At 41.9% G+C, this 72,089-nt stretch overlaps 2 protein-coding genes and 1 long non-coding RNA gene across 3 annotated transcripts; 1 reads left to right on the top strand and 2 right to left on the bottom strand.

Moving 5' to 3' along the window:
• Positions 1-22,059: 22,059 nt before the first annotated feature.
• Positions 22,060-26,705, top strand: LOC119721863. Its single transcript, XR_005270324.1, has 2 exons — positions 22,060-22,118; positions 23,721-26,705. It is a non-coding gene; the product is annotated as an uncharacterized LOC119721863 (long non-coding RNA).
• A 1,624-nt stretch (positions 26,706-28,329) lies between these two features.
• Positions 28,330-46,509, bottom strand: LOC119721861 (coiled-coil domain-containing protein 77-like; the record flags this gene model as incomplete). Its single annotated transcript, XM_038191802.1, has 4 exons — positions 28,330-30,677; positions 31,650-31,802; positions 35,191-35,410; positions 46,325-46,509. Coding segments are annotated over 4 exons (705 nt in total), but the record flags the coding sequence as incomplete, so codon positions are not given.
• A 983-nt stretch (positions 46,510-47,492) lies between these two features.
• LOC119721860 (coiled-coil domain-containing protein 77-like) lies at positions 47,493-62,461 on the bottom strand (the record flags this gene model as incomplete). The annotated part of the gene is made up of 4 exons (XM_038191801.1): positions 62,308-62,461; positions 58,805-58,968; positions 52,304-52,425; positions 47,493-47,584 (listed from the first exon to the last, which is right to left on the bottom strand). Coding segments are annotated over exons 1-4 (384 nt in total), but the record flags the coding sequence as incomplete, so codon positions are not given.
• Positions 62,462-72,089: the final 9,628 nt, after the last annotated feature.

Here is a 72,089-nt window from a genome sequence, read left to right as displayed (position 1 = left end):
AAGATGCAGAGTTTTGACATTTCACTAACACTTTTTGTTTCTTCCCAGTTTTCTCTTTTCTGTGTGTGCAGATTGAAGATGAAGGGCACAGAAGTAAGGTCGTCCAAGTGCAGCATTCATCTCCCACAGGTAAATGAGTAATGTTTCTCCTTGCAAAACGTCTCTGTTTTGATGCGCTTCCTTGCATTTGAATGGGCTTGCTGGATTTTAACGTGGAGGTAGACCTTGGGGTATATCTTTGGAGTTTGAGATGGCAAGTTGGACATACAGTACTTGTTGATAAAATGGAAATGTATTGGAGTTTGATGACAGGACGTGATGTCAGAAAATTGGATATTGAATTTACAATGTATACTTGCTCTTTTTTTCTGCCACAGGGAGCTTTTGAATGCTGCGAAGAGAGAAGACGCCGGTTTTCATCGAAGTTTTTGTTAAGTAACTGTAACCTTTTTCCGTGTGACGTCTATCGGGGAGGGAAGGGGGGGGGTAAGGGGGAGGTGAAACTTGTGTCACCGGCGGTGGAAGCTACCCCTGCCTGGGTCTTTGGTCTGAAATTGGGATCATATCTCCAGCTTGGGATGGAGATATGTCCTCTTTGCAGGTCTTAGCCCAGGACGACCGTTGTGAAAGTGTGTGTGGTGGGTTGCCGGCTGTTTTGTTGCGTTCTGTTCATGTCTGTCTGTTTCGTCTCCCTATTTGTCCGGGCCCACTGTGTTCACCCCTTGTTTCAGTTCGTTCGTCTTCGTTGAATGTTCAAAGATGCAGAGTTTTGACATTTCACTAACACTTTTTGTTTCTTCCCAGTTTTCTCTTTTCTGTGTGTGCAGATTGAAGATGAAGGGCACAGAAGTAAGGTCGTCCAAGTGCAGCATTCATCTCCCACAGGTAAATGAGTAATGTTTCTCCTTGCAAAACGTCTCTGTTTTGATGCGCTTCCTTGCATTTGAATGGGCTTGCTGGATTTTAACGTGGAGGTAGACCTTGGGGTATATCTTTGGAGTTTGAGATGGCAAGTTGGACATACAGTACTTGTTGATAAAATGGAAATGTATTGGAGGTTTGATGACAGGACGTGATGTCAGAAAATTTGGATATTGAATTTACAATGTATATTACTGCTCTTTTTTTCTGCCACAGGGAGCTTTTGAATGCTGCGAAGAGAGAAGACGCCGGTTTCATCGTAGTTTTGTTAAGTAACTGTAACCTTTTTTCCGTGTGACGTCTATCGGGGAGGGAAGGGGGGGGGGGTAAGGGGGAGGTGAAACTTGTGTCACCGGCGGTGGAAGCTACCCCTGCCTGGGTCTTTGGTCTGAAATTGGGATCATATCTCCAGCTTGGGATGGAGATATGTCCTCTTTGCAGGTCTTAGCCCCAGGACGACCGTTGTGAAAGTGTGTGTGGGGGTTGCCGGCTGTTTTGTTGCGTTCTGTTCATGTCTGTCTGTTTCGTCTCCCTATTTGTCCGGGCCCACTGTGTTCACCCCTTGTTTCAGTTCCGTTCGTCTTCGTTGAATGTTCAAAGATGCAGAGTTTTGACATTTCACTAACACTTTTTGTTTCTTCCCAGTTTTCTCTTTTCTGTGTGTGCAGATTGAAGATGAAGGGCACAGAAGTAAGGTCGTCCAAGTGCAGCATTCATCTCCCACAGGTAAATGAGTAATGTTTCTCCTTGCAAACGTCTCTGTTTTGATGCCTTCCTTGCATTTGAATGGGCTTGCTGGATTTTAACGTGGAGGTAGACCTTGGGGTATATCTTTGGAGTTTGAGATGGCAAGTTGGACATACAGTACTTGTTGATAAAATGGAAATGTATTGGAGGTTTGATGACAGGACGTGATGTCAGAAAATTTGGATATTGAATTTACAATGTATACTTGCTCTTTTTTTCTGCCACAGGGAGCTTTTGAATGCTGCGAAGAGAGGAAGACGCCGGTTTCATCGAAGTTTTTGTTAAGTAACTGTAACCTTTTTTCCGTGTGACGTCTATCGGGGAGGGAAGGGGGGGGGGAAGGGGGAGGTGAAACTTGTGTCACCGGCGGTGGAAGCTACCCCTGCCTGGGTCTTTGGTCTGAAATTGGGATCATATCTCCAGCTTGGGATGGAGATATGTCCTCTTTGCAGGTCTTAGCCCCAGGACGACCGTTGTGAAAGTGTGTGTGGTGGGTTGCCGGCTGTTTTGTTGCGTTCTGTTCATGTCTGTCTGTTTCGTCTCCCTATTTGTCCGGGCCCACTGTGTTCACCCTTGTTTCAGTTCCGTTCGTCTTCGTTGAATGTTCAAAGATGCAGAGTTTTGACATTTCACTAACACTTTTGTTTCTCCCAGTTTTCTCTTTTCTGTGTGTGCAGATTGAAGATGAAGGGCACAGAAGTAAGGTCGTCCAAGTGCAGCATTCATCTCCCACAGGTAAATGAGTAATGTTTCTCCTTGCAAAACGTCTCTTTTTTTGATGCGCTTCCTTGCATTTGAATGGGCTTGCTGGATTTTAACGTGGAGGTAGACCTTGGGGTATATCTTTGGAGTTTGAGATGGCAAGTTGGACATACAGTACTTGTAAAATAAAATGGAAATGTATTGGAGGTTTGATGACAGGACGTGATGTCAGAAAATTTGGATATTGAATTTACAATGTATACTTGCTCTTTTTTTCTGCCACAGGGAGCTTTTGAATGCTGCGAAGAGAGAAGACGCGGTTTTCATCGAAGTTTTTGTTAAGTAACTGTAACCTTTTTTCCGTGTGACGTCTATCGGGGAGGGAAGGGGGGGGGGGGGTAAGGGGGAGGTGAAACTTGTGTCACCGGCGGTGGAAGCTACCCCTGCCTGGGTCTTTGGTCTGAAATTGGGATCATATCTCCAGCTTGGGATGGAGATATGTCCTCTTTGCAGGTCTTAGCCCCAGGACGACCGTTGTGAAAGTGTGTGTGGTGGGTTGCCGGCTGTTTTGTTGCGTTCTGTTCATGTCTGTCTGTTTCGTCTCCCTATTTGTCCGGGCCACTGTGTTCACCCTTGTTTCAGTTCCGTTCGTCTTCGTTGAATGTTCAAAGATGCAGAGTTTGACATTTCACTAACACTTTTTGTTTCTTCCCAGTTTTCTCTTTTCTGTGTGTGCAGATTGAAGATGAAGGGCACAGAAGTAAGGTCGTCCAAGTGCAGCATTCATCTCCCACAGGTAAATGAGTAATGTTTCTCCTTGCAAAACGTCTCTGTTTTGATGCGCTTCCTTGCATTTGAATGGGCTTGCTGGATTTTAACGTGGAGGTAGACCTGGGGTATATCTTTGGAGTTTGAGATGGCAAGTTGGACATACAGTACTTGTTGATAAAATGGAAATGTATTGGAGGTTTGATGACAGGACGTGATGTCAGAAAATTTGGATATTGAATTTACAATGTATACTTGCTCTTTTTTTCTGCCACAGGGAGCTTTTGAATGCTGCGAAGAGAGAAGACGCCGGTTTTCATCGAAGTTTTGTTAAGTAACTGTAACCTTTTTTTTCCGTGTGACGTCTATCGGGGAGGGAAGGGGGGGGGGGGTAAGGGGGAGGTGAAACTTGTGTCACCGGCGGTGGAAGCTACCCCTGCCTGGGTCTTTGGTCTGAAATTGGATCATATCTCCAGCTTGGGATGGAGATATGTCCTCTTTGCAGGTCTTAGCCCCAGGACGACCGTTGTGAAAGTGTGTGGTGGTGGTGGTCTGTTGCGTGCGTTCTTGTTCGTGCGTTCTGTTCATGTCTGTCTGTTTCGTCTCCTATTTGTCGGGGCCCACTGTGTTCACCCTTGTTTCAGTTCCGTTCGTCTTCGTTGAATGTTCAAAGATGCAGAGTTTTGACATTTCACTAACATTTTGTTTTCCCAGTTTTCTTTTTTCTGTGTGTGCAGATTGAAGATGAAGGGCACAGAAGTAAGGTCGTCAAGTGCAGCATTCATCTCCCACAGGTAAATGAGTAATGTTTCTCCTTGCAAAACGTCTCTGTTTTGATGCGCTCCTTGCATTTGAATGGGCTTGCTGGATTTTAACGTGGAGGTAGACCTTGGGGTATATCTTGGAGTTTGAGATGGCAAGTTGGACATACAGTACTTGTTGATAAAATGGAAATGTATTGGAGGTTTGATGACAGGACGTGATGTCAGAAAATTTGGATATTGAATTTACAATGTATACTTGCTTTTTTTCTGCCACAGGGAGCTTTTGAATGCTGCGAAGAGAGAAGACGCCGGTTTTCATCGAAGTTTTTGTTAAGTAACTGTAACCTTTTTTCCGTGTGACGTCTATCGGGGAGGGAAGGGGGGGGGGGTAAGGGGGAGGTGAAACTTGTGTCACGGCGGTGGAAGCTACCCCTGCCTGGGTCTTTGGTCTGAATTGGGATCATATCTCCAGCTTGGGATGGAGATATGTCCTCTTTGCAGGTCTTAGCCCCAGGACGACCGTTGTGAAAGTGTGTGTGGTGGGTTGCCGGCTGTTTTGTTGCGTTCTGTTCATGTCTGTCTGTTTCGTCTCCCTATTTGTCCGGGCCCACTGTGTTCACCCCTTGTTTCAGTTCCGTTCGTCTTCGTTGAATGTTCAAAGATGCAGAGTTTTGACATTTCACTAACACTTTTGTTTCTTCCCAGTTTTCTCTTTTCTGTGTGTGCAGATTGAAGATGAAGGGCACAGAAGTAAGGTCGTCCAAGTGCAGCATTCATCTCCCACAGGTAAATGAGTAATGTTTCTCCTTGCAAAACGTCTCTGTTTTGATGCGCTTCCTTGCATTTGAATGGGCTTGCTGGATTTTAACGTGGAGGTAGACTTGGGGTATATCTTTGGAGTTTGAGATGGCAGTTTGGACATACAGTACTTGTTGATAAAATGGAAATGTATTGGAGGTTTGATGACAGGACGTGATGTCAGAAAAATTGGATATTGAATTTACAATGTATACTTGCTCTTTTTTTCTGCCACAGGGAGCTTTTGAATGCTGCGAAGAGAGAAGACGCCGGTTTTCATCGAAGTTTTTGTTAAGTAACTGTAACCTTTTTTCCGTGTGACGTCTATCGGGGAGGGAAGGGGGGGGGGTAAGGGGGAGGTGAAACTTGTGTCACCGGCGGTGGAAGCTACCCCTGCCTGGGTCTTTGGTCTGAAATTGGGATCATATCTCCAGCTTGGGATGGAGATATGTCCTCTTTGCAGGTCTTAGCCCCAGGACGACCGTTGTGAAAGTGTGTGTGTGGTGGGTTGCCGGCTGTTTTGTTGCGTTCTGTTCATGTTGCTGTCTGTCGTGTCCCTATTTGTCCGGGCCCACTGTGTTCACCCCTTGTTTCAGTTCCGTTCGTCTTCGTTGAATGTTCAAAGATGCAGAGTTTTGACATTTCACTAACACTTTTTGTTTCTTCCCAGTTTTCTCTTTCTGTGTGTGCAGATTGAAGATGAAGGGCACAGAAGTAAGGTCGTCCAAGTGCAGCATTCATCTCCCACAGGTAAATGAGTAATGTTTCTCCTTGCAAAACGTCTCTGTTTTGATGCGCTTCCTTGCATTTGAATGGGCTTGCTGGATTTTAACGTGGAGGTAGACCTTGGGGTATATCTTTGGAGTTTGAGATGGCAAGTTGGACATACAGTACTTGTTGTGATAAAAGGAAATGTATTGGAGGTTGATGACAGGACGTGATGTCAGAAAATTGGGATATTGAATTTACAATGTATACTTGCTCTTTTTTTCTGCCACAGGGAGCTTTTGAATGCTGCGAAGAGAGAAGACGCCGGTTTTCATCGAAGTTTTTGTTAAGTAACTGTAACCTTTTTTCCGTGTGACGTCTATCGGGGAGGGAAGGGGGGGGGGTAAGGGGGAGGTGAAACTTGTGTCACCGGCGGTGGAAGCTACCCCTGCCTGGGTCTTTGGTCTGAAATTGGGATCATATCTCCAGCTTGGGATGGAGATATGTCCTCTTTGCAGGTCTTAGCCCAGGACGACCGTTGTGAAAGTGTGTGTGGTGGGTTGCCGGCTGTTTTGTTGCGTTCTGTTCATGTCTGTCTGTTTCGTCTCCCTATTTGTCCGGGCCCACTGTGTTCACCCTTGTTTCAGTTCCGTTCGTCTTCGTTGAATGTTCAAAGATGCAGAGTTTTGACATTTCACTAACACTTTTTGTTTCTTCCCAGTTTTCTCTTTTCTGTGTGTGCAGATTGAAGATGAAGGGCACAGAAGTAAGGTCGTCCAAGTGCAGCATTCATCTCCCACAGGTAAATGAGTAATGTTTCTCCTTGCAAAACGTCTCTGTTTTGATGCGCTTCCTTGCATTTGAATGGGCTTGCTGGATTTTAACGTGGAGGTAGACCTTGGGGTATATCTTTGGAGTTTGAGATGGCAAGTTGGACATACAGTACTTGTTGATAAAATGGAAATGTATTGGAGGTTGATGACAGGACGTGATGTCAGAAAATTGGATATTGAATTTACAATGTATACTTGCTCTTTTTTTCTGCCACAGGGAGCTTTGAATGCTGCGAAGAGAGAAGACGCCGGTTTTCATCGAAGTTTTTGTTAAGTAACTGTAACCTTTTTCCGTGTGACGTCTATCGGGGAGGGAAGGGGGGGGTAAGGGGGAGGTGAAACTTGTGTCACCGGCGGTGGAAGCTACCCCTGCCTGGGTCTTTGGTCTGAAATTGGGATCATATCTCCAGCTTGGGATGGAGATATGTCCTCTTTGCAGGTCTTAGCCCCAGGACGACCGTTGTGAAAGTGTGTGTGGTGGGTTGCCGGCTGTTTTGTTGCGTTCTGTTCATGTCTGTCTGTTTCGTCTCCCTATTTGTCCGGGCCCACTGTGTTCACCCCTTGTTTCAGTTCCGTTCGTCTTCGTTGAATGTTCAAAGATGCAGAGTTTTGACATTTCACTAACACTTTTTGTTTCTTCCCAGTTTTCTCTTTTCTGTGTGTGCAGATTGAAGATGAAGGGCACAGAAGTAAGGTCGTCCAAGTGCAGCATTCATCTCCCACAGGTAAATGAGTAATGTTTCTCCTTGCAAAACGTCTCTGTTTTGATGCGCTTCCTTGCATTTGAATGGGCTTGCTGGATTTTAACGTGGAGGTAGACCTTGGGGTATATCTTTGGAGTTTGAGATGGCAAGTTGGACATACAGTACTTGTTGATAAAATGGAAATGTATTGGAGGTTTGATGACAGGACGTGATGTCAGAAATTTTGGATATTGAATTTACAATGTATACTTGCTCTTTTTTTCTGCCACAGGGAGCTTTTGAATGCTGCGAAGAGAGAAGACGCCGGTTTTCATCGAAGTTTTTGTTAAGTAACTGTAACCTTTTTTCCGTGTGACGTCTATCGGGGAGGGAAGGGGGGGGGGGTAAGGGGGAGGTGAAACTTGTGTCACCGGCGGTGGAAGCTACCCCTGCCTGGGTCTTTGGTCTGAAATTGGGATCATATCTCCAGCTTGGGATGGAGATATGTCCTCTTTGCAGGTCTTAGCCCCAGGACGACCGTTGTGAAAGTGTGTGTGTGGTGGTTGCCGGCTGTTTTGTTGCGTTCTGTTCATGTCTGTCTGTTTCGTCTCCCTATTTGTCCGGGCCCACTGTGTTCACCCCTTGTTTCAGTTCCGTTCGTCTTCGTTGAATGTTCAAAGATGCAGAGTTTTGACATTTCACTAACACTTTTTGTTTCTTCCCAGTTTTCTCTTTTCTGTGTGTGCAGATTGAAGATGAAGGGCACAGAAGTAAGGTCGTCCAAGTGCAGCATTCATCTCCCACAGGTAAATGAGTAATGTTTCTCCTTGCAAAACGTCTCTGTTTTGATGCGCTTCCTTGCATTTGAATGGGCTTGCTGGATTTTAACGTGGAGGTAGACCTTGGGGTATATCTTTGGAGTTTGAGATGGCAAGTTGGACATACAGTACTTGTTGATAAAATGGAAATGTATTGGAGGTTTGATGACAGGACGTGATGTCAGAAAATTGGGATATTGAATTTACAATGTATACTTGCTCTTTTTTTCTGCCACAGGGAGCTTTTGAATGCTGCGAAGAGAGAAGACGCCGGTTTTCATCGAAGTTTTTGTTAAGTAACTGTAACCTTTTTTCCGTGTGACGTCTATCGGGGAGGGAAGGGGGGGTAAGGGGGAGGTGAAACTTGTGTCACCGGCGGTGGAAGCTACCCCTGCCTGGGTCTTTGGTCTGAAATTGGGATCATATCTCCAGCTTGGGATGGAGATATGTCCTCTTTGCAGGTCTTAGCCCCAGGACGACCGTTGTGAAAGTGTGTGTGGTGGGTTGCCGGCTGTTTTGTTGCGTTCTGTTCATGTCTGTCTGTTTCGTCTCCCTATTTGTCCGGGCCCACTGTGTTCACCCCTTGTTTCAGTTCCGTTCGTCTTCGTTGAATGTTCAAAGATGCAGAGTTTTGACATTTCACTAACACTTTTTGTTTCTTCCCAGTTTCTCTTTTCTGTGTGTGCAGATTGAAGATGAAGGGCACAGAAGTAAGGTCGTCCAAGTGCAGCATCATTCATCCCACAGGTAAATGAGTAATGTTTCTCCTTGCAAAACGTCTCTGTTTTGATGCGCTTCCTTGCATTTGAATGGGCTTGCTGGATTTTAACGTGGAGGTAGACCTTGGGGTATATCTTTGGAGTTTGAGATGGCAAGTTGGACATACAGTACTTGTTGATAAAATGGAAATGTATTGGAGGTTTGATGACAGGACGTGATGTCAGAAAATTGGGATATTGAATTTACAATGTATACTTGCTCTTTTTTTCTGCCACAGGGAGCTTTTGAATGCTGCGAAGAGAGAAGACGCCGGTTTTCATCGAAGTTTTTGTTAAGTAACTGTAACCTTTTTTCCGTGTGACGTCTATCGGGGAGGGAAGGGGGGGGGTAAGGGGGAGGTGAAACTTGTGTCACCGGCGGTGGAAGCTACCCCTGCCTGGGTCTTTGGTCTGAAATTGGGATCATATCTCCAGCTTGGGATGGAGATATGTCCTCTTTGCAGGTCTTAGCCCCAGGACGACCGTTGTGAAAGTGTGTGTGTGGTGGTGGTTGCCGGCTGTTTTGTTGCGTTCTGTTCATGTCTGTCTGTTTCGTCTCCCTATTTGTCCGGGCCCACTGTGTTCACCCCTTGTTTCAGTTCCGTTCGTCTTCGTTGAATGTTCAAAGATGCAGAGTTTTGACATTTCACTAACACTTTTTGTTTCTTCCCAGTTTTCTCTTTTCTGTGTGTGCAGATTGAAGATGAAGGGCACAGAAGTAAGGTCGTCCAAGTGCAGCATTCATCTCCCACAGGTAAATGAGTAATGTTTCTCCTTGCAAAACGTCTCTGTTTTGATGCGCTTCCTTGCATTTGAATGGGCTTGCTGGATTTTAACGTGGAGGTAGACCTTGGGGTATATCTTTGGAGTTTGAGATGGCAAGTTGGACATACAGTACTTGTTGATAAAATGGAAATGTATTGGAGGTTTGATGACAGGACGTGATGTCAGAAAATTGGATATTGAATTTACAATGTATACTTGCTTTTTTTCTGCCACAGGGAGCTTTTGAATGCTGCGAAGAGAGAAGACGCCGGTTTTCATCGAAGTTTTTGTTAAGTAACTGTAACCTTTTTTCCGTGTGACGTCTATCGGGGAGGGAAGGGGGGGGGTAAGGGGGAGGTGAAACTTGTGTCACCGGCGGTGGAAGCTACCCCTGCCTGGGTCTTTGGTCTGAAATTGGGATCATATCTCCAGCTTGGGATGGAGATATGTCCTCTTTGCAGGTCTTAGCCCCAGGACGACCGTTGTGAAAGTGTGTGTGGTGGGTTGCCGGCTGTTTTGTTGCGTTCTGTTCATGTCTGTCTGTTTCGTCTCCCTATTTGTCCGGGCCCACTGTGTTCACCCTTGTTTCAGTTCCGTTCGTCTTCGTTGAATGTTCAAAGATGCAGAGTTTTGACATTTCACTAACACTTTTTGTTTCTTCCCAGTTTTCTCTTTTCTGTGTGTGCAGATTGAAGATGAAGGGCACAGAAGTAAGGTCGTCCAAGTGCAGCATTCATCTCCCACAGGTAAATGAGTAATGTTTCTCCTTGCAAAACGTCTCTGTTTTGATGCGCTTCCTTGCATTTGAATGGGCTTGCTGGATTTTAACGTGGAGGTAGACCTTGGGGTATATCTTTGGAGTTTGAGATGGCAAGTTGGACATACAGTACTTGTTGATAAAATGGAAATGTATTGGAGGTTTGATGACAGGACGTGATGTCAGAAAATTGGGATATTGAATTTACAATGTATACTTGCTCTTTTTTTCTGCCACAGGGAGCTTTTGAATGCTGCGAAGAGAGAAGACGCCGGTTTTCATCGAAGTTTTTGTTAAGTAACTGTAACCTTTTTCCGTGTGACGTCTATCGGGGAGGGAAGGGGGGGTAAGGGGGGGTGAAACTTGTGTCACCGGCGGTGGAAGCTACCCCTGCCTGGGTTTGGTCTGAAATTGGGATCATATCTCCAGCTTGGGATGGAGATATGTCCTCTTTGCAGGTCTTAGCCCCAGGACGACCGTTGTGAAAGTGTGTGTGGTGGGTTGCCGGCTGTTTTGTTGCGTTCTGTTCATGTCTGTCTGTTTCGTCTCCCTATTTGTCCGGGCCCACTGTGTTCACCCCTTGTTTCAGTTCCGTTCGTCTTCGTTGAATGTTCAAAGATGCAGAGTTTTGACATTTCACTAACACTTTTTGTTTCTTCCCAGTTTTCTCTTTTCTGTGTGTGCAGATTGAAGATGAAGGGCACAGAAGTAAGGTCGTCCAAGTGCAGCATTCATCTCCCACAGGTAAATGAGTAATGTTTCTCCTTGCAAAACGTCTCTGTTTTGATGCGCTTCCTTGCATTTGAATGGGCTTGCTGGATTTTAACGTGGAGGTAGACCTTGGGGTATATCTTTGGAGTTTGAGATGGCAAGTTGGACATACAGTACTTGTTGATAAAATGGAAATGTATTGGAGGTTTGATGACAGGACGTGATGTCAGAAAATTGGGATATTGAATTTACAATGTATACTTGCTCTTTTTTTCTGCCACAGGGAGCTTTTGAATGCTGCGAAGAGAGAAGACGCCGGTTTTCATCGAAGTTTTTGTTAAGTAACTGTAACCTTTTTTCCGTGTGACGTCTATCGGGGAGGGAAGGGGGGGGGGTAAGGGGGAGGTGAAACTTGTGTCACCGGCGGTGGAAGCTACCCCTGCCTGGGTCTTTGGTCTGAAATTGGGATCATATCTCCAGCTTGGGATGGAGATATGTCCTCTTTGCAGGTCTTAGCCCCAGGACGACCGTTGTGAAAGTGTGTGTGGTGGGTTGCCGGCTGTTTTGTTGCGTTCTGTTCATGTCTGTCTGTTTCGTCTCCCTATTTGTCCGGGCCCACTGTGTTCACCCCTTGTTTCAGTTCCGTTCGTCTTCGTTGAATGTTCAAAGATGCAGAGTTTTGACATTTCACTAACACTTTTTTTTCTTCCCAGTTTTCTCTTTTCTGTGTGTGCAGATTGAAGATGAAGGGCACAGAAGTAAGGTCGTCCAAGTGCAGCATTCATCTCCCACAGGTAAATGAGTAATGTTTCTCCTTGCAAAACGTCTCTGTTTTGATGCGCTTCCTTGCATTTGAATGGGCTTGCTGGATTTTAACGTGGAGGTAGACCTTGGGGTATATCTTTGGAGTTTGAGATGGCAAGTTGGACATACAGTACTTGTTGATAAAATGGAAATGTATTGGAGGTTTGATGACAGGACGTGATGTCAGAAAATTGGGATATTGAATTTACAATGTATACTTGCTCTTTTTTTCTGCCACAGGGAGCTTTTGAATGCTGCGAAGAGAGAAGACGCCGGTTTTCATCGAAGTTTTTGTTAAGTAACTGTAACCTTTTTTCCGTGTGACGTCTATCGGGGAGGGAAGGGGGGGGGGGGTAAGGGGGAGGTGAAACTTGTGTCACCGGCGGTGGAAGCTACCCTGCCTGGGTCTTTGGTCTGAAATTGGGATCATATCTCCAGCTTGGGATGGAGATATGTCCTCTTTGCAGGTCTTAGCCCCAGGACGACCGTTGTGAAAGTGTGTGTGGTGGGTTGCCGGCTGTTTTGTTGCGTTCTGTTCATGTCTGTCTGTTTCGTCTCCCTATTTGTCCGGGCCCACTGTGTTCACCCCTTGTTTCAGTTCCGTTCGTCTTCGTTGAATGTTCAAAGATGCAGAGTTTTGACATTTCACTAACACTTTTTGTTTCTTCCCAGTTTTCTCTTTTCTGTGTGTGCAGATTGAAGATGAAGGGCACAGAAGTAAGGTCGTCCAAGTGCAGCATTCATCTCCCACAGGTAAATGAGTAATGTTTCTCCTTGCAAAACGTCTCTGTTTTGATGCGCTTCCTTGCATTTGAATGGGCTTGCTGGATTTTAACGTGGAGGTAGACCTTGGGGTATATCTTTGGAGTTTGAGATGGCAAGTTGGACATACAGTACTTGTTGATAAAATGGAAATGTATTGGAGGTTTGATGACAGGACGTGATGTCAGAAAATTGGGATATTGAATTTACAATGTATACTTGCTCTTTTTTTCTGCCACAGGGAGCTTTTGAATGCTGCGAAGAGAGAAGACGCCGGTTTTCATCGAAGTTTTTGTTAAGTAACTGTAACCTTTTTTCCGTGTGACGTCTATCGGGGAGGGAAGGGGGGGGGTAAGGGGGAGGTGAAACTTGTGTCACCGGCGGTGGAAGCTACCCTGCCTGGGTCTTTGGTCTGAAATTGGGATCATATCTCCAGCTTGGGATGGAGATATGTCCTCTTTGCAGGTCTTAGCCCCAGGACGACCGTTGTGAAAGTGTGTGTGTGGTGGGTTGCCGGCTGTTTTGTTGCGTTCTGTTCATGTCTGTCTGTTTCGTCTCCCTATTTGTCCGGGCCCACTGTGTTCACCCCTTGTTTCAGTTCCGTTCGTCTTCGTTGAATGTTCAAAGATGCAGAGTTTTGACATTTCACTAACACTTTTTGTTTCTTCCCAGTTTTCTCTTTTCTGTGTGTGCAGATTGAAGATGAAGGGCACAGAAGTAAGGTCGTCCAAGTGCAGCATTCATCTCCCACAGGTAAATGAGTAATGTTTCTCCTTGCAAAACGTCTCTGTTTTGATGCGCTTCCTTGCATTTGAATGGGCTTGCTGGATTTTAACGTGGAGGTAGACCTTGGGGTATATCTTTGGAGTTTGAGATGGCAAGTTGGACATACAGTACTTGTTGATAAAATGGAAATGTATTGGAGGTTTGATGACAGGACGTGATGTCAGAAAATTTGGATATTGAATTTACAATGTATACTTGCTCTTTTTTTCTGCCACAGGGAGCTTTTGAATGCTGCGAAGAGAGAAGACGCCGGTTTTCATCGAAGTTTTTGTTAAGTAACTGTAACTTTTTTCCGTGTGACGTCTATCGGGGAGGGAAGGGGGGGGTAAGGGGGAGGTGAAACTTGTGTCACCGGCGGTGGAAGCTACCCCTGCCTGGGTCTTTGGTCTGAAATTGGGATCATATCTCCAGCTTGGGATGGAGATATGTCCTCTTTGCAGGTCTTAGCCCCAGGACGACCGTTGTGAAAGTGTGTGTGGTGGGTTGCCGGCTGTTTTGTTGCGTTCTGTTCATGTCTGTCTGTTTCGTCTCCCTATTTGTCCGGGCCCACTGTGTTCACCCCTTGTTTCAGTTCCGTTCGTCTTCGTTGAATGTTCAAAGATGCAGAGTTTTGACATTTCACTAACACTTTTTGTTTCTTCCCAGTTTTCTCTTTTCTGTGTGTGCAGATTGAAGATGAAGGGCACAGAAGTAAGGTCGTCCAAGTGCAGCATTCATCTCCCACAGGTAAATGAGTAATGTTTCTCCTTGCAAAACGTCTCTGTTTTGATGCGCTTCCTTGCATTTGAATGGGCTTGCTGGATTTTAACGTGGAGGTAGACCTTGGGGTATATCTTTGGAGTTTGAGATGGCAAGTTGGACATACAGTACTTGTTGATAAAATGGAAATGTATTGGAGGTTTGATGAGACAGGACGTGATGTCAGAAATTTGGATATTGAATTTACAATGTATACTTGCTCTTTTTTTCTGCCACAGGGAGCTTTTGAATGCTGCGAAGAGAGAAGACGCCGGTTTTCATCGAAGTTTTTGTTAAGTAACTGTAACCTTTTTTCCGTGTGACGTCTATCGGGGAGGGAAGGGGGGGGGGGGTAAGGGGGAGGTGAAACTTGTGTCACCGGCGGTGGAAGCTACCCCTGCCTGGGTCTTTGGTCTGAAATTGGGATCATATCTCCAGCTTGGGATGGAGATATGTCCTCTTTGCAGGTCTTAGCCCCAGGACGACCGTTGTGAAAGTGTGTGTGGTGGGTGCCGGCTGTTTTGTGCGTTCTGTTCATGTCTGTCTGTTTCGTCTCCCTATTTGTCCGGGCCCACTGTGTTCACCCTTGTTTCAGTTCCGTTCGTCTTCGTTGAATGTTCAAAGATGCAGAGTTTTGACATTTCACTAACACTTTTTGTTTCTTCCCAGTTTTCTCTTTTCTGTGTGTGCAGATTGAAGATGAAGGGCACAGAAGTAAGGTCGTCCAAGTGCAGCATTCATCCCACAGGTAAATGAGTAATGTTTCTCCTTGCAAAACGTCTCTGTTTTGATGCGCTTCCTTGCATTTGAATGGGCTTGCTGGATTTTAACGTGGAGGTAGACCTTGGGGTATATCTTTGGAGTTTGAGATGGCAAGTTGGACATACAGTACTTGTTGATAAAATGGAAATGTATTGGAGGTTTGATGACAGGACGTGATGTCAGAAAATTGGGATATTGAATTTACAATGTATACTTGCTCTTTTTTCTGCCACAGGGAGCTTTTGAATGCTGCGAAGAGAGAAGACGCCGGTTTTCATCGAAGTTTTTGTTAAGTAACTGTAACCTTTTTCCGTGTGTGACGTCTATCGGGGAGGGAAGGGGGGGGGGTAAGGGGGAGGTGAAACTTGTGTCACCGGCGGTGGAAGCTACCCCTGCCTGGGTCTTTGGTCTGAAATTGGGATCATATCTCCAGCTTGGGATGGAGATATGTCCTCTTTGCAGGTCTTAGCCCCAGGACGACCGTTGTGAAAGTGTGTGTGGTGGGTTGCCGGCTGTTTTGTTGCGTTCTGTTCATGTCTGTCTGTTTCGTCTCCCTATTTGTCCGGGCCCACTGTGTTCACCCCTTGTTTCAGTTCCGTTCGTCTTCGTTGAATGTTCAAAGATGCAGAGTTTTGACATTTCACTAACACTTTTGTTTCTTCCCAGTTTTCTCTTTTCTGTGTGTGCAGATTGAAGATGAAGGGCACAGAAGTAAGGTCGTCCAAGTGCAGCATTCATCTCCCACAGGTAAATGAGTAATGTTTCTCCTTGCAAAACGTCTCTGTTTTGATGCGCTTCCTTGCATTTGAATGGGCTTGCTGGATTTTAACGTGGAGGTAGACCTTGGGGTATATTTGGAGTTTGAGATGGCAAGTTGGACATACAGTACTTGTTGATAAAATGGAAATGTATTGGAGGTTTGATGACAGGACGTGATGTCAGAAAATTTGGATATTGAATTTACAATGTATACTTGCTCTTTTTTTCTGCCACAGGGAGCTTTTGAATGCTGCGAAGAGAGAAGACGCCGGTTTTCATCGAAGTTTTTGTTAAGTAACTGTAACCTTTTTCCGTGTGACGTCTATCGGGGAGGGAAAGGGGGGGGGTAAGGGGGAGGTGAAACTTGTGTCACCGGCGGTGGAAGCTACCCCTGCCTGGGTCTTTGGTCTGAAATTGGGATCATATCCAGCTTGGGATGGAGATATGTCCTCTTTGCAGGTCTTAGCCCCAGGACGACCGTTGTGAAAGTGTGTGTGGTGGGTTGCCGGCTGTTTTGTTGCGTTCTGTTCATGTCTGTCTGTTTCGTCTCCCTATTTGTCCGGGCCCACTGTGTTCACCCCTTGTTTCAGTTCCGTTCGTCTTCGTTGAATGTTCAAAGATGCAGAGTTTTGACATTTCACTAACACTTTTTGTTTCTTCCCAGTTTTCTCTTTTCTGTGTGTGCAGATTGAAGATGAAGGGCACAGAAGTAAGGTCGTCCAAGTGCAGCATTCATCTCCCACAGGTAAATGAGTAATGTTTCTCCTTGCAAAACGTCTCTGTTTTGATGCGCTTCCTTGCATTTGAATGGGCTTGCTGGATTTTAACGTGGAGGTAGACCTTGGGGTATATCTTTGGAGTTTGAGATGGCAAGTTGGACATACAGTACTTGTTGATAAAATGGAAATGTATTGGAGGTTTGATGACAGGACGTGATGTCAGAAATTTGGATATTGAATTTACAATGTATACTTGCTCTTTTTTTCTGCCACAGGGAGCTTTTGAATGCTGCGAAGAGAGAAGACGCCGGTTTTCATCGAAGTTTTTGTTAAGTAACTGTAACCTTTTTTCCGTGTGACGTCTATCGGGGAGGGAAGGGGGGGGGGGTAAGGGGGAGGTGAAACTTGTGTCACCGGCGGTGGAAGCTACCCCTGCCTGGGTCTTTGGTCTGAAATTGGGATCATATCTCCAGCTTGGGATGGAGATATGTCCTCTTTGCAGGTCTTAGCCCCAGGACGACCGTTGTGAAAGTGTGTGTGGTGGGTTGCCGGCTGTTTTGTTGCGTTCTGTTCATGTCTGTCTGTTTCGTCTCCCTATTTGTCCGGGCCCACTGTGTTCACCCCTTGTTTCAGTTCCGTTCGTCTTCGTTGAATGTTCAAAGATGCAGAGTTTTGACATTTCACTAACACTTTTTGTTTCTTCCCAGTTTTCTCTTTTCTGTGTGTGCAGATTGAAGATGAAGGGCACAGAAGTAAGGTCGTCCAAGTGCAGCATTCATCTCCCACAGGTAAATGAGTAATGTTTCTCCTTGCAAAACGTCTCTGTTTTGATGCGCTTCCTTGCATTTGAATGGGCTTGCTGGATTTTAACGTGGAGGTAGACCTTGGGGTATATCTTTGGAGTTTGAGATGGCAAGTTGGACATACAGTACTTGTTGATAAAATGGAAATGTATTGGAGGTTTGATGACAGGACGTGATGTCAGAAAATTGGATATTGAATTTACAATGTATACTTGCTCTTTTTTCTGCCACAGGGAGCTTTTGAATGCTGCGAAGAGAGAAGACGCCGGTTTTCATCGAAGTTTTTGTTAAGTAACTGTAACCTTTTTCCGTGTGACGTCTATCGGGGAGGGAAGGGGGGGGGTAAGGGGGAGGTGAAACTTGTGTCACCGGCGGTGGAAGCTACCCCTGCCTGGGTCTTTGGTCTGAAATTGGGATCATATCTCCAGCTTGGGATGGAGATATGTCCTCTTTGCAGGTCTTAGCCCCAGGACGACCGTTGTGAAAGTGTGTGTGGTGGGTTGCCGGCTGTTTTGTTGCGTTCTGTTCATGTCTGTCTGTTTCGTCTCCCTATTTGTCCGGGCCCACTGTGTTCACCCTTGTTTCAGTTCCGTTCGTCTTCGTTGAATGTTCAAAGATGCAGAGTTTTGACATTTCACTAACACTTTTGTTTCTTCCCAGTTTTCTCTTTTCTGTGTGTGCAGATTGAAGATGAAGGGCACAGAAGTAAGGTCGTCCAAGTGCAGCATTCATCTCCCACAGGTAAATGAGTAATGTTTCTCCTTGCAAAACGTCTCTGTTTTGATGCGCTTCCTTGCATTTGAATGGGCTTGCTGGATTTTAACGTGGAGGTAGACCTGGGGGTATATCTTTGGAGTTTGAGATGGCAAGTTGGACATACAGTACTTGTTGATAAAATGGAAATGTATTGGAGGTTTGATGACAGGACGTGATGTCAGAAAATTGGGATATTGAATTTACAATGTATACTTGCTCTTTTTTCTGCCACAGGGAGCTTTTGAATGCTGCGAAGAGAGAAGACGCCGGTTTTCATCGAAGTTTTTGTTAAGTAACTGTAACCTTTTTTCCGTGTGACGTCTATCGGGGAGGGAAGGGGGGGGGGTAAGGGGAGGAGTGAAACTTGTGTCACCGGCGGTGGAAGCTACCCCTGCCTGGGTCTTTGGTCTGAAATTGGGATCATATCTCCAGCTTGGGATGGAGATATGTCCTCTTTGCAGGTCTTAGCCCCAGGACGACCGTTGTGAAAGTGTGTGTGGTGGGGTTGCCGGCTGTTTTGTTGCGTTCTGTTCATGTCTGTCTGTTTCGTCTCCCTATTTGTCCGGGCCCACTGTGTTCACCCCTTGTTTCAGTTCCGTTCGTCTTCGTTGAATGTTCAAAGATGCAGAGTTTTGACATTTCACTAACACTTTTTGTTTCTTCCCAGTTTTCTCTTTTCTGTGTGTGCAGATTGAAGATGAAGGGCACAGAAGTAAGGTCGTCCAAGTGCAGCATTCATCTCCCACAGGTAAATGAGTAATGTTTCTCCTTGCAAAACGTCTCTGTTTTGATGCGCTTCCTTGCATTTGAATGGGCTTGCTGGATTTTAACGTGGAGGTAGACCTTGGGGTATATCTTTGGAGTTTGAGATGGCAAGTTGGACATACAGTACTTGTTGATAAAATGGAAATGTATTGGAGGTTTGATGACAGGACGTGATGTCAGAAAATTGGGATATTGAATTTACAATGTATACTTGCTCTTTTTTTCTGCCACAGGGAGCTTTTGAATGCTGCGAAGAGAGAAGACGCCGGTTTTCATCGAAGTTTTTGTTAAGTAACTGTAACCTTTTTTCCGTGTGACGTCTATCGGGGAGGGAAGGGGGGGGGTAAGGGGGAGGTGAAACTTGTGTCACCGGCGGTGGAAGCTACCCCTGCCTGGGTCTTTGGTCTGAAATTGGGATCATATCTCCAGCTTGGGATGGAGATATGTCCTCTTTGCAGGTCTTAGCCCCAGGACGACCGTTGTGAAAGTGTGTGTGGTGGGTTGCCGGCTGTTTTGTTGCGTTCTGTTCATGTCTGTCTGTTTCGTCTCCCTATTTGTCCGGGCCCACTGTGTTCACCCCTTGTTTCAGTTCCGTTCGTCTTCGTTGAATGTTCAAAGATGCAGAGTTTTGACATTTCACTAACACTTTTTGTTTCTTCCCAGTTTTTCTTTTCTGTGTGTGCAGATTGAAGATGAAGGGCACAGAAGTAAGGTCGTCCAAGTGCAGCATTCATCTCCCACAGGTAAATGAGTAATGTTTCTCCTTGCAAAACGTCTCTGTTTTGATGCGCTTCCTTGCATTTGAATGGGCTTGCTGGATTTTAACGTGGAGGTAGACCTTGGGGTATATCTTTGGAGTTTGAGATGGCAAGTTGGACATACAGTACTTGTTGATAAAATGGAAATGTATTGGAGGTTTGATGACAGGACGTGATGTCAGAAAATTTGGATATTGAATTTACAATGTATACTTGCTCTTTTTTTCTGCCACAGGGAGCTTTTGAATGCTGCGAAGAGAGAAGACGCCGGTTTTCATCGAAGTTTTTGTTAAGTAACTGTAACCTTTTTCCGTGTGACGTCTATCGGGGAGGGAGGGGGGGGGGGGTAAGGGGGAGGTGAAACTTGTGTCACCGGCGGTGGAAGCTACCCCTGCCTGGGTCTTTGGTCTGAATTGGGATCATATCTCCAGCTTGGGATGGAGATATGTCCTCTTTGCAGGTCTTAGCCCCAGGACGACCGTTGTGAAAGTGTGTGTGGTGGGTTGCCGGCTGTTTTGTTGCGTTCTGTTCATGTCTGTCTGTTTCGTCTCCCTATTTGTCCGGGCCCACTGTGTTCACCCCTTGTTTCAGTTCCGTTCGTCTTCGTTGAATGTTCAAAGATGCAGAGTTTTGACATTTCACTAACACTTTTTGTTTCTTCCCAGTTTTCTCTTTTCTGTGTGTGCAGATTGAAGATGAAGGGCACAGAAGTAAGGTCGTCCAAGTGCAGCATTCATCTCCCACAGGTAAATGAGTAATGTTTCTCCTTGCAAAACGTCTCTGTTTTGATGCGCTTCCTTGCATTTGAATGGGCTTGCTGGATTTTAACGTGGAGGTAGACCTTGGGGTATATCTTTGGAGTTTGAGATGGCAAGTTGGACATACAGTACTTGTTGATAAAATGGAAATGTATTGGAGGTTTGATGACAGGACGTGATGTCAGAAAATTTGGATATTGAATTTACAATGTATACTTGCTCTTTTTTTCTGCCACAGGGAGCTTTTGAATGCTGCGAAGAGAGAAGACGCCGGTTTTCATCGAAGTTTTTGTTAAGTAACTGTAACCTTTTTTCCGTGTGACGTCTATCGGGGAGGAAAGAGGGGAATGTGGGGGGGGAGTAAGGTGGGGAGGTGAAACTCTTGTCTGTGTCAACGGAGGTGGTGAAGCTGCCCCTGCCTGTCTGTTTGTCTGAATTTTGGGATTCATCAGTTCTCCGCTTGAATGGATGCAGAGTTTATTTCCTCTTTGCAGGTCTAAGCCCCAGGACGACCGTGTGAAATGTGTTTGGTGGTTGCCGGCTGATTTTGTTGCGTATGTTCATGTTGGATCAGTTTACGTTTTATTTTTATTTGGATATTCGAATTTACAATGTATACTTGCTCTTTTTTTCTGCCACAGGGAGCTTTTGAATGCTGCGAAGAGAGAAGACGCCGGTTTTCATCGAAGTTTTGTTAAGTAACTGTAACCTTTTTCCGTGTGACGTCTATCGGGAGGGAAGGGGGGGGGGTAAGGGGGAGGTGAAACTTGTGTCACCGGCGGTGGAAGCTACCCCTGCCTGGGTCTTTGGTCTGAAATTGGGATCATATCTCCAGCTTGGGATGGAGATATGTCCTCTTTGCAGGTCTTAGCCCCAGGACGACCGTTGTGAAAGTGTGTGTGGTGGGTTGCCGGCTGTTTTGTTGCGTTCTGTTCATGTCTGTCTGTTTCGTCTCCCTATTTGTCCGGGCCCACTGTGTTCACCCCTTGTTTCAGTTCCGTTCGTCTTCGTTGAATGTTCAAAGATGCAGAGTTTTGACATTTCACTAACACTTTTTGTTTCTTCCCAGTTTTCTCTTTTCTGTGTGTGCAGATTGAAGATGAAGGGCACAGAAGTAAGGTCGTCCAAGTGCAGCATTCATCTCCCACAGGTAAATGAGTAATGTTTCTCCTTGCAAAACGTCTCTGTTTTGATGCGCTTCCTTGCATTTGAATGGGCTTGCTGGATTTTAACGTGGAGGTAGACCTTGGGTATATCTTTGGAGTTTGAGATGGCAAGTTGGACATACAGTACTTGTTGATAAAATGGAAATGTATTGGAGGTTGATGACAGGACGTGATGTCAGAAAATTTGGATATTGAATTTACAATGTATACTTGCTCTTTTTTTCTGCCACAGGGAGCTTTTGAATGCTGCGAAGAGAGAAGACGCCGGTTTTCATCGAAGTTTTTGTTAAGTAACTGTAACCTTTTTTCCGTGTGACGTCTATCGGGGAGGGAAGGGGGGGGGGTAAGGGGGAGGTGAAACTTGTGTCACCGGCGGTGGAAGCTACCCCTGCCTGGGTCTTTGGTCTGAAATTGGGATCATATCTCCAGCTTGGGATGGAGATATGTCCTCTTTGCAGGTCTTAGCCCCAGGACGACCGTTGTGAAAGTGTGTGTGGTGGGTTGCCGGCTGTTTTGTTGCGTTCTGTTCATGTCTGTCTGTTTCGTCTCCCTATTTGTCCGGGCCCACTGTGTTCACCCTTGTTTCAGTTCCGTTCGTCTTCGTTGAATGTTCAAAGATGCAGAGTTTTGACATTTCACTAACACTTTTTGTTTCTTCCCAGTTTCTCTTTTCTGTGTGTGCAGATTGAAGATGAAGGGCACAGAAGTAAGGTCGTCCAAGTGCAGCATTCATCTCCCACAGGTAAATGAGTAATGTTTCTCCTTGCAAAACGTCTCTGTTTTGATGCGCTTCCTTGCATTTGAATGGGCTTGCTGGATTTTAACGTGGAGGTAGACCTTGGGGTATATCTTTGGAGTTTGAGATGGCAAGTTGGACATACAGTACTTGTTGATAAAATGGAAATGTATTGGAGGTTTGATGACAGGACGTGATGTCAGAAAATTGGATATTGAATTTACAATGTATACTTGCTCTTTTTTTCTGCCACAGGGAGCTTTTGAATGCTGCGAAGAGAGAAGACGCCGGTTTTCATCGAAGTTTTTGTTAAGTAACTGTAACCTTTTTTCCGTGTGACGTCTATCGGGGAGGGAAGGGGGGGGGGTAAGGGGGAGGTGAAACTTGTGTCACCGGCGGTGGAAGCTACCCCTGCCTGGGTCTTTGGTCTGAAATTGGGATCATATCTCCAGCTTGGGATGGAGATATGTCCTCTTTGCAGGTCTTAGCCCCAGGACGACCGTTGTGAAAGTGTGTGTGGGGGTTGCCGGCTGTTTTGTTGCGTTCTGTTCATGTCTGTCTGTTTCGTCTCCCTATTTGTCCGGGCCCACTGTGTTCACCCTTGTTTCAGTTCCGTTCGTCTTCGTTGAATGTTCAAAGATGCAGAGTTTTGACATTTCACTAACACTTTTTGTTTCTTCCCAGTTTTCTCTTTTCTGTGTGTGCAGATTGAAGATGAAGGGCACAGAAGTAAGGTCGTCCAAGTGCAGCATTCATCTCCCACAGGTAAATGAGTAATGTTTCTCCTTGCAAAACGTCTCTGTTTTGATGCGCTTCCTTGCATTTGAATGGGCTTGCTGGATTTTAACGTGGAGGTAGACCTTGGGGTATATCTTTGGAGTTTGAGATGGCAAGTTGGACATACAGTACTTGTTGATAAAATGGAAATGTATTGGAGGTTTGATGACAGGACGTGATGTCAGAAAATTGGATATTGAATTTACAATGTATACTTGCTCTTTTTCTGCCACAGGGAGCTTTTGAATGCTGCGAAGAGAGAAGACGCCGGTTTTCATCGAAGTTTTTGTTAAGTAACTGTAACCTTTTTTCCGTGTGACTTCTATCGGGGAGGGAAGGGGGGGGGGGGGGGGTAAGGGGGAGGTGAACTTGTGTCACCGGCGGTGGAAGCTACCCCTGCCTGGGTCTTTGGTCTGAAATTGGGATCATATCTCCAGCTTGGGATGGAGATACTTTATACCATCTTGCTCACAGCCATTTTGAATTCACGTTCGTGTTTGTAGAACATAATGAAATTAGATGGATTGCATTTTGAAAGTGTACTCTAAATGCAACGTGCAAGTGCTACATACATGTACGCAAGCAAGTTAAGCGCATTATGACGGTTAAAAAACGTCACGGCAAAAATCAGCTGCAGCAGATATGCGCACACATTTTCGCAGAGCAAATGAAACACTCAATTTACTGTGCATTTCAGTTTGAGTGTATCGGCTTTGATAGCACACCTGTATGGAATACAAACGCAGATACAAATAGCCGTACAAAAGTTTGAGTTTTCCATAGGTTTGTGCACAAACATGGATGCGCCCATCAGCCATCACTTTGTACATCGAGTCAGCACTCTAGTAATTCAGTGTAGCTCTATGGCAGTAATGTAGTTTCTTCCTAATTGCTTCTTGAAATACGTGTTTTTGTGTTTGTGCATTGGTCATGTATTTTTGTAATACAGAGGATTTCATGTGGAAAATGTTGTTGCATTTTACCTGAATGCTATTAAAATGCATGTACATGTACATTTCCAGGTTTTGTTTATGCACTTGGAAACATGCCCAATTGCCTGAGAATTGCAATATGAAATTTTGGAACAAAAAGTAATCTTTTTAACAATAATTTTCTTTGCATTTCTGCCTGTACACAGACCCTGGAAATCAACGCCACAATTAATGCCCCTCCCCAGAAAGAACCGCACCGGCAGCAACCCCGTCAGTTCAGTCTTCAGCACACGACGCAACAAAGTCACCCAACCTACCTTAGACCTTCAGCACCGCAGGCAATATCGACACCTCGGACTCATGATGTGGTCAATTCCACGCTGGTGTAACAAGCCATTAAGCCTCAGGCATGTGCACTGGCTCTTCATGAGCCCAGTCTCTTAAACATCTCACCCATAGATTGTGTCAGCTGATGGTATTGTACAAATTGCAACATGATCAGAGAAATAGTAGTGGCAAGTTACACTGAGTGAGAGGAGGTAGTGTGAAATCACTGGTGCCAAGGTGGGCTGATGTGGACTACCATACCTCCTAACGTGGACAAGTAATACACTACTTACCCGAAATGAACCATGTTGTATTTGTTCTGTTACACCCATACATAATTCATTAGTTCCATTGGAAGAAATTCATTGGAATTCCATGGAACATCCCTCCCATGAAATGCGTATATACTGTCATTCTTGAAGGTTGCAGTGTGGTACCACTAGCAACCCGACTTGCATGTGCAATTGTTGCATAGCTCAGGGTTTCAGAGCTAATTATGGGGTACTTCTGTCCTGGTAGCACTGACTGGTTTACGTGCCTCATGCGTGTGCCGTGTGTGCAGGGTAGCTGCTTTTGCTTCCCAGACAAACCTATGCAAGTATGAATAATGCTTTAAGCTTCACTTGTTGTTACTGTACTACCGCCTATTGTCCAAAAGACTAGTCCATGACCCAAAGTGCTAAAAGCACAGCAACTAAAGAACTACATCACTGCAACTGGAGGTCTGTGTTGATGTGGGTGCTCTTGCAGACCATTTCTTGATAGCGCAACACCAGTGTGAACATTTTGTCAAGGGGAAGATTGCAGAAGTGCAATAACAAGTGAATTTCAGTACACACAAATTGAATAAATATTGTCTTGCATTAGGAGTATATAATCAGCTGTCCGGTGTATCTGTAGGTGAGGTGTTTATACAAAGTAAATATTGACTGTTCTAACGTGTGGTACAGTAAAAAGAGTTTCACTTAGTGATCCGTGGAGTGCTATATTTTCCCTCCACTCTTCCTTGAGAATATACTTACAATATGGTATGGATCACCTTGCAATGGTATCGTTTGATTGTACCACTCATTGCAGTCAATATTAGCATACATTGTACTTAAAAGGCAGTGGTGTAGTCAAGTACATTTCCATGAGTACGAAATGTACTGGAGTATGAGTATGAGTACTGCAACACTGCTAGAAGGCATATGAAGTGTGACTCATGAGAATGTGGAGGTGCACATTGATCTATGCAAGACAAAGCTTTGCTTACTGCATTTATTCTAGCTTTATATGAACATCTTCCATATGCCCAGTGACATCTGAAACATTTTTGTCATTGACCTGACCAATCACATTGCTTTATGACTATAACAATGAACAAGTAAGGGCGTTGTTTTCTTCTCTTGCTTTTGCAAAGTTTAAGGAAAACAAGACAAGTCCCTGCATGCTTGATTGATGCGGCATGATTGTCAACATCTGACATGGTTTCTGCACATCCACGTACTCTGGTTCATATTTAACTTATGTAACTTCTTGGAAGCTTCCATCCTATTGTTCATTTGTGTCTCGGTAAACAGTCAAAATGTGGTATTAAGCGCATTCAGTTTTGCTGTTGAACCACTGTTATTAACACATTGAACCCAACTTTTTCAACAACTCAGAATATAGTATAGGTAGATTTTTCTTTAGGACATTAATATCCATGATATATATACGTATATATTTTTAAGAAGGGGCTAAAGTCCAGCACTTTTTGAGTGAGAAAGCTAGAATTGTTTTGCTTGTATCCTATTGTGTATAGCTATCCAGAGATAAGTTGTGTCTAGTTTCTGTGCTGTTATAGTTTGGTTTTCGTATATGGCACATGATGTAGGGTTTGATATTTACTTTGCTAGCTTGTGATTTGCAACTTTGCCACAAACATTTAAGATAAATATAAAGATCATAAAATGATCACTTTTTTGTTATTAATTTCATTAATCAGAAATACAGGTGGAATGTAGGTTAGCTATACACATCAATCATATTGACAAATATGTTGGTTTGTATAAAAAAAAAAGGCCTCCTGTTTAAACGATATACTTAAAGTCTTTATTAGTTTAATTGTGTTGGACAATATATTTCAAATGATGTTTATTATATAAAAAAGTGATCACATAGGGAAATGGTTTCAGTAAATTATGTTTAAAAGAAATCATTTCTGCTATGCAAAATGTAAAAAAAAGGTTTAAATATTGTATGGTTTTACTTGTTTATGTATATTCATTTACTTTTACAAAATTGTGCAATTTATGAATTAATAACTGAGCTTTCAGACATTTGAGATGGAAAAAGTCAACATTGATACTAAAGGACCTAAGACAAGAAATGGGAAAATGGGGGGGGGGGGCGGAGCGTTTGTTGAATTCTTTATTTCAGTTATGCTGGTAGCTTTATTTATTTGACATGGTCCTACAGAAACTGCAATTGTTGCAATAAAGTAGTCCAAGTTATTCTTTTGCTAACTGCGAAAACTGTAAACTAATGAATGTACACATGTTTTTGTGAGAATAGATTGGTTTATTGTAACAATGTATGGTTATATTTTGTACAAATTATCCTACTTCCCATGCATGGATGCTGTGATTATGTTCAGTAATTTAGTTGTTTTAAGTCTATTTTCTTCGGTCAAGATAGAGGTTCTGAGTACAAACAATGTGCTTTTTAAAAATGAACGAGTGATTGTTTGAATTATTGTCTGGTACAATTTATGTTGCACATTGTGACTTGCTTTTCACAGAGTGCATGTACATGTAATATATGAATTCTGTAACGTATGTACTACTAGTATGTTATGTCCAGTGGCCCTAAGAGTGAAATAACATTATGTGAGACTTGCACTTGTGCGTTTAATATCTCCATTATTTAAGTTGTCATTGAGACTCAACTAGAAAAGACTCGAGTTGAAATCGTAATCTTTTCAATGAGGGAATAAATGTGTGTGCTTGTTGGTCGATATTAAACACTGTTCAACACCGGCTTGGAGTCTGGATGATGATACTGACCGGAGCCAAAGGCAAGGGTCGTTATCAGCATCCAGACTCAACCGGTCTTAAACAAAGTGTAGAATACCGGCCAAGCACATATTTATTTCCATTCATAAATACCTCTTCGGTCAAAAAATCTAAACTTTTGGTCCAAAAGTCAAAGGAAGTTAAAACTTATAGATTTCTTACAATTTTGTTCAACAATTTTACTACACTTTTTTTTCTCGAAACGCCCATCTAGCTATTTCATGTTATGTCCCTTTACATGGGTCAACTGTCGTAGGTCAACCAGCCCTAGTGTCAACATATCTAAACTCAACTTTGATTGGCTGGCCCGTGGGGTCGCATACAATTTGCATGTTCGGATATATCAGACATTCGTAGTGAGGCTCTGTAAACATGATCGTTTGATCCTCGGACTACCCAGGAGGCTAGTTTTACCACTCAACTTGAAGCAGCTGATATTTGTATAATTAAGAGCTCAATGGTAGTTGCCCCAGTCTAGTCTTGGGAAGGTCTATGTACATTGTTTCAAGTTGAAGCTCATGAGATTGATCAGTTGACATTCATGACATTGAATTGTATAGATTAGGGATAGGCAATGTGGCAATATTTATGAGGTTGGTACCTAGACAGGCTTGTAGGGGCATCAAGGTCTGCATATGCAAACCGCCCCCCCCCCCCCCACACACACACACACAAAGAAATAAAATCCACATTTTTGCTGAATATTTTTGTGAAGTAATTTGGCTCATCTATTACTTTCACCACTGCCTTTAAAAGATTACCTGCAACCATGATGCTTCAACTGAATAAAAATGACATAATAGTGCCATCCAGAGACTAATGTAATCAAGCCCCCCCCCCCTTCCTTGAGTTTGTCAAACTGCAAGTCTTACCCAATTATATGTTGGTCTGGTGTCTTTACCCCCCCCCCCCCCCCTCGTGCATACATGCCTGGTATTGGCTCAACTGTGGCTTCTATTAGTGATTTCTTGATTGGTCAAAACATTCAACACGGTGGCACTGTGTGTAACAAACTAACAGACATGTATGTTGTACATATGTGCTTATCTTCAACCAAATTTGAATTCTTATACTGATAGGTTGATACATGAAACAGGCATGCAACTCAAAATTTACAAGAAAAGGAGGAAATTCCAAACCACACAAGCCTTTGTACAGTATTTTTCAAAAATTGTAATGGCATTCATGAGAAGAAAAGAAAGAAGGAAATCAGCAGATCCAAGGAAAAATTGCATGCCTGATGGCAACAACAGTGTTATTATCCCATAATGGGCCACACTGCACCACACAACGCAAGACGCTTGCTGCACGTACGTATGTGGTAGATGAAAGCTGAAACGTGACGACAGCGTGCACGTAACTGTGCATGAAGTGTGCTGGAAGATGAATTGTTAAACCCACTCACACTCATGGAACACACAAAATAAAGCGCTTGAATGCCAATCACAAATTTGTTCTGAAAGCTTGCATAGATCCTTTTAATATTCTACATTTAATTCCAAAATCCTTCACCATAAAAATAAAGTCCTTAAAATAGCCAACTTATTTTAAAAAGTATTTCACTGCAAAAATTCCAAAAGATATTAACAGTTGCATAAAATAATCTCTCTGTTCAATCCTTACTGCCAAGCATATCAATAGGGCTCACTCAATGACGGTCATCTCTTGATTGCTTATTTTACGCAATCAAGCACGCATTGCGCAGTGTTAAAAATGTTCCAAACACACGCGCTTCTTGCTTGAAATGTGTTTGAAATACGACACAGCCGATGTGCGTTATTCAGTTGATGCTCAAAATGTTGATGCATGTGGCTGGTCTGTAGGAAATGACGTCATTTGAATGAGACCTATTGATATTGGACACCAATATAAGATTGTATGGTAGAATACATGTGACTTCATTGCATACACTACTTTGTACATCTCTCCTACATTAGAACAACATGCAGGACATGACCCCAATACATGTACTTTTTGTGCATAGTTAATTGGAATAACAAGCTTGACACAAATGTTTGGAACAACAAATGGGTATTGAAGGACAACTTGCAAACTAGATGGTGAGAAGAGGGCACTATTTACCATTCTGAAATGAACAGGACTGTTCATGTAGTCATCGAGGACAAAACGTGGACATCTGCGTTTCTGCTGTCAGAATAGCAGATTGAGTATTTTTTGAATGGTTCATTTTGTTCTGCTTTCCCGCCTTTGTGCTACCATAAATGCAGAATTTACTGTTTAATAAAATCCACTGTAGTGCTTTTATGCTACCTGAAATGCAGATTTTGCTTTTCCTCCCTTGCTGGAGGGAGAAAAAGTGGACATCTGCTTTTCTCTTGTTCAAAAATCAGATCAAACCGTTTCTGACGTTTCCATTTCCTGCTTTTGTGCTACCCAAAATGTATATTTTTGTTTTTTGCTTTTCTCATTTCTTAGAACCAGAAAAGCAAAACGAACCTTTGGTAACTACCATTTGTATTCTGCTTTTGGTTAAAAGGAAAATGAAACGGTGCTTCTGAGAAAAATAAGCACCGTTTCATTTTTCTTTGAGTGTAGGTTAACAGGGTTTTTTAGGCGTTCCCCCTTAAAGAGCTTCCACATCACAAAGTTACAAAATGAAAAATGTATTGTCGGAAAATGGCCATACTTCTGTTATCTGCTCTTCTGACAGCAGAAAAGCGATGTCCACTTTGTGTCCTCCTTGGGCCTTACCATAGTGTACCCAAAGTATCGCATTTGAGAAGTCTTTGCTGTGCGCAGTAAACCCATATGTGAGCTGCACAAGCATTACTTCAATAACATCTGAACATACTGGCATGCAATTTCAGTAGTTATTGCCTCCATTTTAAACAGATTCAATTTCAAAACATTGACTATTTTGGCAGTATACATTGCCCCCACAATATAATGGAGCCTTTTCATGTCAAGGTTCCTGTGAGATAACAAATACAACAAACTCTCTCCAGTTTTAAGTAACCAAAGTAACTGTACATGTGGGCATTGTTATGTTAGTACTGTTACTATTCTACGCAGAACAACCGGCCATTCGTACTAAAGTGACAAAGTGACATCAGTTCTCACGTAGCACATGAACAAAAAGGAGCCTTTTTCTCTAAATGTTTGAAATCGTTCACAAGAACAGCGAATACAGCAGCTGAACTATCAGCATGCTAGCATCGGTGGATTTATAGGATCTCCTCCAACTGTTTCTAATCTTAAGTTGTCAGACAAGTCAATTATTAATAACATCAGACATACATGCACTGTTCTTGTGAATATCAGATTTTTGACCCAGGGTGGCAAAAAGGTTCACTTTTTCTATTCACTTGGCACAATAAAATGTTTATGCATAGGCCTTGGTGGGAAAGACAATAGCAACGAAGTCCTATGTCCAATTTGATTGAAAGTTTGATAAGGTTTCCCTGTATTCTCAAGATGTACAGTATCCACTCAGCTATAACTTCAACAGGTAAGTTGTTATGGATCTAACTTAAGATTTGGAGCAATTTTGTTTTTGCTTCAAAAAAAAAAACCCAAAAGGCACAAATATCACAAGATCCTATGCATCTTCAAACAGAGAATGAGGCTTCCCAAAGTTATAAGTCATTTGATCAAATGTGGAGACACAGTGAGGGGTGATTGTGTGTATTACTAGAGATTCCTGAGGTCTGTTTCCACGCCATAGATCAGAGCCTTGAGTTGATGTAGCTCACTCTGCATCTTCTTTGATCTCTTAGCTGTCTGATGAATATTATGCAGCATGAACATATCACCATCTTCCCCAACACCCACTGTCACCTGTTCAGCATGGCAACAAAACAAGAAGGGTTTACATTACAAAGCACTGACAATGATCCAGGGCTAGGGATGTAGTTGATTCCATTCACAAGTCCACCACAAGTCCAGACACAAGTAATTCGTGAGTCCATCACAAGTCCAGGCACAAGATACACTGGATGCCTTTGTCAAAGCTCATTTGAATAGCTTGTGAGTTAAATTGGTGTTGGAGGACTTGTGGTGGACTTGCAGGGACTAGTGATGGACTCGACTACATCCCTGCAATGATGTCCTTGCAATCTTGATTTCAGTGACAACATCATTATGGACTAAGATGACATAACATCTCACTAACAGAATCTGCTTCTTGATTTAGTCAAGAGCACGTTTCATGGAATGCACCATTTTACTTTATATAATCGACATACAGATCGTTGTCATTTGATTGGTGGAACTCACATCATGTGGCATTCGTTATTGCTCCCATTCACGCCGGGGCTCAAAAAGTCCCATTCGCCTATGGGGAATGGGAAATACTATTGAACAGTTAGGATCATTCTTGTTCCATGACGCAGTTGTATGCAAATGCATGCTGGTGTGCGCGTTTAGCATTGCACGTAGCCAGCGTTGGGTTCAAACATTTTCGTGAAGGGGTGGTTTGGAAGAGAAAAATACATTTTCAACCAATTTTATATTGAAATAAAAGTTCAAATATCAAATGACAAGGATCTATGTGTCAGTTATATAAAACAAATATAAAAGTTCGACATGTTTTTGTACATGGTGGAAGTGTGGCCTTTATTTATGGAGGTAGTCCAGTAAAATGGCCACATATGGGGCTAAGCATGACCCAGCCTTTGGGGTACTTGTTCGCAGTGTCCGCACCACGATCTGCATGAACTGCACTATAGCTGACCAACATAGGAAAGTAGAAAACAGCAACGGACAAATGCAAACTAACAACATGACTGACATGAACAGACAATACTCCACCTTGTAGAGTTGCTTCTCAACATCCTTGAGTTGGTTTCTCAAGATTCGGGTATCATTCTTGAAACCTTCTATCTCCAGATTCCGTCGCTTCTCCATGGCCTCATACCGCTGGTTCATCAGGTGTAAACGCTTAGCAAGCTTTTCCGTCTTATCCTGTGGATAAATAACCACAAGAATGAATGGTACTAGAAACAGGTTTCGGCAATAGATCAGAAATGGCTTAAACTTTGCATGAGCAGTTGGTACTGTTTGAATATCAGAGTTTATTTTGTTCACTTTTCGATAGCAATCAGAACAATCCACTGAAGGGAATTTGAAGTCGGAATTCTATTTTTGATACATTTTGGTACCAACAAAATAGGATTACATAATAATCCTGTTTTAATCCTAAAAATGTGATAAATAGTGATATGACAGTATTCTACCAATACACACACACAAATATGTACTCATGCCATCAGTTTCTGTCATGAGAAAGTATAGGTCATGAAAAACTGACTGGACCTTTTTTTTTACGTTTTGCGTAATTTGTTTCGCTTCAGTGACTTCTAATATTTCAGCCTTCGAAAATGTCCTTCCGTTACCGAAAAAATACATATTTTTAATTTATTTTCAAAACTTGCAGTATGAATGCAATGAAAGTTATTGTGCAAAGCAAGTTTAGGTAGGCCTTCAATATGACATTATAACTGACACTGCTGTACGTATCGTTTTTTAATTACAATTAATTAAATCCCGTCCTTCCGTTACCAAATTGGTAACGGAAGGACGGTAACGGAAGGACAAATGTTATTTTTATCAAATGTAACGACATTTGTGCTCATGTTTGAAAAATGAAAATCACTGCAACTACATGCATGTATAATGCGCATTGAAAGGACATTCATGTGACCCACCTTCACAAAGCTGGTATGAGCAGGGCAAGGTGTTCATTACAAAGGATGGCACAGGCATATGTATAACATGTACATGTACAATGTACATGTATGACAATGTACCGGTACTCATACATGTATGGAGTTGTTGCAGAAAATCAAATCATTAAGTTGCTGCTATCACCATTCATGGACAATAGAGAAAGATACAATTTCTGTGAAGCCATTCCAGAAGCAAATTAAGTAAAAAATGAGATGGCAGAAAGTACCAGTGCTATTGGGCACTTTCATACAATTTACATGTGTAAGACATGTGAGGTGCAATTTTTGACAAATTAAGTTAACAACTTCAGGCTGGATGTTTATAAGATAATTATTGTTAATACTCTAAATCATTAAAATTTGATTTCAAACACTGAATTTAGAGTTCAATTAAAAGCAACACCTAAAACATTTTTTAAAGCACAATGATTCTGAAGCCATCAGTTCTACCTGTAGATGTTTTTAATGTACATGTAAGCTGGTCGCCCCTGCCCCCCCCCCCCACCCTTTAGGTAAACCACTGAACCTACTGGTGTTATTATTAAAAGTTGTTGGTGAACATGTAACCAATATACTCAAGTGCTCAAATACTGTGTATTTAAAACTTTTAAGGATTAAGGTGATGGGTTTGAAGTCCATTTCTGTAGTTGTCTTGTGTTCGTGAATTATGTGTTTTTGGTTGTTTTCATTTTTCATTTGTTATCATTAATTAGCAGGCTTCTATCTTTATCTCAATAGTTTCTTGGGTATAATTATTTATGCCAGGTCTGCATATTGTTGATTTCACATTCAGTTACACATTTCAGCAATTTATTTCACTTGTATAATTAGTGTAAATTCACATTTTATTCATGCTATAATTGAGTAAACCTTTTGTCCTTCCGTTACCGTCCTTCCGCTACCAAATTATAATCCACTTAAGACATTGTAATTATATCACCGAAACACTTAAAGTCAAATGAAAGGTGGTATAGTATAGATAAAGCCGCAGGGATTCCATTTCCTACCTTTGAAATATAATTGCCCCATAAAATTCACAGAGTTTATGCAAAACGCGTGTAAGTTGGAAAACCCTCGTCCGTTTTACCGTCCTTCCGTTACCGACCTCATTAATATTCATAATTCATTAACGAGAGGTATGCATGCCCCCCAAAAGTGTGGAAATTGAAGGTAGCATTATAGCAATACCATTGTGACATTTGCTTGCTGTAACTAATAACAGTGGCTGTGATAGGCACATTTGAAATTTTGTTTAATGAGCGAAAACGTCCTTCCGTTACCGTGGAATTGCCCAAAAGCAGTAAAAAATTCTGAGCTCTCCATAGGTTTGTGCACAAAAATGGACGCACCCAGCAGTGTACATTCTGTACAGTAAGTTAAGTCTCTAGTCATTTTAAGCTACAGTCCATCATTTGCAGCTATCCAAAAAGTAACTGATGTAATTATCGTTGAAAAACATACTTGGTTGGTTGACAGTACTAAATTCTCTCTGAAATTATTCTTTCTGACATGCTGTCGTTTTGAAGAAATCAACAAAAGAAGGTCTTCAGACGCATCGTTGGAAATTTCTGTTAGTAGTTCGCTTTTTTATTTGGCGAAGCACGCACAAGCGTTGACACGATGCAAACGTGCGCGCAGTTGCCTTAATTCATCGTATCAGTGCATGACACCGCGTAGCTGCAATCGGCTCAATGAGAATGTGTCTCAATTCAGGCCCAATTCAAAACATGATTCAGCAACATGATTCAGCAACTTTTATTTGAAATCGAGATCCGCAGGCCCGGTTCTGTGTTTTTTTTGTCCCGTTCTGTTCACAAACTCATCTATGTTTCAAGTCACAGACCATACAGGGATGAAACTGGCCTATGGGGAAAAAATCTGAAAATAGGCCGGCCAAAATTCTGTGTCCGAAATCTGGGCTGCGCCGCAAGTACACATACGTACTATATGTACAATAAACTTCGTGTTCAATTTCTGGACATCGCCTCCTTTTTTTCTTTTACATGTACATGTAGATCCAAATGAAATTTTACGATGTGAAAAATGTTCAGTGTTTCCATAAGATTAAAAAGCCCGAATTAGGGTTGGAGTTTCTGACTCGTAATTAAAGAAATTCACATCTTACTTGAGACACGGAGAAAGTCAAGGAAAAAGTCCAAGACAACAAGTCCACTAACGCATGGTAGGTGGAACTGGAAAAAGTTTGGCATTAGGCCTGCCGTCTTTTTCGTACAACAACTGCCGGTGAAATTTGTCTTCTATGCTCTCCTCGCCTTCCTCAAGATTTTGCATGGAAGAGATCGTCAGACTAAAACCACCACGTTGCAATCATTCAGTATCATTTGTACAACACTGAATAAAGTAGATCTGCCAAAGTCCAAAATGCTCCTTATGTGCGATTACCCCAATAGTTTGATTGCAGCTTTTGAGGGGGCCATTCAGTTGTGACTTTGTAACAAGATTCTTTTGTTTTGCTAACTTTTGAAAAAAAAATGATTTCTGAATGGAAAAGTTAGTTCTTTTTTTAAAGCAATTCAAACGAATTTGCTTGAAAATGATCATTATTGTATTGTATTTAACTTGAAATGATTTCTTTGTGCAGGAAGCTTCTCTATAATGCCCACCTCAATTTCCAAGTTCTGTGTTTGTCTCTCTTCCAGTGCATGATCTGAGATGACTAAGACGTCATCTTTGGAGACATCTAGTTGTTCCTTACATCGATCCAGCTCCTGTAGTAGACGGTCCTTCTCTGCCATCCAGACTCGCTCCTGAGATCGTCCTTCATACTTCAGCTCTAGATAGTCCTTAGTGCTGTCATACAACATCTGCTGTGTACGATGTAACCTATTAACAGAAGAATGTCCATGACAAGTGATGTATGATGGTTGAACAAGGTAGCTGAATAAAGGATACACATTCTACTTTTGTTTAAAGAACGGTAAGTGTCTTATTAGTCATTCATAAGATTTCATTTCATTTTGCGTCGGGGTGATGTAAATCAAATTAGGTTTTGCCCTTCACCGACATATAAACACTGTATACTCTCTGTGTTACCTCCCGAGTGAAAGTTGAAAAAAATCACTCCGGTCAAACCCATGACCCTCCTGCTTTCTAGTGCAGATGTCTTACCACTTGACCACCGAGCTAACGGGATCAGTTGGCTGGTTCGAATCTGATGTACATAGCAGCGGGTACTACATTAACTATTCATAAGATGGTAAGACATCTGCAATAGAAAGCAGGAGGTCGTGGGTTCGAGTCCCACCGGAGTGATTTTTTTCCAACTTTCACTCGGGAGGAAACACACTGAGAATACAGTGTTTATACATCGGTGATGGACAAAACCTAATTTGGTTTTATTAGTCAATTGACTCATGTAATTTCAGCAAGCACACACTGCATATGCCTCCATGTTATTTTGGCAAGATGTGTTGCCAATATACTAGTGTGGAAAGACTGTGGTTTCTAAAATAACTAAGATCAAAGTGCTTTACATTATTATTACCCCTGATCATTGGGCCAATGAAACATTGCAAATACAATCTCAGCTTCCTGTGGAATATGGATTTTTATTCACGAGAAAGTCATTTTAGTCATGTTCCCTGACAGTATTTTATAAACTATTGAATAGGATGGTGCCAGACTATTTTTGCATTCTAGCCTCACTTTCAATTTTTATTTTAAATGTGGCTTAAAAACATTAGGGTATGTTTAACAACAAATTTAAATTTTCATTAAAGCAGACTGGTATTAATTTGTAATTAATTTTATGTCACTGCTTTAATTTCTCTTTGCAAGTTCCAAATATGAAGATTTTACCTCGCTTTCAATTTAATATAGTCGACTCCTGAATAAAGCCCATACAGCTCGGTGTAGTCATTTCGACGCAAGGTAGCTAAAATCAATCACAATTGCGATCTCTGTTCTCACAGGTACCCATTTACTCCTGGGTGGGGCGAAGCAATGAGTGACAAAGTGTCTTGCCAAAGGGAACATGCACCATAACCCCAGGCTGGACTCGAACCCACAACCTGTAGAATTACCCACAGACAACGAGTTCAATGCTCCAGACCATGAGACCAGGGCACTCCACATATTTAGAAATGTTTTGCCAATTCATGCAACAACACAAACACCAGGTAATATAATCTATTTGAAACCCCTGCCCGTTGTCCAAACTGCACACATGTGCATTTATCTTTATTGGTACCTTCAAGGATGTAACTGGGGTCCAAGTTGCTGGAGGGCCCTAAAGGGACCTCAGTTTCTAGTAGGAGGCAGTCTTTGAGCAGAGGGGTCCATGCCCCTCATCCTCCTCCCCTATCATTAGCTATGCCACTGGGCACCTTTGTCAAGTTCATTTAAGATTATAAGGAATCAATGAAGGGAGTTCCTACTTTTCATTGAGGGAGTGAATCTTGGAGCGATCTCTCTCAATCACAGTCTGCATCTCTTCCATCCTGACCCTACGATCCTCCAGCAAGGCTTCCGTCTGCTCTCTAGATAGCTCAGCTTGTTCCTTCATCTGAGATTGTAGAGCTTCAATCTGTAGCAACAGACTCTCTGGCTCTGCCTGCTGCTGGTCTGAATCAGGATGGACAGCTTTGGGCTGGGCGCTGTTGGACTGAAATGAGGATTGGAAAATATTGATGGATGGTAACAGGATCAACCTGCTGGTACAGACTCGGACAAAAGAAACCACCATTTTGGAGATGATCTGATCAATTATCGTGATTGAAGCAACTTTACTGGGATAACGTATGTAACTAAACTCACTTCTCAGGGGAGTAACTACAGGTAATTTCATCAGCTGATCAAGGAATTATCAACACACCTACCAAAAGCTGCAACAGATATATATATTTACTATTAATACTATGAAAGTAAGTAAAGTCTGTCATTAGCCAATACATCTCCGGTTTCAAAGGCATGAAACGACCGAGGATATTTTTTTATCCCCCCTGGATAGGATGCCAGTCCATTGCAGGTTACTTCCCAGCTAATATCGGTACCCATTTATACTCCTGGGTGGAGAGAGGCAAGTGGGGGTGAAGTGGCTTGCCCAAGGACACACATATAACCGGCAACTAGATTCGGACCCCTGACCCTCTGATCATGAGTCACAAACCTTAACCATATTAATGCTTAAAAAAAACTTAAAATCCCATAGACCTTATAAATAGTTAATGCGATGCCCACTGCCATGTACCAATACATCAGATTCGAGCCAGCCAACCGATCCCATTAGCTCAGTGGTCAAGTGGTAAAACATCTGCACTAGAAAGCAGGAGGTTGTGGGTTCGAGTCCCAACCGAGTGATTTTTTCCAACTTTTACTCAGGAGGTAACACACTGAGTATTCAGTGTTTATACATCAATGAAGGGCAAAACCTGATTTGACATACATTGTATTAATACTATGATCCACTAGTTTATCTGACCAACAAATACTAAAAATGGGCCTGATATGGTTGGTATGAGATCTGAGGAGTGTTGGCTTTGCAATGTTTTATCAACCACCCTTTGCCTCAACCATACCGGTATGTAATCTCTACCTACCTTTTGTGTTAGCAGTAACTCTGTGTTGTGCATTCCTCCGTGTTCTGTTGTTCTGTGGTCTGCTTGGCACTTCGGCTTTTAAACCCAATATTTCACCCTCTGGAGAAAAAAAAACCAGACAGGCAAGTAAGAAGAAAACATGAGACGTCTTGGAAATTACAGGTTACACCTTCATATACCTTTGAAATCTGATGGACAGTGTGTGCAGATATATAATTGTTTGCCAGAATACAATGCAATGTTCAAAGTTGGGTCAAAAGTCTTCTAATGCCCGACTGTAATTCATTGTAATAAACCAGTTCTGTATTTCAATGACCTGAGGTCATTTGGGATAACATTGCTGACACGATGTTAGGCGATGTTACGCGCACGACCACTCTGGTGGTAATTTACACACAAGCGTCGCGCACCCGCATTCATGCACCTTTGATCGTTCTACTATCCCGAATGACCGGTGACCCATATCGTTGTGCACATAAGCAGTTGAAATACCGAACTGGCTTATCCATGGCATTCCTTGAGTTGTTTGCTTGTTTGGAAAAGGATGAGACATTTAGGACAACTTGAAGAACTGTTGACACTTAAAATACCCAATACAAGGGAACTTGACTAGGTTTACTCTTAATAATGTTCAAATGGGGGCAGTTCCGCAGTGTCAGACGTACATTTTGGGCAATTCAACAGTGTATGTAATTGTAGTTATAATCACGGGGTAGATTTTAATTCTGATAAAACATATCAGTTAGTCACTAGTTACTTTGATGAGTCAAAGAAGAAATTATTCATCCAACTTTGTTGCTGTAGTAGAAATTGGCTCAAAACACCGGACGTACTCAGACAAATCAATTTTTTGTATTGTCATCAATTGATTTTCCATTTACAAGTAACAGCCAAACTGTTGAACTTGTTAGGGAATGTACAACATTTGCTTTTGCTGCAATGTTCAAAATAAGTGCATCTGGGGGATTAGTGTGCTATAAAAAAATATTGTTAAAGGGCATGTACAACATTTGCTTTTGCTGCAATAATCAGAAATAAATGGATTTGGAGGATTAGTATGTTTTAGCAAATATTGTTAAAATGACTTGTTTCACGTTTTGGGCTTGTAGATGTTGGAAAAACCAAGAAAACCATTCATGTTCTTGTAGTCTGGTTCACAGACCCCATTTAAGATGAAACGGAGAATTTATAGACTTTGGGGGATTGTAAGATCAGAGAGGCAGTCTAGTAGGCTTGTACCCCTTCAAAGGTGTGTAATCAATTGCACAGAAAACACAGAATAACTAATTATGAAAAATTAGGAGTAGTTTTAAAAAAAAAACAGTTTTCTCCATTGCTGGTCGGCCGACCAGCGTTGGAAAAATACCATTTTTTTTTTTAAATGTCAGCACACCAGGAGCCACGATTTTACAGGATGCTTTAGGCTGTCATTCCCTAAAGTTGAAAAAAATCACTCCGGTCGAACCCATGACCTCCTGCTTTCTAGTGCAGATGTCTTACCACTTGACCACCGAGCTAACGGGATCAGTTGGCTGGTTCGAATCTGATGTACATAGCAGCGGGTACTACATTAACTATTCATAAGATGGTAAGACATCTGCAATAGAAAGCAGGAGGTCGTGGGTTCGAGTCCCACCGGAGTGATTTTTTTCCAACTTTCACTCGGGAGGAAACACACTGAGAATACAGTGTTTATACATCGGTGATGGACAAAACCTAATTTGGTTTTATTAGTCAATTGACTCATGTAATTTCAGCAAGCACACACTGCATATGCCTCCATGTTATTTTGGCAAGATGTGTTGCCAATATACCAGTGTGGAAAGACTGTGGTTTCTAAAATAACTAAGATCAAAGTGCTTTACATTATTATTACCCCTGATCATTGGGCCAATGAAACATTGCAAATACAATCTCAGCTTCCTGTGGAATATGGATTTTTATTCACGAGGAAGTCATTTTAGTCATGTTCCCTGACAGTATTTTATAAACTATTGAATAGGATGGTGCCAGACTATTTTTGCATTCTAGCCTCACTTTCAATTTTTATTTTAAATGTGGCTTAAAAACATTAGGGTATGTTTAACAACAAATTTAAATTTTCATTAAAGCAGACTGGTATTAATTTGTAATTAATTTTATGTCACTGCTTTAATTTCTCTTTGCAAGTTCCAAATATGAAGATTTTACCTCGCTTTCAATTTAATATAGTCGACTCCTGAATAAAGCCCATACAGCTCGGTGTAGTCATTTCGACGCAAGGTAGCTAAAATCAATCACAATTGCGATCTCTGTTCTCACAGGTACCCATTTACTCCTGGGTGGGGCGAAGCAATGAGTGACAAAGTGTCTTGCCAAAGGGAACATGCACCATAACCCCAGGCTGGACTCGAACCCACAACCTGTAGAATTACCCGCAGACAACGAGTTCAATGCTCCAGACCATGAGGCCAGGGCACTCCACATATTTAGAAATGTTTTGCCAATTCATGCAACAACACAAACACCAGGTAATATAATCTATTTGAAACCCCTGCCCGTTGTCCAAACTGCACACATGTGCATTTATCTTTATTGGTACCTTCAAGGATGTAACTGGGGTCCAAGTTGCTGGAGGGCCCTAAAGGGACCTCAGTTTCTAGTAGGAGGCAGTCTTTGAGCAGAGGGGTCCATGCCCCTCATCCTCCTCCCCTATCATTAGCTATGCCACTGGGCACCTTTGTCAAGTTCATTTAAGATTATAAGGAATCAATGAAGGGAGTTCCTACTTTTCATTGAGGGAGTGAATCTTGGAGCGATCTCTCTCAATCACAGTCTGCATCTCTTCCATCCTGACCCTACGATCCTCCAGCAAGGCTTCCGTCTGCTCTCTAGATAGCTCAGCTTGTTCCTTCATCTGAGATTGTAGAGCTTCAATCTGTAGCAACAGACTCTCTGGCTCTGCCTGCTGCTGGTCTGAATCAGGATGGACAGCTTTGGGCTGGGCGCTGTTGGACTGAAATGAGGATTGGAAAATATTGATGGATGGTAACAGGATCAACCTGCTGGTACAGACTCGGACAAAAGAAACCACCCTTTTGGAGATGATCTGATCAATTATCGTGATTGAAGCAACTTTACTGGGATAACGTATGTAACTAAACTCACTTCTCAGGGGAGTAACTACAGGTAATTTCATCAGCTGATCAAGGAATTATCAACACACCTACCAAAAGCTGCAACAGATATATATATTTACTATTAATACTATGAAAGTAAGTAAAGTCTGTCATTAGCCAATACATCTCCGGTTTCAAAGGCATGAAACGACCGAGGATATTTTTTTATCCCCCCTGGATAGGATGCCAGTCCATTGCAGGTTACTTCCCAGCTAATATCGGTACCTATTTATACTCCTGGGTGGAGAGAGGCAAGTGGGGGTGAAGTGGCTTGCCCAAGGACACACATATAACCGGCAACTAGATTCGGACCCCTGACCCTCTGATCATGAGTCACAAACCTTAACCATATTAATGCTTAAAAAAAACTTAAAATCCCATAGACCTTATAAATAGTTAATGCGATGCCCGCTGCCATGTACCAATACATCAGATTCGAGGCAGCCAACCGATCCCATTAGCTCAGTGGTCAAGTGGTAAAACATCTGCACTAGAAAGCAGGAGGTTGTGGGTTCGAGTCCCAACCGAGTGATTTTTTCCAACTTTTACTCAGGAGGTAACACACTGAGTATTCAGTGTTTATACATCAATGAAGGGCAAAACCTGATTTGACATACATTGTATTAATACTATGATCCACTAGTTTATCTGACCAACAAATACTAAAAATGGGCCTGATATGGTTGGTATGAGATCTGAGGAGTGTTGGCTTTGCAATGTTTTATCAACCACCCTTTGCCTCAACCATACCGGTATGTAATCTCTACCTACCTTTTGTGTTAGCAGTAACTCTGTGTTGTGCATTCCTCCGTGTTCTGTTGTTCTGTGGTCTGCTTGGCACTTCGGCTTTTAAACCCAATATTTCACCCTCTGGAAAAAAAAAACCAGACATTGCTGGTCGGCCGACCAGCGTTGGAAAAATACCATTTTTTTTAAAAAATGTCAGCACACCAGGAGCCACGATTTTACAGGATGCTTTAGGCTGTCATTCCCTAAAGTTGAAAAAAATCACTCCGGTCGAACCCATGACCTCCTGCTTTCTAGTGCAGATGTCTTACCACTTGACCACCGAGCTAACGGGATCAGTTGGCTGGTTCGAATCTGATGTACATAGCAGCGGGTACTACATTAACTATTCATAAGATGGTAAGACATCTGCAATAGAAAGCAGGAGGTCGTGGGTTCGAGTCCCACCGGAGTGATTTTTTTCCAACTTTCACTCGGGAGGAAACACACTGAGAATACAGTGTTTATACATCGGTGATGGACAAAACCTAATTTGGTTTTATTAGTCAATTGACTCATGTAATTTCAGCAAGCACACACTGCATATGCCTCCATGTTATTTTGGCAAGATGTGTTGCCAATATACTAGTGTGGAAAGACTGTGGTTTCTAAAATAACTAAGATCAAAGTGCTTTACATTATTATTACCCCTGATCATTGGGCCAATGAAACATTGCAAATACAATCTCAGCTTCCTGTGGAATATGGATTTTTATTCACGAGGAAGTCATTTTAGTCATGTTCCCTGACAGTATTTTATAAACTATTGAATAGGATGGTGCCAGACTATTTTTGCATTCTAGCCTCACTTTCAATTTTTATTTTAAATGTGGCTTAAAAACATTAGGGTATGTTTAACAACAAATTTAAATTTTCATTAAAGCAGACTGGTATTAATTTGTAATTAATTTTATGTCACTGCTTTAATTTCTCTTTGCAAGTTCCAAATATGAAGATTTTACCTCGCTTTCAATTTAATATAGTCGACTCCTGAATAAAGCCCATACAGCTCGGTGTAGTCATTTCGACGCAAGGTAGCTAAAATCAATCACAATTGCGATCTCTGTTCTCACAGGTACCCATTTACTCCTGGGTGGGGCGAAGCAATGAGTGACAAAGTGTCTTGCCAAAGGGAACATGCACCATAACCCCAGGCTGGACTCGAACCCACAACCTGTAGAATTACCCGCAGACAACGAGTTCAATGCTCCAGACCATGAGGCCAGGGCACTCCACATATTTAGAAATGTTTTGCCAATTCATGCAACAACACAAACACCAGGTAATATAATCTATTTGAAACCCCTGCCCGTTGTCCAAACTGCACACATGTGCATTTATCTTTATTGGTACCTTCAAGGATGTAACTGGGGTCCAAGTTGCTGGAGGGCCCTAAAGGGACCTCAGTTTCTAGTAGGAGGCAGTCTTTGAGCAGAGGGGTCCATGCCCCTCATCCTCCTCCCCTATCATTAGCTATGCCACTGGGCACCTTTGTCAAGTTCATTTAAGATTATAAGGAATCAATGAAGGGAGTTCCTACTTTTCATTGAGGGAGTGAATCTTGGAGCGATCTCTCTCAATCACAGTCTGCATCTCTTCCATCCTGACCCTACGATCCTCCAGCAAGGCTTCCGTCTGCTCTCTAGATAGCTCAGCTTGTTCCTTCATCTGAGATTGTAGAGCTTCAATCTGTAGCAACAGACTCTCTGGCTCTGCCTGCTGCTGGTCTGAATCAGGATGGACAGCTTTGGGCTGGGCGCTGTTGGACTGAAATGAGGATTGGAAAATATTGATGGATGGTAACAGGATCAACCTGCTGGTACAGACTCGGACAAAAGAAACCACCCTTTTGGAGATGATCTGATCAATTATCGTGATTGAAGCAACTTTACTGGGATAACGTATGTAACTAAACTCACTTCTCAGGGGAGTAACTACAGGTAATTTCATCAGCTGATCAAGGAATTATCAACACACCTACCAAAAGCTGCAACAGATATATATATTTACTATTAATACTATGAAAGTAAGTAAAGTCTGTCATTAGCCAATACATCTCCGGTTTCAAAGGCATGAAACGACCGAGGATATTTTTTTATCCCCCCTGGATAGGATGCCAGTCCATTGCAGGTTACTTCCCAGCTAATATCGGTACCTATTTATACTCCTGGGTGGAGAGAGGCAAGTGGGGGTGAAGTGGCTTGCCCAAGGACACACATATAACCGGCAACTAGATTCGGACCCCTGACCCTCTGATCATGAGTCACAAACCTTAACCATATTAATGCTTAAAAAAAACTTAAAATCCCATAGACCTTATAAATAGTTAATGCGATGCCCGCTGCCATGTACCAATACATCAGATTCGAGGCAGCCAACCGATCCCATTAGCTCAGTGGTCAAGTGGTAAAACATCTGCACTAGAAAGCAGGAGGTTGTGGGTTCGAGTCCCAACCGAGTGATTTTTTCCAACTTTTACTCAGGAGGTAACACACTGAGTATTCAGTGTTTATACATCAATGAAGGGCAAAACCTGATTTGACATACATTGTATTAATACTATGATCCACTAGTTTATCTGACCAACAAATACTAAAAATGGGCCTGATATGGTTGGTATGAGATCTGAGGAGTGTTGGCTTTGCAATGTTTTATCAACCACCCTTTGCCTCAACCATACCGGTATGTAATCTCTACCTACCTTTTGTGTTAGCAGTAACTCTGTGTTGTGCATTCCTCCGTGTTCTGTTGTTCTGTGGTCTGCTTGGCACTTCGGCTTTTAAACCCAATATTTCACCCTCTGGAAAAAAAAAACCAGACATTGCTGGTCGGCCGACCAGCGTTGGAAAAATACCATTTTTTTTTAAAAATGTCAGCACACCAGGAGCCACGATTTTACAGGATGCTTTAGGCTGTCATTCCCTAAAGTTGAAAAAAATCACTCCGGTCGAACCCATGACCTCCTGCTTTCTAGTGCAGATGTCTTACCACTTGACCACCGAGCTAACGGGATCAGTTGGCTGGTTCGAATCTGATGTACATAGCAGCGGGTACTACATTAACTATTCATAAGATGGTAAGACATCTGCAATAGAAAGCAGGAGGTCGTGGGTTCGAGTCCCACCGGAGTGATTTTTTTCCAACTTTCACTCGGGAGGAAACACACTGAGAATACAGTGTTTATACATCGGTGATGGACAAAACCTAATTTGGTTTTATTAGTCAATTGACTCATGTAATTTCAGCAAGCACACACTGCATATGCCTCCATGTTATTTTGGCAAGATGTGTTGCCAATATACTAGTGTGGAAAGACTGTGGTTTCTAAAATAACTAAGATCAAAGTGCTTTACATTATTATTACCCCTGATCATTGGGCCAATGAAACATTGCAAATACAATCTCAGCTTCCTGTGGAATATGGATTTTTATTCACGAGGAAGTCATTTTAGTCATGTTCCCTGACAGTATTTTATAAACTATTGAATAGGATGGTGCCAGACTATTTTTGCATTCTAGCCTCACTTTCAATTTTTATTTTAAATGTGGCTTAAAAACATTAGGGTATGTTTAACAACAAATTTAAATTTTCATTAAAGCAGACTGGTATTAATTTGTAATTAATTTTATGTCACTGCTTTAATTTCTCTTTGCAAGTTCCAAATATGAAGATTTTACCTCGCTTTCAATTTAATATAGTCGACTCCTGAATAAAGCCCATACAGCTCGGTGTAGTCATTTCGACGCAAGGTAGCTAAAATCAATCACAATTGCGATCTCTGTTCTCACAGGTACCCATTTACTCCTGGGTGGGGCGAAGCAATGAGTGACAAAGTGTCTTGCCAAAGGGAACATGCACCATAACCCCAGGCTGGACTCGAACCCACAACCTGTAGAATTACCCGCAGACAACGAGTTCAATGCTCCAGACCATGAGGCCAGGGCACTCCACATATTTAGAAATGTTTTGCCAATTCATGCAACAACACAAACACCAGGTAATATAATCTATTTGAAACCCCTGCCCGTTGTCCAAACTGCACACATGTGCATTTATCTTTATTGGTACCTTCAAGGATGTAACTGGGGTCCAAGTTGCTGGAGGGCCCTAAAGGGACCTCAGTTTCTAGTAGGAGGCAGTCTTTGAGCAGAGGGGTCCATGCCCCTCATCCTCCTCCCCTATCATTAGCTATGCCACTGGGCACCTTTGTCAAGTTCATTTAAGATTATAAGGAATCAATGAAGGGAGTTCCTACTTTTCATTGAGGGAGTGAATCTTGGAGCGATCTCTCTCAATCACAGTCTGCATCTCTTCCATCCTGACCCTACGATCCTCCAGCAAGGCTTCCGTCTGCTCTCTAGATAGCTCAGCTTGTTCCTTCATCTGAGATTGTAGAGCTTCAATCTGTAGCAACAGACTCTCTGGCTCTGCCTGCTGCTGGTCTGAATCAGGATGGACAGCTTTGGGCTGGGCGCTGTTGGACTGAAATGAGGATTGGAAAATATTGATGGATGGTAACAGGATCAACCTGCTGGTACAGACTCGGACAAAAGAAACCACCCTTTTGGAGATGATCTGATCAATTATCGTGATTGAAGCAACTTTACTGGGATAACGTATGTAACTAAACTCACTTCTCAGGGGAGTAACTACAGGTAATTTCATCAGCTGATCAAGGAATTATCAACACACCTACCAAAAGCTGCAACAGATATATATATTTACTATTAATACTATGAAAGTAAGTAAAGTCTGTCATTAGCCAATACATCTCCGGTTTCAAAGGCATGAAACGACCGAGGATATTTTTTTATCCCCCCTGGATAGGATGCCAGTCCATTGCAGGTTACTTCCCAGCTAATATCGGTACCTATTTATACTCCTGGGTGGAGAGAGGCAAGTGGGGGTGAAGTGGCTTGCCCAAGGACACACATATAACCGGCAACTAGATTCGGACCCCTGACCCTCTGATCATGAGTCACAAACCTTAACCATATTAATGCTTAAAAAAAACTTAAAATCCCATAGACCTTATAAATAGTTAATGCGATGCCCGCTGCCATGTACCAATACATCAGATTCGAGGCAGCCAACCGATCCCATTAGCTCAGTGGTCAAGTGGTAAAACATCTGCACTAGAAAGCAGGAGGTTGTGGGTTCGAGTCCCAACCGAGTGATTTTTTCCAACTTTTACTCAGGAGGTAACACACTGAGTATTCAGTGTTTATACATCAATGAAGGGCAAAACCTGATTTGACATACATTGTATTAATACTATGATCCACTAGTTTATCTGACCAACAAATACTAAAAATGGGCCTGATATGGTTGGTATGAGATCTGAGGAGTGTTGGCTTTGCAATGTTTTATCAACCACCCTTTGCCTCAACCATACCGGTATGTAATCTCTACCTACCTTTTGTGTTAGCAGTAACTCTGTGTTGTGCATTCCTCCGTGTTCTGTTGTTCTGTGGTCTGCTTGGCACTTCGGCTTTTAAACCCAATATTTCACCCTCTGGAAAAAAAAAACCAGACATTGCTGGTCGGCCGACCAGCGTTGGAAAAATACCATTTTTTTTTAAAAATGTCAGCACACCAGGAGCCACGATTTTACAGGATGCTTTAGGCTGTCATTCCCTAAAGTTGAAAAAAATCACTCCGGTCGAACCCATGACCTCCTGCTTTCTAGTGCAGATGTCTTACCACTTGACCACCGAGCTAACGGGATCAGTTGGCTGGTTCGAATCTGATGTACATAGCAGCGGGTACTACATTAACTATTCATAAGATGGTAAGACATCTGCAATAGAAAGCAGGAGGTCGTGGGTTCGAGTCCCACCGGAGTGATTTTTTTCCAACTTTCACTCGGGAGGAAACACACTGAGAATACAGTGTTTATACATCGGTGATGGACAAAACCTAATTTGGTTTTATTAGTCAATTGACTCATGTAATTTCAGCAAGCACACACTGCATATGCCTCCATGTTATTTTGGCAAGATGTGTTGCCAATATACTAGTGTGGAAAGACTGTGGTTTCTAAAATAACTAAGATCAAAGTGCTTTACATTATTATTACCCCTGATCATTGGGCCAATGAAACATTGCAAATACAATCTCAGCTTCCTGTGGAATATGGATTTTTGTTCACGAGGAAGTCATTTTAGTCATGTTCCCTGACAGTATTTTATAAACTATTGAATAGGATGGTGCCAGACTATTTTTGCATTCTAGCCTCACTTTCAATTTTTATTTTAAATGTGGCTTAAAAACATTAGGGTATGTTTAACAACAAATTTAAATTTTCATTAAAGCAGACTGGTATTAATTTGTAATTAATTTTATGTCACTGCTTTAATTTCTCTTTGCAAGTTCCAAATATGAAGATTTTACCTCGCTTTCAATTTAATATAGTCGACTCCTGAATAAAGCCCATACAGCTCGGTGTAGTCATTTCGACGCAAGGTAGCTAAAATCAATCACAATTGCGATCTCTGTTCTCACAGGTACCCATTTACTCCTGGGTGGGGCGAAGCAATGAGTGACAAAGTGTCTTGCCAAAGGGAACATGCACCATAACCCCAGGCTGGACTCGAACCCACAACCTGTAGAATTACCCGCAGACAACGAGTTCAATGCTCCAGACCATGAGGCCAGGGCACTCCACATATTTAGAAATGTTTTGCCAATTCATGCAACAACACAAACACCAGGTAATATAATCTATTTGAAACCCCTGCCCGTTGTCCAAACTGCACACATGTGCATTTATCTTTATTGGTACCTTCAAGGATGTAACTGGGGTCCAAGTTGCTGGAGGGCCCTAAAGGGACCTCAGTTTCTAGTAGGAGGCAGTCTTTGAGCAGAGGGGTCCATGCCCCTCATCCTCCTCCCCTATCATTAGCTATGCCACTGGGCACCTTTGTCAAGTTCATTTAAGATTATAAGGAATCAATGAAGGGAGTTCCTACTTTTCATTGAGGGAGTGAATCTTGGAGCGATCTCTCTCAATCACAGTCTGCATCTCTTCCATCCTGACCCTACGATCCTCCAGCAAGGCTTCCGTCCGCTCTCTAGATAGCTCAGCTTGTTCCTTCATCTGAGATTGTAGAGCTTCAATCTGTAGCAACAGACTCTCTGGCTCTGCCTGCTGCTGGTCTGAATCAGGATGGACAGCTTTGGGCTGGGCGCTGTTGGACTGAAATGAGGATTGGAAAATATTGATGGATGGTAACAGGATCAACCTGCTGGTACAGACTCGGACAAAAGAAACCACCATTTTGGAGATGATCTGATCAATTATCGTGATTGAAGCAACTTTACTGGGATAACGTATGTAACTAATCTTGGAAAGTTCATGGTATGATGAGGCGGCTTTTTTGCCAAACTCACTTCTCAGGGGAGTAACTACAGGTAATTTCATCAGCTGATCAAGGAATTATCAACACACCTACCAAAAGCTGCAACAGATATATATATTTACTATTAATACTATGAAAGTAAGTAAAGTCTGTCATTAGCCAATACATCTCCGGTTTCAAAGGCATGAAACGACCGAGGATATTTTTTTATCCCCCCTGGATAGGATGCCAGTCCATTGCAGGTTACTTCCCAGCTAATATCGGTACCCATTTATACTCCTGGGTGGAGAGAGGCAAGTGGGGGTGAAGTGGCTTGCCCAAGGACACACATATAACCGGCAACTAGATTCGGACCCCTGACCCTCTGATCATGAGTCACAAACCTTAACCATATTAATGCTTAAAAAAAAATTAAATCCCATAGACCTTATAAATAGTTAATGCGATGCCCGCTGCCATGTACCAATACATCAGATTCGAGCCAGCCAACCGATCCCATTAGCTCAGTGGTCAAGTGGTAAAACATCTGCACTAGAAAGCAGGAGGTTGTGGGTTCGAGTCCCAACCGAGTGATTTTTTCCAACTTTTACTCAGGAGGTAACACACTGAGTATTCAGTGTTTATACATCAATGAAGGGCAAAACCTGATTTGACATACATTGTATTAATACTATGATCCACTAGTTTATCTGACCCACAAATACTAAAAATGGGCCTGATATGGTTGGTATGAGATCTGAGGAGTGTTGGCTTTGCAATGTTTTATCAACCACCCTTTGCCTCAACCATACCGGTATGTAATCTCTACCTACCTTTTGTGTTAGCAGTAACTCTGTGTTGTGCATTCCTCCGTGTTCTGTTGTTCTGTGGTCTGCTTGGCACTCTGGCTTTTAAACCCCAATATTTCACCCTCTGGAAAAAAAAACAGACAGGCAAGTAAGAAGAAAACATGAGACGTCTTGGAAATTACAGGTTACACCTTCATATACCTTTGAAATCTGATGGACAGTGTGTGCAGATATATAATTGTTTGCCAGAATAAAATGCAATGTTCAAAGTTGGGTCAAAAGTCTTCTAATGCCCGACTGTAATTCATTGTAATAAACCAGTTCTGTATTTCAATGACCTGAGGTCATTTGGGATAACATTGCTGACACGATGTTAGGCGATGTTACGCGCACGACCACTCTGGTGGTAATTTACACACAAGCGTCGCGCACCCGCATTCATGCGCCTTTGATCGTTCTACTATCCCGAATGACCGGTGACCCATATCGTTGTGCACATAAGCAGTTGAAATACCGAACTGGCTTATCCATGGCATTCCTTGAGTTGTTTGCTTGTTTGGAAAAGGATGAGACATTTAGGACAACTTGAAGAACTGTTGACACTTAAAATACCCAATACAAGGGAACTTGACTAGGTTTACTCTTAATAATGTTTAAATGGGGGCAGTTCCGCAGTGTCAGACGTACATTTTGGGCAATTCAACAGTGTATGTAATTGTAGTTATAATCACGGGGTAGATTTTAATTCTGATAAAACATATCAGTTAGTCACTAGTTACTTTGATGAGTCAAAGAAGAAATTATTCATCCAACTTTGTTGCTGTAGTAGAAATTGGCTCAAAACACCGGACGTACTCAGACAAATCAATTTTTTGTATTGTCATCAATTGATTTTCCATTTACAAGTAACAGCCAAACTGTTGAACTTGTTAGGGAATGTACAACATTTGCTTTTGCTGCAATGTTCAAAATAAGTGCATCTGGGGGATTAGTGTGCTATAAAAAATATTGTTAAAGGGCATGTACAACATTTGCTTTTGCTGCAATAATCAGAAATAAATGGATTTGGAGGATTAGTATGTTTTAGCAAATATTGTTAAAATGACTTGTTTCACGTTTTGGGCTTGTAGATGTTGGAAAAACCAAGAAAACCATTCATGTTCTTGTAGTCTGGTTCACAGACCCCATTTAAGATGAAACGGAGAATTTATAGACTTTGGGGGATTGTAAGATCAGAGAGGCAGTCTAGTAGGCTTGTACCCCTTCAAAGGTGTGTAATCAATTGCACAGAAAACACAGAATAACTAATTATGAAAAATTAGGAGTAGTTTTAAAAAAAAAACAGTTTTCTCCATTGCTGGTCGGCCGACCAGCGTTGGAAAAATACCATTTTTTTTTTTTAAATGTCAGCACACCAGGAGCCACGATTTTACAGGATGCTTTAGGCTGTCATCCCCTAACAATCCACTAAGGTATTTAGTGATACTTTGTTCATATCGTTTTGTAATATTTGCCAATGTTGTATCTTCCCTTTAAACTGACCTATTTCACGTTTTGGGTTCGGAAATGCCAGAAAATCTAAGAAATCCAACCATGTTCTTGTGGTCTGGTGACATGAGACGTAAGATGAGACGTAGCACTTTGTACACTTTGAGGAAGTTAGGTCAGAGAATCAGTCTAGCAGGCTTGTACCCCTACACAGATGCGTAATTGATTGCAAAGAAAATGCGGAATGACTAAATATGAATTTTACAGGATGCTTTAGACTGTCATTCACTGACAGTCCAGTAATATATTTCGTCATAATTTGATCATTTCGTTTTTTGATGTTTGCAATGATGTTGTATCTTCCCTTTTAAATAAACTACATGTCAATAAAATACAGATAATATGCTTCAAATTGATATGTATATTTCTTTTGTGGCATTTTGGCCATTAAGAATTGTTGGCATTCAGGTTTATAATTCTGTAGAATTGCCCATGGATGGGCGAGGGAATTGATTAACAAATTTTGGCCAAGGACATTGACAAATATGAGTCTGCAGCCCCGTTGGTAGAGTTGCCAGTGCGGTGTTACACACTGACCTGCATGTGGATGTCTCTTTTGTGGGTGTTTCTGTGTGACAATTGCCCGCGTTGATGGTTCTTTGTGGAAGTATGTCACTTCAGGACCTGATGGGCTTGATAATGATAACAGATGCTGGATTCTGTCAAGTACAAATCAAATCATTGGAAAAGTTCAAGTTAGTACACCTTTGGTAAATCCAAACTAACAGGGTTTGTTTACTTCCATATCACATTATACGTGTAACTGATTGTACATGTGGGGTATTAAAGCAGCACCAACATTCATACATGTTCATGAATGCATCATCTCTAAACATACTTTTGCACTAGTGTGGAACAAATTGCAATTGCTTAGTCTAGACAAGGGTTGTGCAAAATATACCGAATATCCAAATATTTGATCATCCACCGAATATCCGAATAGCATTTTATCAAATTGAATTGTTTTTTTAATGTGAGCAATGACAAAAAACCGTCCATGATGTGATTTTATGAGTTTAAGTTGAGAGATTTGATTTGTTTAGTCAAACGCCACACTTTACGCAGATGGTTTGAGAGTTTTCATGAGGAATGTAAGCCCTAATGTGGATCTTCAATATCTGCCAAATGCCAGGTTGTCAGCTAGCTCAAAATCTATATCGATACATTCCAAATTATTTCAATGTCATTGGATGATTTTTTTGTTCAAATTCAAGTTCCAATATTCAAAGACTAAATTATTGGAAAAATGCACAACATTAATAGAGACCTGTTTTGTGAAGCACACCTAGAGAGAACTTGAAGCTCTACCCAGCCCTGCAAACAATGACCTGTACTCTGCCCGCAAGGTTGTCAGTCCGTCATTGCCAATCAAAGAATCCTCCCCAACAGTCACCATCCATCTGCACAACATACAGATTACAGGTACAATGTATATATACATGTACATGGATTCAATTCAGCCTCAGGACAGGCAGTAGCACTGCTATTGTGACAAGGTTTTTGCAGTCGCTTTGCCTACCAACCTCTTTGTCGACAACCACTTCAACGATTTGCTACTTCACCGAATAACCACTTCGCCTACTTGCCACTCCGTCGAATTACCACTTCGCTGAATGACCACTTCGCCGAATTGCACGCAAACGCACGTACTAACAAGTTTGTTATGGTGTAAATCAAGGATTTTCTAATGTTTCTCTTCCCTTTCCTTTGTTTATACTCTGAACATTTTTGCATCTGCTCTCATTGGTTTAGTACACGTTTTCTAATCGAACTCGTCTTCCATTTACAATTCATTGATGACGTTGCATGTGTGTGTCCTTGATTTACACCATAAAGAAATGCCTACAGACACGTACATGTATGTATGGAGCCATAAAAATGAGCTACATGAAAAACTTGGGGTTGTTTTACCCCTTCCTATCCAAACCCATATGAGATTCAACTTTTTTCATTCTATAGTCAACTTGAAACAGTACTGAAGGGGATGAAGATTTAAAAAGAAAAAAAAAAAAAGTTTCTGAGAATTAACTGTGTGCGACCAAAAACATGGTCACCGTGTACGGACAGTCAATGATTAATATATTTTATAAATTCCACTTCTTCACTTTCAAAGTGAATTGAGAGGACAATGTCACATAAACCTAGTAAAAGAAGACACAACAAGTATGAAAACCACTTAATATTAAGTACCAGTCAGCTGTTATAATTACCATGAGTTTGTGCATGCGAGCATAATGTGTTAGCAAATACTTTCGGCGAAGTGGTAATTGGGCAAAGCAGTAATTTGGCTAAGTGGTAATTTGGCTGGTTTCGATCCAACTCGGACCCAAACCAAGTCGGACCCAAGCCAACTCGGACCCAGGCCAACTCGGACCCACTACCAACTCGGACCCACGCCAACTCAATCGGACCCACTACCAACTCGGATCCACAACCAACTCGGACCCACTACCAACTCGGACCCATGCATGACCAACTCGGACTCATCTTTTACAATCATTTGACAGCGTTTACAATTATTTGACAATTTCATAAAGTTTGTCCACTTATCATCTGTTAATACAGTGATGTTTTTAAGTATAAACAGTCACCATCCATCTGCACAACATACAGATTACAGGTACATGTACATGGATTCAATTCAGCCTCAGGACAGGCAGTAGCACTGCTATTGTGACAAGGTTTTTGCAGTCGCTTTGCCAACCAACCTCTTTGTCGACAACCACTTCAACGATTTGCTACTTCACCGAATAACCACTTCGCCTACTTGCCACTCCGTCGAATTACCACTTCGCTGAATGACCACTTCGCCGAATTGCACGCAAACGCACGTACTAACAAGTTTGTTATGGTGTAAATCAAGGATTTTCTAATGTTTCTCTTCCCTTTCCTTTGTTTATACTCTGAACATTTTTGCATCTGCTCTCATTGGTTTAGTACACGTTTTCTAATCAAACTCGTCTTCCATTTACAATTCACTGATGATGTTGCATGTGTGTGTCCTTGATTTACACCATAAAGAAATGCCTACAGACACGTACATGTATGTATGGAGCCATAAAAACGAGCTACATGAAAAACTTGGGGTTGTTTTACCCCTTCCTATCCAAACCCATATGAGATTCAACTTTTTTCATTCTATAGTCAACTTGAAACAGTACTGAAGGGGATGAAGATTTAAAAAGAAAAAAAAAAAGTTTCAGAATTAACTGTGTGCGACCAAAAACATGGTCACCGTGTACGGACAGTCAATGATTAATATATTTTATAAATTCCACTTCTGCACTTTCAAAGTGAATTGAGAGGACAATGTCACATAAACCTAGTAATAGAAGACACAACAAGTATGAAAACCACTTAATATTAAGTACCAGTCAGCTGTTATAATTACCATGAGTTTGTGCATGCGAGCATAATGTGTTAGCAAATACTTTCGGCGAAGTGGTAATTGGGCAAAGCAGTAATTTGGCTAAGTGGTAATTTGGCTGGTTTCGATCCAACTCGGACCCAAACCAAGTCGGACCCAAGCCAACTCGGACCCAGGCCAACTCGGACCCACTACCAACTCGGACCCACGCCAACTCAATCGGACCCACTACCAACTCGGATCCACAACCAACTCGGACCCACTACCAACTCAGACCCATGCATGACCAACTCGGACTTTTACAATTATTTGACAATTTCATAAAGTTTGTCCACTTATCATCTGTTAATACAGTGATGCTTTTAAGCATAAATTTTCATTGTAGTTGTCAGGTAAAATATCTGTATTGCAGCAGTTTGTCGTCGTAAAGCGCATTGAAATGCTTTTTTGAAATGCGCTTTAAAAGTGTAATTAATTATTTATTTTTATTATTTGTTTCCATTGAAACATATTGCGCTTTAACCAAAAGTAAAATTTAAAATTAAAGTTTAACCAATTATTCATTTTCATATTTGACATCGTTCACGCCATCTTGCTCAATTTAACAGCAATTCATTTCATTTTTAATTCAAACCACATAAATTCAAAACAGATCTTCATAGAAAAATAAAATTGGAAAGTATGACATTGAAACATAAACACTTTCAAACATGACACGATTAATTCAATAAATATAAGTAAACATTATAAGTCATTCAATAAAATAAATAAAGTATAAAACAAAGTCTATTCTAATTTCTACATGTACATTTGTATATGTATTTAACAAAAAAAAACACATAAACACCATTGCATACACTGCAAGAAAAACGAAGGTTCCATATTGAACAAAAAAGGTTAATCAAAAAAGTAAGTTACACAGATTCGTTAAAAAACCCACAAAACTCAAAGCCAGCATGTGAACTAAAAAAAAGATCAACTTATTAAATACCCTACAATTATGAAATGTCAATCATCAAAAAGGAGTATTGGAGCTCTGGGAAGATTATCCTTCAAGGCCTTACAGGTACATTAGCTGTCTGTATGTTCGACTATGATGTTCCATGGGGGAAAAAAGTTAATCAAAAAAGTATAAAAAGTTAAACAGATTCGTAAAAAAAAAAAAAAATTAAACAAACTAACAATTACATGAAATGAAAGGTCTACATGTATTTCAAATTAATAACTTCCTCACTGAACAACATTTTTGTGACATATTGAAATCCTTCATTGAGTGTGATTTAATTTGGTTTATATTATTTGCAGGGTTGTAGTTGAGACCGCATAGTCCGAGACCGAGACCGAGACCAGCCCCTTCAAGGCGGAGACCAATATGGTCCGAGACCGAGACCGAGACCAAGACCGCTGATAATAAATAACAATAGTCGAAATAAAAAAACAAGACACGTTATTATAGTTGAAACTTGTAACCTTTCTATTCACAAAGATTACAGACCAAAATTTTGACCAGTGGCAGTGTTGACAAATTGATACATGACACGTTACTTGAGCAAAAAGTAGTTATACTTAAGAAATATAATGGGCTGCACCCAATCTTGACAAAAGTAAAAGTTAAAGGTAGATGTTTCATCTGTTATAGGAACTCGGATCCTAAACTCCACAGTCACCCCTTGGTTTCAGCTATGACTTCTAACGGATATTTAAAGATGCAATTTTAATTTTACATTGTGCCTCTTTTTTTCCTTAAATAAATATAGGACTTAACTTCTAACAAGACTTGTGTGCATGTACTTGATTTTAAAAAATGGGAGCTAGAAAATGTTGAATCAATTTTTAAATTTCTGTCATAGAATGTGGACTTGTACATGTAGACCCACAAGTTGTGAGGTGGTAGCCAGTATGTGCCAGATATGGATTTTTAATTTTTTTTCTGAACGGGATTTTAATTTTTGAGGAATAATGGGGTACTTCAAACTGAGCAGCCAGAAAATGGGGTCTCATCATACACTCTCATGGCAACAGTGAGTGGTAACTGGTAAGAGTGTGTGAGTTCAATGCTGGAAAATCAGGTTGAAATATTTACTTTTTCTTCAAAATACTGTCCCAAATTAAAGAGATCATTGTGTGGGGTCGAAAATATATAACTAATTTGAAGCACCTCATTTATTATCAGAATACAAAATGCAAGTGATTACGCCCACAGGGGTGGGCTAAACTACACAATCCCCAAAAATGGTTGACCCTTATTGTATAAATTGTTAGAAGTTTATACTTTGCTTTATGTGCCCGACTCAACAGATAAATGCCGAACTTGTTCCAAATCGTTCAGTGACTGGAACTGCTGCAGCTTTACATGTACTTTGGAGACTTTCCAACGTGCTGTCAAGTCCAAACCGACCGCGATATATAACAAGCTTGATCTACGGGCTAGCAAATGTTTTAACTATTAATTGTACTGAACGAAGTAAACAAAAAGTAATCGATCAAGCTGTAAAAGCTACATATTGCCGGTCTCAACCCGAGACGAGCCAAAATATCGAGACCAAAGGGGACCTAGCCCCATAAATGTGGCCTATTTACTGGACTGCCTCCGTAAACATAGGCCACACATCCACATGTACAAAACTCTTGATTTTCACATTTAGGCTTAGTTTGTAGGTTTTTTTTGCTTTAAAAGCATACTCACCCTCTTTACAGGCTAATCAGAAAGTGCTGCCTTTTTCAGATGTCTAATTTTTGTGAAATTTCATTTTGAAATTTTGATACACAAACGTGTAAAAATGAATCTGGAAATTTCACGAAAAATATACATCTGAAAAAGGCAGCACTTTCTGATTAGCCTATAAAGAGGGTGAGTATGCTTCTAAAGCAAAAAAACCCTACAAACTAAGCCTAAATGTGAAAATCAAAATTTGGCTCCGTCGACACGATTTTTGTACATGTGGATGTGTGGCCTATGTTTACGGAGGCAGTCCAGTAAATAGGCCACATTTATGGGGCTAAAGGGGACCAAGACCGAGACCAAGACCGAGACCACACCTTCTGAGACCGAGACCAAGACCAGCAAAAAGTGGTCTCGAGACCGGTCTCGAGACCTACAACACTGATTATTTGGCACACACCCACAAAAAGCAGATGAAAAAGGAAAACATTGCACATATCCATTTCTTCATGTGAATGAGTAATAAGAGTGCAAAATCAATGTAGTATAATCAAACAACAAAACTAAAAGCCCCATTCTGACCAATATAATTACCGAATATCTTCACTATATAAGCACTATTAAGATGACCTACATGTATAAATATAATCTCTGAAACTAATGATTAAGTCATTGTTGGGTCTGAGTTGGTCGTGCTTGGGTCCGAGTTGGTAGTGGGTCCGAGTTGGTCTTGGGTCCGAGTTGGTAGTGGGTCCGAGTTGGTAGTGGGTCCGAGTTGGCGTGGGTCCGACTTGGCATGGGTCCGACTTGGTTTGGGTCCGAGTTGACCTGATGCCATTTGGCTAAGTGGTTATTCGGCGAAGTGGTAATTCAGCAAAGTGACCAACACCCGTGACAAGCTCAACACACTAATCCAGATCAGCTATTCACTATGATCCATGCAGTGCAGAACATTAGCTGAGAGCCTTAGTCAAGACTTAAAACATCTTCATCAGACAATCCCACGCACCTTTTTCTATCTTCCAGTTCTTGTATCTTCAGGCGGTCATTTTCAGCAAAGAGCCTTAAGACATGATCTCTCTCCTGGAAGAGATAAACCTGCATGTCACTCAGGGCCTTCTGGAGCTCAGCGATTTCTTCCTCACGTTGGCGTAACTCCCATTCAAGCTTATGCTAAACAACAAAGAAAGGGACAAGTATTGTTGTGCTACATGTGACTATGATTTGCAAGTTTATGAGTTGTTCCATTGGAGTAGTGGTAATTTGTACATGTACACACACTGACATAATAATAACCAGAGAAATTTGAAAAAAAAAACAGTATTGTGATTGAAAACATTGGACTATTATTCAAAGTGTTTATTTGAAATCTTATATTTCCCTTTACTTCCTTAATCCAATAACACTTTTACAAAAAGTAACAAATGATGTCACTGTAAAACCTGGTCTTGAAATTGGTTTTAAAAAAACCCATTTTCTAACATCTAAGGGGAAAAGATACTATAAAGACCAGGGACAACATTACCCATGCAACTACATGTACGGGGTCTTGACTGATTGATAGATTGCTGTCGTCTTGGATATGTGTCAGAGCAAAACGGGGAATTTTTGTGGGTCATTTTTGGCAGAGTTGGGACAAACTTGACCTATTTAGTTTGTGTACATGTAGGTTACTCAGTATGTAAAGAATGTAAAGAAGCGGAGGCTGATTCCAGAATAGCCCGACTGCGTCTGGCCGTACAGTACTATCGCAAGCTCTGTAGTACGGCCAGACGCTGAATGCTTCCCAAAAGACTGAATTTTTTTGACCGCTGATGTAGCGATGTTGCTACATCTTTTGATCGAGATTATCTTTTCATCCAGGACAAAAATTTCCACAGTTAAGGTTCTTAGTCGTAGAGCAACTCATACCTTTCCGAAAAAACGTTCTTTGGTCTCAATATTTTCATCCATCTGGCAAAAGACGACTTTCAGTGATCATCTTCCACAAATATCGTCCCGAAATGCTCCCCCATGCGATTTCAAAATGGCGGCCGCGCTGTAACTCATGAATATGCATGAAAAGTCTGTGACGTGTGACCTCGTGTTTTGGACGTGCGTGCGGCGGCGCCGTACGTACATGTACATATGTACATGTACATTACTTGTAGACAACAGCCCAGTACGTGCATGCACACCGCCGCGCGGACGTAAGTGTGCATGCACGTACTGGGCTGTTGTCTACAAGTAATGTACATGTACATATGTACGTACGGCGCCGCCGCACGCACGTCCAAAAACACGAGGTCACACGTCACAGACTTTTCATGCATATTCATGAGTTACAGCGCGGCCGCCATTTTGAAATCGCATGGGGGAGCATTTTCGGGACGATATTTGTGGAAGATGATCACTGAAAGTCGTCTTTTGGCCAGATGGATGAAAATATTGAGACCAAAGAACGTTTTTTCGGAAAGGTATGAGTTGCTCTACGACTAAGAACCTTAACTGTGGAAATTTTTGTCCTGGATGAAAAGATAATCTCGATCAAAAGATGTAGCAACATCGCTACATCAGCGGTCAAAAAAATTCAGTCTTTTGGGAAGCATTCAGCGTCTGGCCGTACTACAGAGCTTGCGATAGTACTGTACGGCCAGACGCAGTCGGGCTAATTCCAGAAGTAATGTCATAGATAGAGGGCAGGCTTTTGATTTTTTAAGGGAAATTTGGGGGTAAAATGATGATGACAGAACGGCGACAACAAGCTTCCCAAAATAAAGATGGCAATCACCACGCAATGTACCGTGCGATCATGTACCATGAGTCTGAGCATGCATTGCGCGCTGAATCGCAAGGCCCAAACAGCACAGTAAATTTTAGTCCAAAATTTGGGACTCTCAATACTGTGTATGAGAGTCCCAAAACTTAAGGTATCCATATCGTGCAAAAGTTTGTGCTGCATAATAAAACCAGTGTGAATCAAATTTGCAAGCTTCTTACTCACTACAGTTTCTTCAATAATCCCCGAAACTTCTGCCTCGCAAAGTTGCTGTTGTGAGCATTGCATCACCAAAAATTCAGCTTTTAATTCTAATTTTGCAGAGAGTTATCGAAATCCTAGCCCGACTGCGTCTGGCCGTACAGTACTATCGCAAGCACTGTAGTACGGCCAGACGCCCAATGCTTCCACAGAGACTGAATTTTTTTGGCCGCTGATGCATTATTTAGTTCATGACCTCGTGCGAGTGTCCGACAAACGTCATAAACTATGATGCATATTCATTACCTTGCCCAAGCGCACTCGCATAATGCATACATTACAGCGCGGCCGCCATTTTGAAATCGCAAGGGGGAGCATTTTCGGGACGATATTTGTGAAAGATGACTGAAAAGTCGGCTTTTGGCCAGATGGATGAAAATATTGAGACAAAAGAACGTTTTTTCGAAAAGGTATGAGTTGCTCTACGACTAAGAACCTTAACTTTGGAAATTTGTGTCCTGGATGAAAAGATAATCTCGATCGAAATCTGTAGCAAAATCGCTACATCAGCGGCCAAAAAAATTCAGCCTCTGTGGAAGCATTGGGCGTCTGGCCGTACTACAGAGCTTGCGATAGTACTGTACGGCAAGACGCAGTCGGGCTATCGAAATCCATACGTGAGACATCACGTTGATGTGTACTGCAATGCATTGTGCAAAAAGACTCCTCAGCTATAACATTATTATCGTGTAGATAAAACAGCGCCCTCTTGTTGATCTGAGTGAATGCAAAATGTTTCATTTTTTAACAGAGGGCGCTATGTTCATTTGGCCATCGAATAAAAAACAAGTTAGCTGCAAGGCTCTACATACACCGGGGGTCAGACAAGACGACCGTTGAGACAACTCGACTCGGGACAAGTCACCCGTTGAGACAACTCGACCGTTGAGACAACTCGACCGTATGTGCGATAAATGGAAAGACAAGTCGACCGTTGAGACAAGTCGCCTCGCATGTTTTTGGGCCTAGTTTAGGGGATAGTACCGGGGATTTTGACGGCGGCTGATCGCCGTTTGGGAGTTATGACACATAATAGAGCAGAGCCGATATAGCGCAGCATGATTGTCCTTGCACATCGTTCGAATTTGCCGGGCCTGTGCGCGCATCTCCGGTCAACCGCGTGGCCGTACCGTGCACGTGCCGTGCACGTTAGCTGTCTCAACGGTCGAGTTGTCCCGAGTCGAGTTGTCTCAACAGCCGACTTGTCCCGAGTCGAGTTGTCTCAACGGTCGACTTGTCTGACATTCCATACACCTACCCAGAATACATTGGGAATCAAACACACATTTCCAGAGCATGGGGATTGACGTTGATGCATGGTTTTTGAACTGCCAAAAACTTGCCTTAAAATTGGATTTAAGGTCTCAAATTTCGCAGGTGACATGCTTGCAACTATATCATTTTAATGTATGTGTTGTGTGGGCATTAATTAGCCTGCCTAATGGTGAGTAAAAAAACGTCAGTAGTAATTTTGCACGTTTTTATGCACTCACGGTCATGACGGTCCCAGTCTGAGTAAATTTGTGAGTAGCCTACCAAAAAGTACCAAATACATTCATTCAAATATGACTGTCTACCCAAAAGTCGGCACAATTGCAGAATACCCCGCCACTCGATCTATCCACCTCGTAGCCGGCTACGAGGTCACGGCTGATTGACCTCAATAAACATTCTCAGCGCTACTTGTATGTACTATGCCGAGTATGCGTCATGCTCCAGGGCGGAGTCCATTGCACTCCCACTTTGTGACCGCGTAGCCACCAACAGGGTAGTTGGTTTGGACTTAAAAATTTTTCAGCAACTCCCATTCCTTTTGTGTTGCTTCGTTCTCAAGCATATTCAAGGGGACTCCCACTCCGTAGCCTCGTAGCCGCCAACAGGGTGGTTGGTTTGGACTTAGAATTTTGTTCAGCAACTCTCATTCATTTTGTGTTGCTTCATTCTCAAATAATGGACCCCCACTCAGGGTAATCCTTACTTTTAGGACACCTCTATTTTTTACGAGTTCTGTTCAAAACTGACTTTTGCAGATGTCTGTCCAGTACCAAAGTGACTTTTGCAGGCTAAAGCAGTCTTTAGAAGTCAAGAAGGTGTCATTGCCAATTGTTCAGATGTGCCAAGAAGTATCAGAATGTCAATTTTGAGTGTCATTTAGTCAACTGTTTTGGTGAGTCTTTCCCTTCCTATATAGGAACGGGGTCCTAAAAATAAGGATTACCCCACTCAGTATCCGCGTAGCTGGCAATGGACTTGAATTGTTTCTTTTGCAGTGATTCCAACCTCGTAGCCAGTGATTTTAGGGGTGTATTTCCGAGTGGCGGGGTATTCTGCAATTACTCCCAAAAGTCTTCTTTTGATTGTAAAGGTGATTTTTTTAGCAATGAAAAACATTTTTGACTCTAATTTGATCAAAACAAAACGGGGGCCCTCCACTACACGATCGCCGAATTTCCAGTCGGCCAGTCTCCTCCATAGGCCTACACAATCGCGGAAGTGGCGTCAGGTTGTAACTTGCAACATTCTTTCCTAACTAGACATCTAAAAGTGTGGAATTTAACATTTCTAAAAAGTGGTTCAGAAGTATTTACACATCTTATTCTAATCTTAGGAAATGTTATCCTACCTGCTCTGTGGTAAAATGTTCTTAGCAGACATGTTTAACCGGTGACTTTAGGGCGCACTTCCGTTTAAATTTTGCGCTTATCTTATTAAAGTTTAGACAGGTGCCGAGAGGTGCCGATATGCGAAGTAAGGATTGCAAAACAAGTCGTCTGGGGGCCACTTTTTCCTGTCTGTCGACGATAGGACAAAGGGGGCGCTCTTCGCAGGCTGTTCTTTCAGGTCTTTCGGAACCAGTGATCTCCATAATTATGGAGATCAAGTTCGGAACGGCGCAGCCATGCCACAATAACGGTGTCTTCTGCAACTCTGTGCTGTTATTCTATAAAATCAAAGCATTTAGGGTGTTTTTTTCCTCACAGAAGATCCCTAAAAGTTAAGTGACTACACTACCTTAATTTCTGTTGGTTTAGCAATACGATTATTATCGATATGGCGTTTTATGGCATATCAAACATGAATTTAAATACAATTGCATTTGGAAATGTCCTAATAGTCATGCCCTTACATCGTTAGGGTGTAGGTCACTATAGTAGTATGCTACCATATCAAAATATTAAAATGAAAATAGAGCAATCAAATATCTAGACGGATATATTTCGGTAATTTTCGTTACGGTAACTCGCGCTAGTACAGTTAGTCCGCGCATTATTTTGGTGCAAGTTAGACCTAACACATAAGAAACTATTCAAACAAAAATAACTCTTTGTTCGTAGATTATAAACCTTTTCCTGCATCTAAAAACAAAAACTTACAATACCAATTGCACTTTTTGCAAGTGAAAACGAGATGTCTAAAGTAATATAAAATCCATAATTTTAGCCCCACCCCACCCCAAACACAACGGGTTGGGTCAGGGTGACCAATATAGGGTCCGTTGCTCTTCGAGGACGTGTTAACACTGTATAATCAGTATGTTACTTCCTGAGTGAAAGTTGGAAAATATCACTCGGGTGGGACTCAAACCCGCGTCCTCCCGCTTACAATAGTGCAGACGAAATTAATACCAATCAACCACCGAGCTTGCGGGACTGCTGGTCGTGGGGGGGGGGGGGGGTCCGCTCATAAGTCCAACGCCTCATAAGACCGACAAAATGGTATCCCCCAACCAAATAAAGGCCCAAGTCCGACGCCTCATAGGTCCGACGCCTCATCATGGCTCCGACGACACCTCAAAGCTCCGACGCTCAGTACGCTTCGTTTTTCCGACGTCGAACTTATGAGGCGTCGGACCTATGAGGCGGAATTGTATGCCTCATATGAGGCGTCGGTCCTATGAGGAGTCCGGACTTACGGCCCCGGTCGGGGAAGGGCAAAACCTATTGATTTACATCACCCCGACGCAAGTTCCATCTCATGAATAGTCAAGTTATTTGCGGTACCATAACCGCCGCTACATGTTCATCGGATTAGAACCAGCCAACCGATTTCACAAGCTCCGTACTGGAAAGTACGAAGTCGTGGGTTCGAGTCCCATGCCCCACCCAAGTGATGTTTTCCAATAACTTTCACTCGTAGGAAACATACTGAGTATAGGCTAACAGTGTTTATACGTTGTTTATACGTCGGCGCAGGGCAAAACCTTTAATGATTCACCGTAGGATTGGGACAACTTTCGGCCGGCCTCGAATAAGCTCCCACGAAGAACCGAGTTAAGTCCGAGGGATATGATACCGAAGTTCATCAGCGGGATTGTCTGATTTTTACAGAACACGGATAGTGCCACTCAATGAGTGTGAATATTTTTTGTACAGTGGCCGCCACTTGTGGCGGCCGCCAGATAATAAGTGGCGGCCGCTGTACAAAAAAATTATTTACACACGTACAGAAAAAAAATTATATTCACACTTTTTTATGTTGCGGCCGCCAGATAATAAGTGGCAGCCGCTACATAAAAAGTGTGAATAAAATTAATAACTAAAAATTAAATCATTATGACTTATGTGGCGGCATTATGACTTATGTGGCGGCCGCCACTTATTATCTGGCGGCGTAATAAGTGGCGGCTGCTGTACAAAAAAAATATTCACACTCATTGAGTGGCACTCTCCGTCTTCCGTACTATCCCATTGAGTGGCAATCTCCGTCTTCCGTACTATCCGTCTTCACGGTAACTTTTTGAGTGGTCGGGCACAACCCGACCACTCTTTGGATCTGTTACGATTAATCTTTCTTTCTTTCTTTCTTTCTTTCTTTCTTTTTTTTTCCGGACAATACTTCTCCGCGGGTTTTCTCTTAAACGGTATATGGTATGAACTTGTAACTTTCAATATATATCGGACCTCATCCGAAGTGGTGCATATTGCTCTGACGTCATGATTACGTCGTCGGGTGTCAAATTACAAGTGATTTTATCTGAAAAAGTGACCAGTTACTTTCACCTATAACTCTTGAACTAAACAATCAATGATGATTGTATTCTGTTATCAGATAGACCATTAATCGTTTAACAGTTTTTGTAGTGTACGTGAACTCGCTTGACCTTTACTTCCGGGTCTAACGGAAGGTCAAAGTTAGGTGAATTCCAAATGAAGACGTTAGCCTGATATCAAAACAAAGTAGCATTTCTTCCGAACGGTTCACGGTATGATCACAAAACCTTGTGTGAACTTGTACCATGTTACGAAGATGTTGTACATTTTGTTACGTCATCATGACGTCATCAGGTATCAAATTACAAGCGATTTATTAAAGGGCAAACTTTGACAAAATAGTTTGCGTTATATCTTTTGAACTAAATAGAGTATCGTGTTCGTTTTTTTCGTGAGGTTGTAGACTATGCCGTGAGAAACATTTCGTGTTCCCGGACGCAAAACCGCTTGACCTTTACTTCCGGTGTTACCGGAAGTGCAATAAAAACTGAATATAACTCAAAAGCGGAAGCATTTCACTACAGACATATATATTATGAAAGTGTTAAGTGAGGAATGCAAGACGCAAAAAACAGTGTGATGACGTCATCATCCGAAAGGGCGCCCCCTATCGGCACATGAAATATAGTTTCCCTTCTGTAATTGTTAAACCATCCGTCCAAATTTTACCAAATGGCCCCTTGATATTCTCTGATTAACCACAGATAACTTGGCAAGGTTTCAAATTCATGACGTCATCAGACCGGAAGTTACTTTAAGGGGAATTCGAAAAAGATCAAAGTTTTAATTTAATTCTATCATTTGATCCCTGTCATATCTTCGAAGTCCAAATAATGATATCCATTACAATGTTCACCTTTGGATCTCTAATGCTGTGACGTCATCAAACTGGAAGTTAGGTGTTATAAATACGTCGTCAAACCGGAAGTTAGGTGATATTAATACAAACAATTATATTTCCCATATTTTCATACGTTATTTAATTTTAAAATGACAAATTATCCTCTCCGAACTTCATCAGTATTCACTAACCATTTTTGACTGATGACGTCATCAAACCAGAAATAACTTTTTGTGCACATAGAATGTTTACTGAAGTTTATCACACCGTTAAAGATACCTTTTTGAAACATTGATCATACTTGAAGGGATTTAATTTCGTGATCCTTGTTTCTACATATATTCCTAACTTAACTGGGCAGTGTATAATGAGAAGGCTGTCCGCCCGACCACTCTGCGTTTGTAACTCAACAAACGCGAAACTCTAGTTAATCTCAATTTATCATTTGGCCGATCGTGAGCAGGGGAGCATTATTGCCGTACCCCCCCCCCCCCCAAATTAATAGCAATCTGGCTTCGCACCTCTTTTTCCTTTCTTTTCTCCCCTTTTCCCACCTTTTTTTCGTTTTCCGGGGGGGGGGGGCGAGCGCCTCCCCCTTTCTCCCTCCCCGTTGCGACGCCCATGGAGAGGGAGAGGTTAATGGGCGGGGGCCCACTGACGATCGGAGGCGCTGTTCAAAGTAAGTACCTCGCTTGTACCCCGGCCCGCCCTGCAAACAGGACGCTAGGATACTCTGATGAATTCACACTCTGATTGGTTGGATTTTGCGTGACCTGTGATCTGCGCGTCATCACGGTCATGATTCTGCCATAGACATATAATAATATATTATATGTCTATGGATTCTGCAAAGTTTGAAACGCAGCCGTTAAGATTTGACTCATTACTCTTTTTTTTTCCAGCTTAGAGATGTTTGTTTTTCGTTGAAAATGCGTAATAATGTAGGAAGTTCTGTAAAACTGTTCCCGGCACTTTCCCGGGCTCCGTTTCGAATTACGAACGGTCGGATTGGATTATGCGACGCTCAAAATTGTGTCCACATGGGCCGCAATGAAACAGAATTGAAATCACATCCAGTATGGAACGTGTGCATTTCTATAGAAAGTTTTCGGGTAGCATTTGCGTACATTGTACGACTGCGGTCTTGAACAGCTGCAGCAAGATGCTTTATACATAGGTCATAGGCCACTTCCTTCACAAGATTCTGTGAAGCTCATCAGAGTGGCCCAGCGTCCTGATTGCAGGGCGGGGGTACGAACGAAGTACGCGATCTTAGACACTATTGAACAATAGGTGGCGTTCTTAGTCGCGGCATATTTTGCCGACGACTTTGCCGCTTGCACGCGGACAGCGGGACGACGATTTCACCACGCGGCGGCGGCGGCAGGGGAGGGGGTGACACCCTAAGGTCCCGCCTCTAGCGACGCCAGCGTGATGAGCTCTAGCTTGTAGTTGATTTGGTTGTTTGCTGACTGAGGCTAGTAACCCCATGCAACGACGCTACAAAAAGATATTTCTTGCCTCACTGAATTCGCTTGCGCCGTACTATGCCAACTGTGAAGTTTTAAAAAGTGTGTTATACTGACTGGGGGCCTATGGTTGGTGACATTGTTGATATTTTTGCCTCACCTATTTGAAACCTGTTAGGCCTATATTTTATTCTGTGGCGGGAGAAACGTCATTTTGTATATGTAACGGTGTTTTGTCTCCTGTTGACATTTTATCTATTCCGTTGTTTCTCCTTTTTTTTCTTACTTAGGCCTAATTAAGGAAACGAAAGCGCCAGTAACACACAGTTGCTATTTTTGAAGAAATAATCTCAACCACATTTTATCATGTTAGCCCTGAACTATAAAAACAAAAAAAAACAGGCCAAAGTTGTTAGAAATGTTGGTTTGTCCCTCGCCCCTCCCAAAACCTGGATTATATTCTGTGCATTTTGGGCATTCGGTGAAAGTAAAAGATAAAAGAAAGCTCCCAAAATCCAAACACGTATGGGTGCCCAGCAGACATTGGGTGTGTATGTGTTGGGGGGGGGGGGGGTGCGCACTGGACCTGATGAACCCCTCTCCTGATCCTGGTAATAATAAATTGACCAAAGCTTTGCGCGGCTGTAGGGTAGAGTATTGCTCCAATTATTTTCTGTTTCGCCTTTGCTCAGTATCCTTAACACCGAATGTTGAACCGGTGATAAGGCCAAAAAAAAAAAATAAGTCGGTCTCTGGTCAGCGCGCGCGTCGATTTTAATCATGCGCGTCGATCTTTTTTTTTCCAAAATGTTCCGCGGTAGCTCCAACAGCGCCCTCTATTTCCGCACCTCCTCATTTTTTTTTACCAAAGAGCACCAAGGAATGGGAAATTGCACCAAGGCAAATGATCGAAAGCACCAAGGCAAATTATGGAGGACACCAATGTACTTGAGGACACCAAAAAAGCAAAATAGTACCTACCTTGTCTGTACAATCCGAGCTTGAAGAAGAAAAAAAAAAAAAAAAAAAATCCGCGTGGCCGCGTCAATTCAGGAACTTTGGTCTGACCAGAGACCGATTTTTTTTTTTTTGGCCTAATATGATCATTTTACTTCTCCCGATACCAGGAATTAATGAGCATTATAGAAATCTTCCATGGATCCAACTGCGTCATGGCCCTCGTTATGCATCAGAATGCCCTTCTGTAATTCGCCCATGCATAACTTATTATAGTCTACACTTTGTCCGAGTTATCGAGATCTAAATTCGCAGATGTAAAGTCACATTCCATTAAATGCTGCCAGCCGCGTCTTGGTTTTTCTTTTATGAATCAAATTAAGTGCGTTTTGTTCGGGCAGCAGAAAATAGGCCTGTGGTGTAAACGGATGACTACACACAGGTGATTCTATGAATAAGCAACGATCGACTATTTCCTCCCCGTAGACGCGTGCGCGGAAGAATCGGGTGCTGTTGTTTTTTTCGTTGAAATATGCAGCCCCTGTCTGTGTAGGATATATACGGAGGTTTTAAGTATTTTTTTCGTAACAGAATCAGTGTTCAAGATGTATTCCTGCTGGTGAGTATTTGGCATGTATGCCTACCTGTGTGTGCTTTGATATTTTCGGTTTGTTGTGTGTGAGTGCGCTTGGGGGGTGAGTTTGGGTGTGTGTGTGTGTGTGTGTGTGTGTTAATATTTTTTCGGGGGGGGGGGCGTTGGTTTGGGACACGAACTCCAAACGCGGGAAACGCCATCTTGGATCTGAGTATGAAATCTTTGCTCTACACATGTTTATTATTAAATTTAACAAGTTTTTCAACGAGCATCACTCAGAATTTCCTAAACGCAGTTAAAATACATGTCATTGCAAAAATGTTTAAAAGGCATGAATCTGGGGCTGAAAAACATTTCCAGTTTATTTTGTTGAAAAATACTTTGAAAATGCACTTGACTCTAGCTCCATAGACATTTTACACAATTCAGAAGTGGCGTCTGGATCCTGTCTTTCTGATTTGGACATTGTAAACCAAATACATGTAACATCAATTTAATATATAAAAAAAAATACTTTTGAACTGCACTGGAGGAGAATCCATGCAGCTGTGAGCAGAAATTCTGGTAATCCTTACCTTTAGGACCCCGTTGCTACATAAGGTTAAAAGACTCGCCAAAACAACTGAATAAATGACACTCAAAAGTGACATTCTGATATTTCTTGACACAAACGAACAGTTGGCAATGATACCTTCTTGAATATCAGCAGGTTTAATTTTGAAGAACGGGGGGCAGGGCTTTGATTTATGAGAGGTTAAAGACGACGATGACAAACAGGAAATATATTTTTAAAAAACAAGATGGCGAACTGCGAAAAACGGTAGGAAAGTCACATTTTCTTTGAACGTGCTTTCAAAATTACAACTAACATGAATTTATCTGAAGAAAAAAGACTGCTTCAGCCTGCAAAAGTCACTTTGGTGCTGGACAGTCATCTGCAAAAGTCAGTTTTGAATAGAACTCTTAAAAATTCGCGTGTCCTTCAAGATAAGTATTACCGAAATTCTGTTTAGGCCTTCATGTTTGGGACATCCCCATAAAAAAGTGGCTCAAAATTACTGGACTTCCGTATTGTGAGGAAGTTTATTGAACCATTGGTGCAGATCAGTAAATAGGCCCAAAATTGCATACGCCGGCCAAATCACGATTTGCATGCCCTCAAATTCTCCGGTATTAGAGCATTTTTAGGGCCGTGAACTTAAGGATTTGTAAAAAAGAACGATAAAAGCCACGCAGAGAACTGTGAGCTCGTATAAATGTGGAATGTGGATGAAATTAGGCCCTAAAATGGCACTGTTTTGCAATGGAGCGTAGGCGTCCATTTTCAAAATGGCGATGGGCTTCAGGCCTGCTTTTAGGGCTGATCATCTTTGGATGGAATTTTCTCAAAATTGGATACATTGGATACCCCACCCCCCCCCCCCACCCCAAAAAAAAAATTTGCAAGGAAAATGAAAGATGATAAAACAAGCTTTAATTTGATGTGTGTCTCAAACATCTTGGAGACGGTTCTCATCAGTATTTGTAATGATTTTGAGAAGTGCGCGTAATTAGGCTATCACTGCATGAGGTCTATGGAAGCTTAATGGTCTGCACAATGTGCGCCTATTTGTGGGGCTAGTTTTGGGCACAAACATTCAAGAACAGGTGGCCTTTTACCTCCATGACCAAAAGTATTAGCAAACCCAATTGTTCAAAAATGTTCCGAACAGGTCTAGGTTTGAAAGGCATGCAATATGCTAGTTCACAACTTTGGGACACCCATTTAAAACTGCATTAATCAACTGTGCCAAAAGAATTATCTATAGTCATGCCACCAGACTTCTGAAAGGCCAATCTTTGGAAAACCTTGGACATGTACCAGTCTATAGTCTAAGGCTTCAATTAAAGTGAATTGGCTTTACTTGCAGGTGCAAAATGTTGAGGAATTTTAAAAAAAATATTTAGACTTCAAACTTGGCTGGTGATCTTGCCACTGCCTCATGAAATATTTGGAGAATTGTGCCAGCTAAAAAGTGTGCAAAATTGGCCTGAAAATTGTGTTCACCCCTTGTTTCAGTTCCGTTCGTCTTCGTTGAATGTTCAAAGATGCAGAGTTTTGACATTTCACTAACACTTTTTGTTTCTTCCCTGTTTTCATTTTTCTGTGTGTGCAGATTGAAGATGAAGGGCACAGAAGTAAGGTCGTCCAAGTGCAGCATTCATCTCCCACAGGTAAATGAGTAATGTTTCTCCTTGCAAAACGTCTCTGTTTTGATGCGCTTCCTTGCATTTGAATGGGCTTGCTGGATTTTAACGTGGAGGTAGACCTTGGGGTATATCTTTGGAGTTTGAGATGGCAAGTTGGACATACAGTACTTGTTGATAAAATGGAAATGTATTGGAGGTTTGATGACAGGACGTGATGTCAGAAAATTTGGAT

Source organism: Patiria miniata, unplaced genomic scaffold, assembly GCF_015706575.1.
Source record: "Patiria miniata isolate m_02_andy unplaced genomic scaffold, ASM1570657v1 HiC_scaffold_14, whole genome shotgun sequence".
Lineage (NCBI taxonomy): Eukaryota > Metazoa > Echinodermata > Asteroidea > Valvatida > Asterinidae > Patiria > Patiria miniata.
Note: the sequence above shows the minus strand (reverse complement) of the source record. Positions and strands in the feature narration are given on the sequence as shown.